The sequence below is a fragment of the Glycine soja genome, chromosome 18 (assembly GCF_004193775.1).
Source record: "Glycine soja cultivar W05 chromosome 18, ASM419377v2, whole genome shotgun sequence".
In the NCBI taxonomy this organism is placed as follows: Eukaryota; Viridiplantae; Streptophyta; class Magnoliopsida; order Fabales; family Fabaceae; genus Glycine; species Glycine soja.
The window spans coordinates 24613205-24673780 of NC_041019.1; the positions used below are offsets into that span (position 1 = coordinate 24613205).

At 34.2% G+C, this 60576-nt stretch overlaps 5 protein-coding genes across 6 annotated transcripts; 3 read left to right on the forward strand and 2 right to left on the reverse strand.

Annotated features, from left to right (window-relative positions):
* The first annotated feature begins 15401 nt into the window (after positions 1–15401).
* Positions 15402–18044, forward strand: LOC114395405 (IMPACT family member in pol 5'region). The gene is made up of 6 exons (XM_028357180.1): positions 15402–15755; positions 15843–15884; positions 16392–16507; positions 16805–16910; positions 17053–17106; positions 17646–18044. The coding sequence occupies exons 1-6, from the start codon at positions 15522–15524 to the stop codon at positions 17802–17804; spliced, it is 711 nt and encodes a 236-aa protein (XP_028212981.1). The 5' UTR covers positions 15402–15521; the 3' UTR covers positions 17805–18044.
* Positions 18045–20446: 2402 nt separating this feature from the next.
* Positions 20447–21725, reverse strand: LOC114395511. Its single transcript, XM_028357303.1, has one exon. It carries the CDS (start codon positions 21604–21606, stop codon positions 20824–20826), a length of 783 nt encoding a protein of 260 aa, XP_028213104.1. The 5' UTR covers positions 21607–21725; the 3' UTR covers positions 20447–20823.
* Positions 21726–33152: 11427 nt separating this feature from the next.
* On the reverse strand, positions 33153–34334 carry LOC114397121. The gene is made up of 2 exons (XM_028359236.1): positions 34041–34334; positions 33153–33338 (listed from the first exon to the last, which is right to left on the reverse strand). The coding sequence occupies exons 1-2, from the start codon at positions 34332–34334 to the stop codon at positions 33153–33155; spliced, it is 480 nt and encodes a 159-aa protein (XP_028215037.1).
* A 6970-nt stretch (positions 34335–41304) lies between these two features.
* LOC114397122 (chromatin remodeling protein SHL-like) lies at positions 41305–43319 on the forward strand. The gene is made up of 2 exons (XM_028359237.1): positions 41305–41364; positions 43011–43319. Exons 1-2 carry the CDS (start codon positions 41305–41307, stop codon positions 43317–43319), a joined length of 369 nt encoding a protein of 122 aa, XP_028215038.1.
* An 84-nt stretch (positions 43320–43403) lies between these two features.
* LOC114395240 (pyrophosphate-energized vacuolar membrane proton pump-like) lies at positions 43404–52080 on the forward strand. 2 transcript variants are annotated; one of them, XM_028356961.1, is made up of 7 exons: positions 43404–44049; positions 44411–44446; positions 47932–48019; positions 48101–48221; positions 48976–49188; positions 51370–51472; positions 51563–52080. In XM_028356961.1, exons 1-5 carry the CDS (start codon positions 43798–43800, stop codon positions 49067–49069), a joined length of 591 nt encoding a protein of 196 aa, XP_028212762.1. In that variant the 5' UTR covers positions 43404–43797; the 3' UTR covers positions 49070–49188; positions 51370–51472; positions 51563–52080. The 2 variants fall into 2 exon arrangements, with proteins under 2 accessions (XP_028212762.1, XP_028212763.1); XM_028356962.1 differs by lacking the exons at positions 48976–49188; positions 51370–51472; positions 51563–52080 and having other exon boundaries at positions 47932–47988; positions 48101–48223.
* The last annotated feature ends 8496 nt before the right edge of the window (positions 52081–60576 follow it).

Sequence of the window (60576 nt, forward strand, 5' to 3'; positions counted from 1 at the left end):
GGGTGCATCTTCCGAAAAGGAAAATACGTGAGAGTCGCCACCAACTTTTATTTGAGGAAAATGTTAGAAAAACCAAAAAGACGAAGGTCTGTGGATTTTGAAAATAAGGGTTCGGGAGTTGTTTACATGCGGGGAAGGTATTAGAACCTCACGCATCCGTCACAAGGAACGACAGTCTTTAATCAAGTATGCAAAATCATGACTTCAATATTTATTTTATTTTCCCATTTTTATGTTTTTTTAATTTTATGGGGTCGACAAGAGCGTGGCTCTTGCTCCTACGTATCCTCAAGTGCGATAAAGAACTCAGACCTACGTAGTTCTTTAAAAGCAAGAAAGTTATGCATCGAGTTGCTTTTAAACTTTTGAATGGTTCATTTTAACCTATAAAAATAAAAGAGATCGTTAAGGCGTTGGACCTTAAACGGACTCAAGCGACTTTTGTGGATAGAAAGCTCAATTACATGTTGATTTTATCTTGGTTTCACTTATTTACTTTCAATCTTATTAAAAGATGACTTATGAGGTAAATGATCGGTTGAAATTTTATTTTACAAGGATAAAATGAGATTACGGCACAAATGATCGGTTGAAATTCGCTTTACATGAATAAATTAGATCACTGATGGTAGAAGAATGAGATGAAGATGTGCAAAGCAACAACGAGGACCCCTAGGGGTGCATAGAGTGAACTCAAAACCTTAAAATAAATACTAACCGGTTGACGAACGAAGAACGAACGAAAAACGATGTAGGAATCGATCACAAATGCGATTCAGAAGCACCTCGGCCTCATTTTTTTCTTCTTCTTTCTCCTTCATCTCCTTAATTTCACTAAATCCTTTCAATATATGAAGGTTGAACCCCTTCCTTCAGCCCCCTCACGCCTATTTATAGGAAATGAAGGGACTTAGTTGATCAGCAGCTCGCCCAGGCGAGCTGTTGCTTCAACCAAAATTAACTTTGCTCGCCCAGGTGAGCTGGTTACTTCACCCCTAAGTTATTTGGAGGCCCAAGCGAGTCAAAGGCTATCCTGGGCGAGCCAGGGGTTAGAGAAAGCTTCAAAATGACCATTTTGCCCTCCATTTTGGGTATTTTCCACATTCTTTACCGAAACGTCAAAAAACCTTTCGTATTGCGCGAAAACTGGTGTCAAGTAGCTCAATTCGGCTAGCAAGAATCAAAACTTTATCAAATGATCATCCCCAGACGAAATTAGGGTCTGACCATAAGTATTCTTAATACCACTTTTGGCACTTTCTTAGATTCCCTCTAAATCTTGGAAATCCAAGTATTTTTTAACACTAAGTCACTCCTGGTTTTCACAAACAATAGTTTGAATGAATTAAAGTATTCAATAACACTCAAAGAGTGAATAAACAATAAAGCTAAAAAAAAGATAATTTTTCTTAGCAATAAATAAACAAGTGAAAAATTTATCAGTCGTCCAGTAATTTCAGCAGACTTTTGCTTCAGATATATTGTTGTTATTTTCGTTTTTTTCTTTGGGTAGAGACTGCCTTCTATAGACTTCAATGAAGAATCTGTTATGGGAGGAGTGTCGATTCCTTGAAAAGACTGTTGTCCCACACTAGAAGATAAGGCTACGTCACATGTGTAACACCGTGAATTGTGTAACACCCTGAAACTTCCTTCTACATTTGTTTTCTACACATGTAAAAAATTTCACTGTTAAAGACTAGACAATGGAAATTTTGCATTGTGTAATTTAATTATATGATTGTGTGATTTAATTTATGCTCTACATGATATTAACTGTATAAGTTTAGACTTAGTTTTCTTTATTTTTAGTGGAAATAATTTATTTAGTTAGTTGGCAGAAATTTGGAAAACTGCTTGAGTAAAAAAAAATTCATCAGTAGCGAAATTGCACCATGCACTGAGTGGTAGTGTAATTTAACTTTGTGTGAGAATTTTCTCTATGTAAGGACCACTCTAGGTACATGTATTCTTAGGGAGATTAGCACAATAACCTAGGCAATTAAGATAAGATTTACTAGTTTTGGTAAAAAAGGAAAAATACCCATTTCTTTTTTCGCTTCTGTTGCTCAGTCATAATCTTCTATATATTTTTGGAGATACCGAAGTTGTTCAGACCTTGATCTTCATCAGCCATGAATTTGGCTAGCCTCTTCTACTTCCTTTTGTTAATGATGTCCAGATCCACCAATAGAGCCTCCTTTTGGCTTTGTTCTAAAGCAACCTTCATAACTTTTAGGTTTGTCTCGCTGAATTTTGTTGTTTAGCAACAACTAAACCCTTGGCTATTAGGGTGTGTGTTGGACCAGAATACTTGTTTACTCCCTCTTCCAAATTGGTATTATTTGTTTTTATATGGGAGTGGTCTTACCGACAAGCGCACCGGGTCGCCAAGTAAAATAATTAAAACGGAATGAACCGAGTATCGAACATAGGGAACTTGTTCATTTAGCAAAGTTTTGTTAAGTAAGCAGGCATTTGCAAACAGAAATTAATGCTTGTGAATTAAAGCAAAAGTATGTTCTATCCTAAGTAAAAGCAATAAACAAGAACAAGTAAGTGTGAAAACAAATATCTAAAGGCGTTGGGTCCTCCTATTGAGTAAGTTGATGCAATTAAAGATGTTTTTCTAATTAAAGTTGTTCCTGTGTTCTATGCTGATGACAAAAATACCAAACATTGATTCCTCCAGAGTTTGGACTAATTTAAATCAAACTTCGTTCACAGATCCCTCAGCATAATAGAGAAAACTAAAACCCAGCACACTATCCCTAGCAATGCAGTTATTTAGTCCTTGCTCTATCAAGTTCTAAGGAAACAGTACATTTCACAATGCTAAAGTCCCTAACAACACACACAAATGGGTGATCAAGCCATAAGCATGCATACAATAAGCATAGATAGAAGCAGTGAACACATAAAACAACCTTAATTAGATATGAAAAAGAGTTTACATCAACTACTCAATAAGAATCCCCAATTGAGGGTTTTAGCCTTTCATGGCAAGGAAGCTTCTTTTACACAGAAGAAGAGGAATCAAGAGAAATTGCTTGCTTACAAAGGAGTGGGGATGTCTCCTCCACCCCTAGGAATCTCATAATCACTCAAAAATGTTGGATCAAGTGGCCTCGGAATAATTAAGAAGGGGGGGTTGAATTAATTATTAATGAACCTTTACTAATTAAAAAACTTATCCTTCTTAATGTTACAAGATTCAATTATGATTTTACTACTAAGTTAAGAAAGTAAAGAACAAAAATAGAAACTTAAGCAAAAGTAAAAGCGATAATTAAAGTGCACAGCGGAAATTAAAGAGTGTAGGGAAGAAGACAAACACAAGAATTTATACTGGTTCGGCAATAACTCGTGCCTACATCCAGTCCCCAAGCAACCTGCGGTCCTTGAAATTTCTTTTCAACCTTGTAAAAACCTTTACAAGCAAAGATCCACAAGGGATGTACCCTCCCTTGTTCTATTTGAACAACCAAGTGGATGTACCCTCCACTTGAACTGATCCACAAGAGATGTACCCTCTCTTGTTCTCAGTTACAACAACCCAAGTAGATGTACCCTCTACTTGTACCACAAAGGATGTACCCTCCAATGTGTTAGGACAAAGTTCTCAGGCAGTTAGTCCTTTGAAACTTTGTGAAGGGGAAACAAAAGATATCTTAGGCAGTTAGTCCTTTGAAATCTTTTGTTTAAGGGAAAGGGAAGAATCAAAAGAATTCTCAGACTGTGTCTTTTTGAATTCTTTGAAAAGGGAGAAGGGAGACACAAAAGAATTCAGACAGTTAGTCTTTTGTTCTTTCAGAAAAGGGAGAAGAGAGACACAAAAAGAATTCAGGCGGTTAGTCCTTGTCGAATTCTTTTTGGCAAAGGGAGAAGAAAATGAAAAGATATAGCACACTTTTGTTTTCTGTGAAAGAACAAGGTTTGGAAACCAGAAAACTTAGAAAGCTTTTTGGGCAAAGGAAGAAGAAGAAGAAGTTCAAAAAGATTGTAAGAGATATTGAAATGCAAGTCAAGGTCTTCCTTTTATAGACTCTTCATGTCTGGTCAAGAAAACCATTGGAAGAGTTATAACCTTGAGAAAAACCTGAAAATCATTGGAAGAGTTACATCTCTTGACTTTTTATTCAAAACTTGTCACTGGTAATCGATTACCAAAACCATGTAACCGATTACACAAAGCATTTTATGAAAAGATATGACTTTGAAAAATCTTTTCAATACTTCCCTTGTGAAGTCTTCTTGATTTCTTCTCTTGAATCTTGAATTCATCTTCTCTTGAATCTTGAAATCAAACTTCTCTTGAATCTTGAATCTTCTTGATTTCTTCTCATGAAACTTGAAATTAATCTTGATCTTGAACTTGTTGACTTAATCTTGAAATCATTATTTTGGGCTTTTTGTCATTATCAAAACTACTTGAATCAACTTGGTTCATCATCATGAAGCTTGCTTCTACAAAAAAACTCACTAATCTCCCTAAAAGATGAAAACTTAACCCTTTGCTCTGCTCTACGCTCTCTGAAATTCACACTCTTCAGGCCTCTCAGTAGTGAACAATTATCTTTTTTTTTCTGCTCCCTAATTCTATGCAAATCCGGCTTAAAAAGGGTTTCCTGATCTCGACATCGTGCTTAGCGCGAGTAAGTGAATTTGAGCTTAGCGCCAATCCCGCGCTAAGCCTGGAAAGCGATAGATGACTCGCTTAGCGAGCTAATAACGCACTAAGCGCGTTCTTGCGTAGCAGATTCCTTTCCAGATTCCCCTTTACTCACTAAGTGCGCTGGTGCTGGGCTTAGCCGTTGATGCGCGCTAAGTGCATTGAGCTCACTTAGCGCGATGACTCCTTTGGCATTTCTTCAAAATAGCTCCTTTTTGCCTGAAATTAAAGAAAATTTAACATTAATTCCATGTAAAGAGGCTTCTACTGAGCAGAGATCAAAACAAGGCAATTTTATTTACAATCCTACCAAAAAGAACCATAAATTGGGAGATTTATATACATTATGGAAAACTTTTCTATACAAAAGTTAGTGGTAAACGAAGACTAACAGTGTGCTTAGAATCTTTGTCCATCTTGTTGAAGACATGATACACGCCTTGATCCCACAACATCTTGTTGATGAAAGTAGCTTAATAGATGTTTTCCATACCACCTAAGCCTTTTAGGTTTCTCAATATGTTGATGTAGATGGTATGTGGCAGGTTAAAGGGGAGATTCTCCATCGAGCGAAAAAGAACAAACTTGTAAAGGTTTGACAGAGTTTTTTTAGAACTTGCTTTATGGAGAACACTCTTATTCAAAATGTTGGCCCAAATATTTTCCTTCTCACACATAAGATTATACACAATAGTCTTCTGATCTCCTGCTTCTTCAGCATTTTTGGTAGAATGCCCTTGTAACATGGGAATTATAGTTCTTCTCCCATCTCCCCTGATAGGTACTGCCTTGACGTAGGCACCCTGTTGCCTTGGCTATAGTGTCACTGGACAACACAACTTTGACTCCCAGAACCTTAGATGCTATTGTCTTCTTGTTGACAAACTCAGTATTCCTCCTATAGGTTTCGATGAGTTTAGGGTATATAGTTTTCGGCTTGTTAAAGAAATGTCTAGCACCACAAAATAACAAGGTCTCATTCAGCTTTAGAGCCACTTTTTCAAGTTCTTGAATGTTGAAAAAGTGTTCTACATGAATAGAGGGTTCATTGTCTCTGTGGATGGTGGTGATCTCCAGGGTTGGGATAATTCAAGCAGCAAGGGAGTTGGAGGTGGTCATTGTAGAGAGTTTGAGAGTTAGGGTTTGAATTTCAGAGAAAAAGTTGAAGTGTTTCAAAGTAGTGAGTAATACCTAGAGTTTCAATGTTATAAGATTTTATAGCGGGATTTTTGAATGGTCATCAAAGGCCTATAAATAGGTGACTTGGGACACAAAATGTATGAGAGAGATATTCCAAGAGAACTTCATTGCCAAATGCTCTCTCAAAAGAAACTCTTGGGAAAACACTTGCAAATCCATTAAGAGTTTCTCCATGGACTTCAATTGTAATATCCTTCTCTTCAAGAGAGAATTCTTCTTTCTTTCTTCTCATTCAAAGAGATTGATTAAGGGACTGAGGGTCTTTGAAGTTGTAAGGATTCCTGAACACAAGGGATGGGTTGTCCCTATGCGGTTCAGACTTTGTAAACGAATTTTTACAAAAGGGAGTGGAAAATCTCAAGTGGGTTGCTTGAGTACTGGATGTAGGCACGAACTTTGCTGAACCAGTATAAAAATTGTGTTTGTATTCTTTCTTCCCTTGTCTCATTCATTTTATTGCAATCAATTTTGTCTTGCAATTTTAAAGAACATTATTAAATTGATTGCTGCTTCTTCTGCATTCTGAGCCTATCTCTTCTTTGAGAAGGGGGTTAAAAGTTTGTTAGTGGGAAATTAATTCACCCCTTCTTAAGATTTCTGAGGCCACATGTTTAACAAGTGATATCAGAGCAGGATTCTTGTATAAAGTTTAAAAACTTCAAGAATAGATATGGCCTCATCCAAATTTCCATTTCCTGAGGAAATTCTATCAATAGGCGCTTATGTTCAATGGTGAGGGTTATCATTATTGCAAAACCCGAATGCAAATCTTTAAAGAAGTCATAGATTTAAAGATATGAGAAGCCATTAAATTTGATTCCTTTATTCCTACAATGGTAGAGAGAAATGTAACTACATAAAAAAAAACTAGAGAAGAAAGAATATGATGATAAAAGAAGAAAGAAGAAGATTCCTCCTTAGCCCCAAAATGCTGAATGCGATCAATCTGGGCACATGAGATTCAATTGTCCTGTCTTCAAAAGAAGAATGAAAAATCTGACTAGAGGAATTTCAAAGAGAAGAAAGAAAAGAAAGGATACATCACTTGGGAAGATAATGTCATAAATTCTTCAAGTGATTCAGAGAATAAAATCATAAGTATGGGTATCATGATGAAAGACTATGAAAATGGAAAACAACAAAGTCGATACATTGATAGCAATTTCTCCAAACACATGGCAAGCATCAAAATTTATTCATATTTCTTCCCAAGTGGATATGTGATTTATGAAGACAACAAACAAAGGCCACATTTCTCCCCAAGAAAAATGAATCTCAAGAAAAATGAATATATGATTTATGGAGACAACAAAGGCCACTTGATCAACAAGTCCAACAAGTGATATCAAATGATACCAATAGGTCACTTGTCTTTGATTGGTTACTTTTTATGCTTGTTTTCTACTTGAGTTTAGACTGTTCTTGATGATTGTGATTGATTGTGTTTGATGATTGATTGATTGTGTTTTTTTATTTATGTGTTTGTCTTTGCTTGATTGATATTCAATGTTTGTTAGTTTGATTGATTGATTATATTTTATATTTGATTAATTGTGTTTAATGATTGTTCTTGATTGAGTTTTGATTGTCTTTGATGGTTGTTCCTGATTGAGTTTTTGATTATCTTTAAAGAATTTATTAAACTTTTCAAATTAGTTTCATATTTCAAGAAAACTATTTCAAATTTGGAAAAGTAAATTTTGAAATTGAAATTTGAAACTTGAACTTTGAAATTTGAATTTGAAAATTGAAATTTGAAAAGTTAAATTTGAAAATTGAAAATTGAAAATTGAAATTTGAAATTTGAAATTTGAAATTAAAATTTGAAAGTTGGAAGTGGAAGTTACTGGAAGTTGAAGTTGGAAGTGGAAGTTGGAAGTTGGAAGGGGAAGTTACTGGAAGTTGAAGTTGGAAGTTGGAAGTTGGAATTTGAAATTTAAAATTTGAAAATTGTAATTTGAAATTTGAATATTTTTTTAATAGAAATTATTGTACATAGTTAGTTGATTGTTAATTTAATTAATTTAATTTGAAATGCTTGATGATTGATTGTGTTTGATTGATGTGTTATTGTACTTGTTTTTGCTTGATTAATATTGAATGATTGTTTTAATGCCTTTTGGTATCACTTGATTCTCATACATTGCAACGAGTGGTAACATTTTTCTCCTCTCTATTCATAATTTGTTTTTGATGTTGACAAGGGGGGAGAGATAGATAAAAGATATATGAAATCTTTATGAGAAAGCTTTTTATATATGAAATCTTCAACTGTCTCATATAAGCAATCATTTCAAAACAAAGGGAGAGTAAAACTATATACAGATGAATATTTTTTTGTTGCTGTTGCTCCTAACCTACAAGTGGTTGTCATCATCAAAAAAGGGGAGAATGTAAATCATGAAAATTTTGATGATGTCAAAAAGATCGAGCCTTGGATAATGAGTGTCATCATAAAAAAGGGGGAGAATGTGGATCATGCATTGTTTTGATGATGTCAAAAAGAAATCACTTGATTGTCATCATCAAAAAGGGGGAGAATGTGAATAGGTGACATGGGACACAAAATATATGAGAGAGATATTCCAAGAGAACTTCATTGCCAAATGCTCTCTCAAAAGAAACTCTTGGGCAAAAACTTGCAAATTCATTAAGAGTTTCTCCATGGACTTCAATTGTAATATCCTTCTCTTTAATAGAGAATTCTTCTTTCTTTCTTCTCATTCAAAGAGATTGATTAAGGAACTAAGGGTCTCTTAAGTTGTAAGGATTCCTGAACACAAGGGATGGGTTGTCCCTGTGTGGTTCAGACTTTGTAAACGGATTTATACAAAGGGAGTGAAAAATCTCAAGTGGGTTGCTTGAGTATTGGACGTAGGCACGGACTTTGTCGAACCAGTATAAAAACTGTGTTTGCATTCTCTCTTCCCTTGTCTCATTCATTTTATTGCAATCAATTTTGTCTTGTATGTTTAAAGAACATTATTAAATTGATTGCTGCTTCTTCTGCATTCTGAGCCTATCTTTTCTTTTAGAAGGGGGTTAAAAGTTTGTTAGTGGGAAATTAATTCACCCCTTCTTAAGATTTCTGAGGCCACATGTTAAAAAAAATACGTTTAATTGCAATTATATGAACTTCCCTTGGTTATTTTCAAAATCTTGCACATTGACAAACACTGAACATTATATTAGGCCTAGATGCAATGAGATAGAGTAATGAGAAAATCATTGCTCTGTACTGAGCCCCATCCACCTTTGTTGATTCCTCATCTAGTCCAAAGTATGTCGTGTGGTGCATTGGAGTCTTCATTTCTTTTGCATCGTCCATCTTGAATTTCTTCAGTAATTCTTTCACATACTTTGTTTGATGAATGTAGATGACTTTGGGTGTTTGTTTTATTTGTAATCTAGAAAGAATTCTAGTTCTCCCATCATGCTCATTTCAAATTATGTCTGCATCAACTTAGAAAAATATTCACAAAGTGTTTCATTAGTAGCATCGAAAATGATATCATCCACATATACTTGCACTAATAAAAACTGAGAATCATAGGTTTTGCGACAGAGTGTTATGTCAACCTTTTCTCGCTCAAAGCCATTTTTCAAGAAAAATGAACTTTGTTTTTCATACCAAACTCTAGGAGCTTGCTTAAGTCCATATAAGGCTTTGTTGAGCTTAAAAATATGTTGAGGAAGGGCTTCACTTTCAAATCCTAGAGGTTGTTCAACATAAACTTCCTCTTGGATTAAGCCATTTAGAAATCCGCTTTTTACATCCATTTGATAAAGCTTCATATTGTTATAAGCTGCAAATGAAAGTAAGATTCATATTGCCTGTAAATGAGCTAAAAGTGCATAAGTTTCTTTGTAGTCTATACCTTCTTGTTGTGAGGATCCTTTAGCAACTAACCCTTCTTTGTTTCTCACAACCTTACCATTTTTGTCCAGTTTGTTGCAAAGGACCCTTTTTCACTTCAACAACTTTCTTTCCTTTTGGCAATTCAACTAACTTCCAAACATCATTCTTTTGAAACTGATCAAGCTCTTCTTGCATTGCTCTAGCCTAGTTTTCATCTTGCATTGCATCATCAATGTGTTTGGGTTCCATTTCAAAAATCAGTGTAGTGTGCCCTTGTGTTCAAAGTGATGATCTTGTTTGAACGCGATCTGCTGGATCACCAATAATTTGACTTTCTAGATGATTTCTTCTCATAATGCGTCCAATGGGTTCTCTTACCTCTTCTTGAACTTCTTGTTGAGTGGATGCTTCTGTCTTTGGATTTTTTCTGGACGAGCTAGTTTCTATATAGTTGTCGTCTAGTCGTAGATCTACAAAAGACTTGTCTAGCTCTGATAAATCTTTATCAAGCTTATTTTTGTCAAATTTTATATGAATAGCTTCTTCAACTACCAAGGTTCTTGAGTTATAAACTTTGAATCCCTTTGAAGTTTCAGAGTATCCAAGAAATATCCCACTATCACTTTTTTAATCAAATTTTCTCAAGTTATCCTTTGTGTTGAGAATAAAATTTGCATGCAATTAGATGAAAATATGATATGTTGGGTTTCCGTCCCTTCCACAATTCATAAGGAATTTTGTTTTGAAGATAATATGTAGTATTTACTGCTTCAGCCCATAAGTGCTTAGGGGTTGAATTATCATTGAGCATGGTTCTAGCCATTTCTTGTAGAGATCTGTTCTTTCTTTCGACTAACCCATTTTCTTGAGGTGTTCTTAGTGTTGAAAAATTGTGAAGGATTCCATTTTCTTCACAGAACAGTTGAAACTTGTCATTTTCAAATTGTCCCCCATGATCACTTCTGATTAAAGTAATGCATACTCTTTTTTTTCATTTTGAAAACGTTTATAGAATTTAAAGAAGATACTGAAAGACTCATCTTTGTGGTTTAAGAACATAACCCATGTCCATTTAGAGTAGTCATCCACTATGACAAGTCCATATTGCTTTCCACTAATGGATGTAGTTCTAGTTGGACCAAACAAATCAAGATGTAGTACTTGTAGAGGTCTACAGGTGGAAACAATATTTTTACTAGTAAAGGATTTTCTAATCCATTTCCCCTTTTGACATGCCTCACAAAGTAAATCATCCTTATATGACATACTTGGTAGACCTTTTACAAGGTTGTTTTTCTGTAGTTTGGAGATTAACCTCCAACTTGCATGACCATGTTTTTTATGCCATAACTAGTGATTTTCCTTGATAGATGGTAAGCATGACACCTTTTGATATGAGAGTTCTCCAAATCTGATTTTGTAGAGGTTGTCTTTTTTCTTGGTAGAGAATAAAGTGTTGGATAAGTGGCCTCAGATATCTTAAGAAGGGGGGGTTGAATTAAGATATTACAAATTATTTCCCCAATTAAAAATTCTATTTAACTTTCTATTCAAGTTATAAATTCCCTTAATAATGAATTTCTTAAATGTTGATTCAAATAGAAAAATTTGAATATGAATATAAAACACTAATAAATAAAGGAGTTTAAGGGAAGAGAAAGTGCAAACTCAGATTTATACTGGTTCGGCCACACCCTTGTGCCTACGTCCAGTCCCCAAGCAACCCGCTTGAGAGTTCCACTATCTTGTAAATTCCTTTTACAATTTCTAAACACACAAGGACAATCCTTCCTTTGTGTTTAGAATTCTTTCACAACAAGAGACTCTCCTTCAAAGTTCAAACCTCATTTGAGGCACAAAATTTTGTGCTCCTTCTCTCCCTCTCCCTCCACTCATCTTCTCCTACCTTCAAGCTCTTATCCATGGTTTCCTATGGTGGTGAGCTTCTTCTTGACTCATCTTCTCCTTGAAGTGGTGTCTCCAATCATCTTTCTTCCTTCTCCATTCTGCTACCATTGATATTAAAGAAGCAAAGGACTCCATTGAGGAAGAAGATCCAAGGCCTACAAGTTCCACATGGAGCTACATCACTCATCATGAACATATACCTTCCCATCATATCCATTTCTAGATTTTTCTGATGAACTTCTACAGCATCCTAATAGTTTGTTAAGATTATTAATTCCATTGAAAAATTTGGCTATTGTAGTTTTTAAGGTTCTAATTTCCTCATGAAGTTTGACAACATCTTGAGGTTGACCCTTAAATTCTTGATTCTTCAAAATCTCATCATTCAAGAATTTCACAGATCTCGTGTTTTTCACATTCCAACCAAATATTATGTTTACTTATTTTGAGATTTTCATAATCTTTGTGTGCTTGTTCACATTCTCTCCATAGATCATATCTTTCTTCTTATTGATAATCATGAAGTTTATTCATCTCTTTCAAATCCTTTTAAAGATCTTTTAGTTTGTTTTCCAACTTCTGAAACTTCTTGAGAAGAGTAGCTCTTTCCCTGGCACTTGTCTCAATCTTAAGACACAGCTTGGACTCTTTTTCTTTAAGAGTTATACAAGCTTGACATGTCTAAGTAGACTCGTCTAGTGAAACATCTACTTGATCCTAAAAGGTTTTCACAAGTTTTAAATGATCTCTAAATAGATTCTTGAAATCTCTCTGTAGGTTTTTATAAGCTTTTGAGAGAATAGATGAGTTAGATAGAAGCTCATGATAAGCTTTTCTAAGAGATTCAGGGTCGTCAAAATTTATCTCATCTTCCTGATCTGATTCAAACTCCTCAGAAGTTGTATCTACCATTAGGCATATGTTGGCTTCTTCATCATCTTCATTAGATGTGGTGTCGTCCAGATCCTCCTAGGTGCTCATAAGACCCTTCTTTTCTCTAATCTTGAAGAATTTCTTCTTATCTTGACTCTTTTCTAGTTTTGAGCATTCAGACTTGAAATGTCCAAGCTTTTTGTACTCATAGCAAATTATGAAGTTTTTGTCTTTATCTTTCCTTTCTTTGGACATTCTTCTTGAGGAGTTTTTCCACTTAGAGCTTCCTTTGTTTCTCCATGTCTTGTGGATATTTCGAGAAATAAAGGTGAGCTCATCTTCATCTGAGTCTTCCTCATATTCATTATCAGATGAATCATCAACTTTATGAACTTTGGACGAACTTCTCAAGACTTGTTCTCTGGTTGATGATGCCTTCTTATTCTTCTGACTACTGAGAGCCAGAGACTTTTCTCTTTTGGATCCATTGTCCTGCTGAAGTTCTTGTTCATGAACCTTGAGGGTATTAACAAGTTCCTCAAAGGACATCGAGTCAAGATTCTTTAATACTCTCAGCGTTGTTACATACATTCTCCATTTCCTAGACAAACTTCTCAAAATTTTGTTAATATGATCATAATTATCATAAGTTCTAACAAAGGATCTTAGTTCATTAAGAATGGTTTGAAAACATCCAAACATACATTGCATGTCTTTGTTTTCTTCCATAGAGAAGAGTTCTTACTTACGAGTGAGGAGACTGGGCTTGTTCCTCTTTACCTATGATGTTCTTTAGTATGTTATAGCCAGAGTGCCCCACATTTGTTTGGCACTTATGAAGCTGTGCACCTTGGTGTATTCTTCTTCTGAAAGAGCACACAACATCACATTCTGAGCCTTGGAGTTTAGCAGAAATTTGAGTCCTTGTTCCTCCATCCATTAGCCTCTAGGAATTTCATTCAGCTAATCATCATATGGAATATAATCTCCATTTTACACCATGTCCCATATATCTATATGAATCAATTTGAAGTGGGCTATCATACACTTCTTCCAGTAGTCATACTTTATGCCTTTGAACAGAGGTGATTTATTGGAGGAGAATCATTCTTCCATATCTTTGATATATTGTATCTTTTCCGTAGTATTTTCAAATACTCAACCCTTAAGGCCAAGCTATGATACCAATTGAAATAATAATAAACACACTAAAAGGGAGTGGGGGGTGAACAGTGTGTACAATATAAACTTGTGTAATATTAAAGCATATATAGATGGTGATATATATGTGACAAGTCGTCCACTGGAGATAACACAGATATTTAATGAAGGCAAATATGGTCATCCAATTACTTGATAAAAGAGAGTTCTTAAAACAATTTTTCAAATAAATACCTGGCGATAAGGTGATAGAGAGTGCTATAAGAACGCTTAATAAACCGTTATGGAGAAAAGTAGAAACGCTTGGTTTATACTGATTCACTCAACCTGAGCTACGTTCTATTCTCCTTTACTCACTAGTAAAAGGTTCCACTAATCAAAACTTGATTACAAAACAAGTATTCTAACTTGTCACTCTTGCCTTTATAAGCATTCTTAATACCACTTCTAACACTTTCTTATACCCCCCATGAATCTAAGAAAGCCAAGTATTGTTTAACACAAGGCACTCATGGTTTTCACAAACAAAAATTTGGATGAATACAAGTATTTTGTAACACTCAATGAATGAATAAACAATTAAGCTCAAATACAAAATTACTTTGCTTAGCAAAGAGTAAACAAATGAAAATTGTATATCAGTCGTCTGGTGATTTCAAAAGAGTTTTGCTTTAGATATTTTCTTGCTTTCTTGTAAGATTTATTGTCATTTGCTTTATGGATGGAGATTGCCTTTTATAGACTTAAGTGAAGGATCCGTTACAGGATCAATATTGATTCCTTGGAAAGGATGTTGTCTCACACTGGAAGATAAGGCTACATGCCATGCTCCTATTTGAAAGGAGTGAACCATAGTACAAACAACACCATGTGCTCCTTGTTTGTAGCAAAAACGACCTTTAGGAGAATATTCCATGAATAACTTCTATACTCTTCTATGTTATCCTTTCCTTAAATTCAAATGTTAGCAATTCAAAATAAAGCGAGACAAATTGAATTTGTATAAAATAAAACATGTGTACTTTCCTTTTTTGTCTATCATAGTTTTTTTATTGGCCGGATGCGAGTGTTAACCAAAAGACACAGTATAACATTGATTCTCATAAAGTGTTGAATGCTGAGTAAAACAGAGCATTCTCTCTTGGAGTGTGAACGATAATGAATATTGTTAACTCCTTTAACATATTAATTTTGTCCATTTGTGAAAAACTTGTTAGAACATCAATAATTTATATTTGTTGTTATTCATCAAAATCTAAGGTGAATGAGACGAATGATCATCCAGAACTAACATTTTTTTGTAATATAATAGTAATTTGTGCATTATTTGATATTTATTTAACACTATTAGCACATCATTTGTTAACATATGAAAGTACAATATGCATTTTGGTTATAAAACAAAAAAAATTAATAAATTATTTAATATTTATTACTAATTACTAGTTACCTAGTAAAAAAATATAATTATAATATGCAGTTTGTTCAATTTGATTTGATTTTTTATAATAAAACTTAAAAACCAAACCAAATTGTAAAAAGTGTGTGATTTTTTAAATGTTTTGTTTTAACAATTTTTTATTTAAGTATTTTTTTTATTTTTTTTAAATCCATTTGATAATTCACAAACGGTTTAGTTTAGTTTTCAATCCCCTAAAATAAGAATGGATTACATGTATGAAAAAAAAATTATTATTATTATTATTATTATTATTATAAAAAATCTGAAAACAAAAGAAAGAGATTGAAGGGAGAAGGAGAAAGAAAAGGCCGTGGTTTCCGACGAGAAATGCTAAATCCTCCTACAGGTGAAGACCTTACAGCGTTCACAGTACACACACCTTACAGATGCCTGTGGCGGTAACAATACCCAGTTATCAGCACCGCATCTACGCTTCACTCATCTACATCGCCAAGGCTAAGAAAACCACCATGGCCAGCACCAGCAGCAGCAATCCTGGTGGGGCCTTCACCACCCTCCAAGAGAGGGTCACTTTCGAGAAGGAGATAAAAAAGAGCAAGTTCATCGCCATTGCTGGCCCCATCCCCGATGAAAAATCCGCCATGTCTTTCCTTTCCCTGGTTCACTTCCTCTCCCTTCTCTTGCGCTTATTTTATTTATTTATTTATTTTAACATTGGGTGTTTTGGCTTCGTTTGTTGTTATTAGGTACGGGATCCACGTGCCACCCACAATTGCTGGGCTTATAAGGTACCATAATAAAGGTTTTTTTTTTTTTTCTTTTACTTTGATGAAACAATGAGTGATGGTTGCTTGTATTTTTGCCTCTGCATTTTGGTTTTTGGGTCTCAGAAAATTTAGTTTGTTTATTAGGAATGTTTCACTCGAAAGGAAGGGTATAAGTAGGAAATGATTTGTCTTTTGCCTTGCTTATAGTTGAAGATAGCTACTTTGTGGTCCCTATGTATTGAGGTTTCAGCTATCGTAGTCTCAGCCTCAAGGTGGTTGATAATACTTTTCTCATTAGCTAGTTTAATTACAAATTAAGGGTGTTGATTGGATTTGGAACATAGAAGAGGCATGGCATAAGTGAAGATAGAAAACATAATAAAACATATGCATAAAACAGATAATGAATTGTTACTTGTCTGCACTATGCACAAAACAGATTTTGTCTTCCATTAAGGTTGTTGATTGGATTTGCTCTTCTATTTTTATTTTATTTTATTTGTTTTACCCTTCCATCTGTTATAACAGGTGGGGGATCAATATCGGTCCAATGATGATGGTGAGCCTTCAGGAACAGCTGGGAAACCAATACAAACTGCTATTGATTCTTCAGGAATAGATAGAGTAATGGTGGTTGTGATCAGGTTAACCTCGACCTTATTTTAACATTTCACTTTTGCATTTTTTTTTTGAAGGGATTTATACATTTGATGTGTACCATTTTATACCCTAAAAAGATGTTTTGATGCTCTAAAGGGATTTATACATCCTTGAGTTTTGAAAATATCAGGATTGTTTTTTTTTTTTCCTTTACAAAGTTCCTGTGGCGTGTGCTTTTGGATGGTCTTGTGCATAAGCCAATGCTATGTGTATTAAGCACTAAGCTGTTTTGTTTTGGTGCTGGATTTGGATTATAATTTGTTGTGATCTATCTTAATCAGGTATTTTGGGGGTATCAAATTAGGCACTGGAGGATTGGTCAGGGCTTATGGAGGAGTTGCATCAGAATGCTTGAGAAATGCCCCAACTTGCCTTGTAAAAACTAAGGTGGCTATTTTCTTAGTCTGTTATGCATCTATAGTTTTAGGCTTTAAGCTGTACCGAGCATTTCACTTTCTTAAAGGCCTTTTGAACTCATTATGCTTGCTTTTGGTGTGTGGACTTATGAATAATCTTGTTAAAAATGTAGGTGCCAATGGGTGTAGAGGTTCCCTTTGAGCTAGTTGGAGTTCTCAACCATCAGGTTAGTTCTTGCTGATATATATCAATGACTTTGATTGGATACTGAAAAAAGCTGATGAGAAGTATAAGATTTTCCTAAAATGATTTTTAGATAGTCATGGTTGTTTCGTAACTAGTTCCTGCAAATGATTGAATCTTACATCAATTTTTGAGCTGCATATTTTAATTTCTTCTTGTTTATCCCTTGTTTTTGGCCAATCATGTCTAGATTGCATTGTTAATTTTTCCTTATCAGAGATTTTGCTGGTTCAATGACTCCAAGTTACAAAACCTTTGCTGTTTTTTATTTTTTATTTTTTAAATTTATGATAATGCATGATTACAATCTAGCTTCTGGTACTTGTGCGCTTACGGGGTTTATGATGGTGAGGATTGAGGAGTGTATATAAGTATAAGCTGTAACCATACAATTACCACTGTATATGTCTCTGTTATTGCAACTTGCAAGAACTACACATAGTTAATGTGTTACAATTCTAAATGTTTCTGCATCTATTGCTAATTTCTACTTTTCATTTCTTTTTATTTATTTTTTTCCAGCTGCAGTCTTTTCACGTGGAAGACATCAAGCAGGATTATGATACTGGTAAAGATGGCATATCTATGGTTACTTTTAAAGTTGATTTTGATCAAGCTGAGAAATTGGAGGATGCAATCAAAGCCAATTGTAGCAGAGAATTGCAGTTTTATAGGCGTTGAGACGTGATTACAAGAGATGTGACTTTTGGATTTAGTTTATATTTTTCTTATATATGGTAGATGCTTCTTCATCTGAAGATTGGATGAATTAGACATCTCCAGGATTTTTTTACTAATTTGCAGATATGAGATTAACTTGTTTACAGAATTGTTTTGAAAACTAAAATGTATTTGTTTGTAATTTACTAATGATGTTACATAATTTGTAAATTCAGTAGAAATTATAACAGATTATGAATTTAATTTGATAGTGCAAAATATTTATACAGAAAATTCCATAAAATTTTACATATTGATAAATATATTAAAATGTTTTATACGGATAACTCTTGTTTATACAGAGAATACATTTGTTTTGCAGTGTTAGGATGATTAACTGTCATAGCTCTGTTGGCTGCTGCTAGTGACTAGTATAACTCCTTTCATGTTCATAAGAAAGATAAGTGACACCCAAATATGAACATATGAATATTATATAAGACACAACGAAGGAGAGGCTTCGGAGATAGAACAAATGTATATTCAGGGCTATTTTGGGTAAGCTTCTTTAGGAACAATTCTAAGAGAAGAAAATAATGAGATGAATTTTTCCATAAACTAAAATGAACTCTTCAGTAGGTAATCATTATTTTCTTCTCCTATAAGTGTTTCTAGAGAAGCTTATTCAAACATTCCCACAGCTGAGACAAATACAGTATGTACAGAAAAGAATTGACAATAAGGATGGGTAAGGTTCCATAACAATCTAGTGGAGCAGAGGAAGTGCTCAACATGGTGGGAAGATATTTGGAGTTTGGAGAATGGTGGGAACGGGATTAGAAAATTCTGGTTTAAGGAAGCGGTGGAGAAACAAGTTGGACTTGGTAATGACACATTGTTTTGGAAGAACCAGTGGGTAGAGGGAGGTCCCTTGTGTGTTCAGTATCCTCGTTTGTTTTCTTTAGCAGTTTCTAAGGATGTTACAGTGGCAGATATAAGTTAGATATAGGTGGTGTAGCAGGGTCTGACTGCGATACTTGGAGATGGATGATTGATCCAAGTGGTGGCTACACGGTCAATTCTGCATTCAAAAATCTCATGGAAACCAATTGCACAAGTATTGAAGGGGGATGGAAGCTACTATGGAATACTCTGGTGCCATCAAAAATTAAATCTTTCATTTGGTGTGTGGTAAGAAATCGTGTACCAACAAAAGATAATTTAGCACGTAGAGGAGTTTTACAACCTTTATAATGTGTTTGCATCGGCTGCAAGGAGATGGAGGAATCTGTCAATCATTTGTTTTCTGAGTGCCGATACTTCAGTTGTGGATTGTGGTAAGCCTGTTTTCAGTGGTTGGGAGTGCAGTATGTCATACACAATCAGGTATGGAGGAATTTCCTGCAATATACTGGGCTGTTATATAATCCGGGTGTTCGTGGGAATGAAGGCCAAGTAATATGGTTTGCCATAATGTGGGAAATCTGGAAATGCAGAAATGCAATGGTCTTTACAGGAAAACAGACCAGCATTGATGATATGTTATCTAAGGTCAAGATTGCATGTTGGTAATGGTTGAAGGCCAAACGAAAAGGATTTGTGTACCCTGTGGTAAATTGGCAAACTAATCCTTCAGTTTGTGGGCTCTTATACTTGCTGTTGATGGGATCAAGATTGTTAGGTGAGGAGTTCATGTGGGATTGAAGATTCATCAATTGCCACGGATGGTGTTTCAGCTGCTATCTTTTATTGTTTTAGACTGTTTAGTAGCTGTTATTTGAGCTACTAGTTTGTTCATGTTTCTCAATCTATGAAGTTTTTGTGAGGCTTTCATGAGGTTATTCTATGTAAACATAACATGTATCTTCTGTTATGATTTTGGAACACACCTTGTGGGCCAAATCATTTAATAAAATTTGCCTTTTAAAAAAAAGGTAAGGTTCCAATTATTTAATGGATGCGGACGGGAGAATAAATTGTCGGAAGTGGCTGTGTGTCATCTTGGGTTTCTGTTGGACGTATTGGATGTGTCAACAGACATTGGATTTGAAGAAAATCATCAGGATTTTGCAGCACATTTTGGGCCAGCCATCTTCTTAAGTTGGTTTTACCTGTACTCCACTATCACAATTAAAAGATTTAGGTAAAGGATATCTAAAACTAATATTCATCATAAATAAATAACGTGGCAAGGACAGGGAGTAATAGCTACTACTACCAAGCTATTTTCGCCTTTTCATCTAATCACCATAATAGATTCTTGTATGATTCACCATAATTATTCTGTAGGCATTTGTGTATGCCGATGGCCAAAATCCAAATGTTGTACAGCTGAATATATATGACCGGACGTAGTATCATAAAAACTAAAAACCCCATCTTCCTCTACTTTTATCGTCCGTTTTGTAATTGAACCAGAATTAATCTAATTAGTCATTAAAAAAAACACATTAGTCGCTCGTCTTACCAAAGAAATTATCCAAAATTCAAATTCAAAATGTCTTCACACACAACCAACAACAAAAAAACATAATTAGCTAAAATTCAGAATGTCTATACACTAATAAGATACGAGTCGTCATGATTCCAACATCCTTTGGGCATCATCATCAAGTCAAAGTCATAAGTCATATATATCCCAACACCCTTTGGGCATCATCATCAAGTCAAAATCATAAGTCATATATAGTATAATCCAGCAAACTGAAGAACAGGACCAAATCTCCAAAAAGAGAATCACAGTCCTTCCAGCTATTCATAAGTGCAACATATTTCCTAATTACCTCTCTAAAAACCCAAACTAGTCTTCCTTCCAAAAAAGAAAAAACTATTACACCCCAAAAAATATAATTCATTCATTATATACATATTACAATAAGCAGAAGCGGCATTGCAAAACTGCAAAATTCAAGCAATGCATGCTTTCTTTTCCTAAACCCTCAAACACATAGTAATCAACAAAAACCCTAACAAGTTAAACTTCCCCCTTTTTCAGATTCTCCGAAAAATTGTGACAAGAACCACACTGACACAGTAAACACTACCTCACCCCATCATTATCAGATTCACCATTATTAGCATCAACAAACCTTTTCATTTTCATTCTATTAGCCACCGTCTTAACCCTCATCCTCTTCCTCGCCCCATTCCCCTCACCCCCGAAACGACACCGTTCGCCAACCGGATACCTCACCGGCAAGCTCATGTGGTAGCAGTAATACTCCTCCTTTCCCGCCACCACCGCCTCCAGCGGTGGCGGCGGCACCGCCGCGCCGTGGAACGTCCTCTGGCAATTCGAACACCTCAACACGCAGTCCTCGTACTTGCGCTCGTACTCGTGCAGGTACCAGCAGTAAGGGCACATTGTCCAAAACGACGCCGTTCTGGCTGACTCTTCGATCTCTTTGTCGAAGCGGGCCTTGCGCGTTGGGTCGGAGATAACGCACCAGGCCTCGCGCACGCGCATGAGGGCCTCGTCGGCGAAGGGGAGCTTGTTCTTGTTCGGGTCGAGGAGCCGCACGAGGGTCTTGAAGTGCTGTCGTGCTAGGTCGCGGTTGTCGGCGCCGCCGGGGTGGAGGCGGAGGACGGAGTACCAGTCGTGCGGGTGGGAGGGTCCTCGGCGGCTCTCCGCCGCGGTGAGGACGTCCGCCACCGCGAGGATTTGGTCCAGATGGAGGGAGACGGTCGGGTCGGATCTTGAGATTTGGTTTGCGGACTCGCGGCAAGCGGTGAAGCTGCGGCGCGTGAGAAGAGAGAGACATGAACGGAGGAGGGAATCTTCGGACCCGCCGAGGGTTCCGTTGTTGTCTGTGTCTTGTTTCATTTTTTTTTTTTGTGGGGCGGTATTCTGACGAGGGGAAACGGAGGGGGTAAACTATGTGGGGGAAACTGAGGGTTTTATATTTCTGGTTTTTGAGCAAGGTCCCCTATTTTGAAATTTGACGGTGAGTATGCTCTTTTTATAATTAAAGTGAGACTTTTGGATTTTATGAATTTCTTGAAAATAAATTTTGTTATAGATGGTTTCATTTCACAAGGATTTATGAAATTATACATATACTTCCTCTACATTAATCTCTATCTCAATTAAAATCAAACCATTTTCTATTAACAGAAAAAAAATCAAAACATTCTAATGTTATCTCTTAAACCAAAATTAGTCCTTTCTAAGGTTGTATCAAAACATTTTGTTGTAGATTAAGAGTTCCTTTGTTACACTTTTTCATAAAAGAATACCTTGTTTAAAAAAAACAAAATCATTTTTTTAATGCGCTTGTTTTAGTTCTTTAAAATAACCAGAAAGATGAAAAAAAAATTATTAAAATTAGAAACTATTTTGAATAAGTATTTTTTCTTAGAAGAGATTACAAGTATAATGGAGAACCACTAGGGTTTTTTCTATGCGAATGCCATGGGTGGAGCAGGTTTAGGCAACGAACCACTGAACGACGGTGGTGGAGGTAATATATGTCAATACGGATAAGGTGACGAATAACAAGGAAAAGATGGTAATCCCTTGAAACTGATGGTGCATATTGATACTTCAGGTTTTGAAGGTCTTTGTGTGCCATGGCAATATGCTCTTGCTGTCAAGTTACTTGGCAAATGGATTGGCTATAAATGTAATGTCTAACCGTCTTGGTAAATTATGGAAACTTATGGCAGGTTTTGACATGATTGATATTGACAATGATTATTTCATGGTGAAATTTGACCCGGAGGGAGATAGGGTGAATGTCATGGAGGGTGGTCCTTGGATGAACTTTGATCATTATCCCACAGTTCAAACTTGATCTCCAGAGTTTTGTTCCCCCTAAAGCTACCATTGATAGAACAATGGTATGGATTTGTTTCCTAGGCCTTAATCTTTTCTTTTATGATGGGAGTATACTCTTGGCTTTGGCAACTGCATTGGTAGGCCTATTAGGGTGGACTCAAACACCCTAGATGCTTGAAAGGGTAGATATGCGAGTAAGTGTGGATATTGATTTGAACAAACCAATGGTTGAGAGAGTTTGGATCCAAGAACACTGATATAAAGTAGAATGTGAAGGTTTGCATCATATTTGTTCATAGTGTGGATGTTTGGGCATTTGTTAAGGGGTGCAAAGTTTCAGTTCAATCACCAATGGAAGAGTCTTCAAAGCTTGATCAAAATTCGACGGTTGTCCAAATTTCACCTAACCAGACGGCTCTGGCGAATTAATCAATGTCAATGAATGCAAATGATTCCAATATTGGCGTAATGGATACAATCATTACCATTAATTCAGGTATCCAAAATCAGGTTTTAATACATGGCGATTGGCTAATTGTGAAAACAAGAATCGTAATTCTAGATAAAAGGAAGTTATAGATCAAACCAATAATAATTATGGTGCAAATAAGGGCATCATGTAAATAATTATGGTGAACGCAATTCACGAATTAATGAGCCAAAATTCTCGATTCCAGGGGTTGCAATAGAATATCAAGCACTTAAATGAAATCTCGGGCCCACGTAGTCAGGATCCATCAGGGAGCAAAATAAAAAAAGTTCCCAATAATAAACGTCAATGAGATGAGAGACAAGTTTATTTACAACAATATATTAAAAAGGCAAATTCTTCCAAATTAATGCTGAAGAAAAGCATAAAGCGACCCGCCAATTAAAGAATGCAAAAAAGGGGCATCGTTGAAAGTTTATGACATCGATGGCGAGGGAAAATCCATGGTTAACATGCATAAGGTTTTCAGCATAAGGTATTCCGTTTTGATGGAGGAAGAAAATGCCCCCGCTAATGAGTGTGCAACCATGAAGGTAGTCCAGCCAGATTCGGTGCCTATGGTGTCTGACCAGGTCCATCCTTGACAACTTGATTGGGCCTTTTTTGCCCACCTATCTTCAGTGTTTCTTTCCATGGATGGTTTAAGCACTTTTCTTTGATAGTATGGAATATTAGGGGTGCAAGGCGTGCTTGCACATGGTATCTTAAAGATATTGTCCTTCACTCCTATGTTTCTAATTTTTGAGACTCACACCTCATTTGATAGTAATAAGAAGCGGTGGGATTCCATTGGCTTCAAACCCTTATTTCTGTAGGAAGCTTGAGGTCACAATGGAGGGATTTGGTGTTAGGTCTCGACCACCATTCTCGCCTACCATAAATTTTGATAATTAACAAAGAGTATAAATTATTGATATATTATGATTTTATGACAAGTGGGTAAGACCATTTTTGTTAAAAGACTTAAATTTTATCTACAAATCTCGTCCATACTCAAAGGAGAAAATGTTCTCTTAATTATTAATCAAGAGTGTCCACTCCTTGTATTAATCAATGTTATACACTGAGTATGTTCAACACATGTCTAATTGGTATAAGTCTCATACATACTTTTATTATGTCCAATGTAGAACGAAAAAGTTATGCTAACTGAAAAGGGAAGTACACATATTCTCTCTCATAAAAATTTATTTTTCCTCTCTTTATTTGAATTGTTAACATTTGAATTTAAGGAAAGGACATAATAGAAGAGAATAGAAGGTCTACATAGAATATTCCTCAAGGGTCGCTTTCTTCAAGGACAAGGAGCTCATGCAGTTATATGCACTTTTGTTCTTTTCCTCTTGACTTAGAACATACCATGTAGCCTTATATCCTAGTGTGAGACAACGATCATTTCAAAGACTCAGCACTAATCCCATAATGGATTCTTCATTGAAGTCTATAAAAGGCATACTCGACCCAAAAAGTAAGATGAGGAAATTATTACGAGAAAACAAGAATAACTTTGAAGCAAAGCTCTACAAAAATCATTGCAGGATTCATTTAAGCTTTCATTGTTTATTCTTTGCTAAACAAAGTTATCTTGTACTTGAGCTTTATTTCTTATCCACTCATTGAGTGTTACTGAATACTTGTATTCATTCAAACTACTATTTATGAATGCTAGGAGTGGCTTAGCGTTAAACAATACTTGGGTATTCTTAGATTCAATAGGAGTTTAAGATAGTACCAAAAGTGGCTATAAGAATACTTGTATAGCCAGAAGTGACAAGATAGAATACTTGTTTTGTAATCAAGTTTTTTATTAGTGAAATAGTAAAAGAGAACTGAACATACCTATGTTTGATTGAACCAGTATAAATCAAATGTTTCCATGTCTTTTCTTTAACGGTTTTATTAAGAATTCTCTTAGTGCTTTCTATCATTTTTTCCATACCAAGTGTTTGCTTGAAAAACTGTTTTAAAACTTTATTTTACATAGTCACTAGACGATTGAACTTAGCTTTATCAAAACTTATTTCTTTTCAATGGACGAATCAACCTATACGCATACATATGTGTCTGAACCTATGATAAACATTTTAAAAGTCATTATCTTTTATTAACACACTATTCAACCCCCCTTCTAGTGTGATTGTTGTTATTTCATTTGGATCTTGACTTCAAGGTCTGATATCTCATTTTCTTTGGTTGACTAAACTCCTTAGTGTATAACTTTTGCAATAAAAAAGTGCAATGTGAGTTGGTATTGTTCAACAATGTATATGTTGCTCAACCCAAACATTTGTTCTTCTTTTTAAGATTATTTGACTGCCCTAGGGAAAAATTTGAATGGCCTTTGGCTAACTATGATTTAAGCTCTTACGAACCAAACCCTCATCCAACAACTCCTTTACTCGAGGAATAACCTCAAGCTCAAGAGGTATGACAGTGCTAAGGGATGTTTCCCTTGATAGGAGAAGGTAGAAGGATTGTTTAAGAAGGAGTGCTATTTTGATATCACCTTTTGTTGCAAAAAGGTTTTCCTTCTTAACAATCTTCTTGGAGGAATCCTTTCCCTCTTTTTCCTTCCCCTTGGCCTTTGAAGACAAGGCCTTACTATCCTTCTTTTTCTTTTTGTTTTTTTAGTTTTTCTTCCTCATCCCTCTTATCTTTCATAGTTAGTTGATCTTTGGCCACCTACGGAGGTGTTTGAGGATGCAACACAAACTATGTTCCAAGGTTGGTGAGGGTTATCTCATTAGTTAGGCCATTATAGATGATTTTCCTATCATATTGCCATGGCCTACCTAAGAGAAGGTGTCCTGCCTCCATAGAAACTACATCACAAATCACTTCATCCTTATATGTTCCAATGGAGAAGGGCACTTTCACTTGTTGATTGACTATCATCTCCCCTTGCTCATTGAATCATTGAAGTTTGTAAGGCTTTGGATGGAGAGTGATAGCAAGGCTCAACTTAGAGACTAATCTTGTGCTGCAACAATTGCAACATGAACTACTATCTACAATGAGAGAGCATGTGTTATAAAAAAATTTACACCTTGTGTGAAAAATATTCTCTCTTTGAGATTGGGTTAAGTCACAAGATTGGTCTCCTAGAAGCCTTCTGACCATTAAAAGGTCCCCTTCTTCTTGGGGGTAGATTTCTTCACTAGATTCTTCCCCTTTTGCTTCTTCACTTTCACTAGAGGAAGGTGAAGTTGTAACCTTATCTTGGCTACTATAAATGTCTTTGCCTCCCATAATCATGGTTTTCTTGGTGGGGCATTGAGAAGCAATGTGTCATCTTCCAAGACATTTAAAGCACTTTATAGAGCTAGCCTTCTCTCGCATACTAGCCTTAGGGGGTTGCTTTTTTATTGTCTTCCCGTTATCATCTTTGGGCTTAGAAGGTGCAGCTCCTAAGATGCCTTGACCTTGGTCTTTCTTTGGATAAGAGTGAGAGCCATAATATTTTGAAGTAGGCTTCCTTTAAAGTTGTTACTCTACCCTTATGCAAAGTTGGACTAGGTCATCTAGGTCCCTATATGGAAGGAGATCAACCTTATCCCTCACTTCCATATTAAGCCCACTAAGGAACCTAGCAATACTTGTTCTTTCCTCCTCCCTAAGCCCAACTCTCAAAAGGAGTAGTTCCATTTGTTGCCTATACTCTTCAACACCCATACTCCCTTGTCTAAGCCTTTGGAGCTTGTCCATAAGCTCCCTTTCATAGTAGGAGGGGATGTAACTCTTCCTAAGGGCACTTTTCAAGTCATTCCAATACTCTACTGAAGGATCCCATGAATCCTTCTTTCCCTAACAAGGGAAGTCCACCAATAGAGTGCATACCCTTGGAAGCTAAGGGTAGCCAAAGGAACCTTCCAAAGGAACCTTCATTTCCTCACTTGTATGATGGTAAACAAAGAGTTTCTCAACCTTCATTTCCCAATCTAAATAAGCCTCTATATTGTTCTTCCCATGGAAGTATGAGAGGTTAATGTTAGCCTCTTAAGGTTTTCTTTCCTTTTCTCTCCTATGGGAGTGAGGTCTAGGATGTGACCTATGCCTTCCTCTATAATAGTCTCTAAGTTCTTCACTTAGGCTCTTGCAAGAGTCATGACTACTATAGGAGGCATGTTTTTATTTTTCCATTTTTTTCATTATTTTTCTTCTTTCTTCCTCTCTTATTTGTTCTCTCTCATCTTGATTTATTTCTACCCTCTCTTTTCATTTTTCTTTTCTTTCTAGTTTTTCTTTCCATAACTTGAGGGAACTCAACTCATCTAAGATTCTAGATAAAGGGTCCTTATGAATAGTACCCTCTCCATTAACACTAGATGAATGATGACTCATGTTGGTTCCTAAGTTATGGTTCTTTCTTGTTGGGGTTTGAAAAAGGTAAAAGTTAGGGTTCAAAAGAACTCAAGATAAACGTGATAAGCAAGAAGAAAGTATTATGTAATTACAAGATAAACTAGGCATGACTAGTAAATAAAATAAGCTATGAAAGTAAGCAAGAAATTAAAGTGCAAGAAATGTAAACTAGGCGGATCTTAGGAGTGTTTGGATGACCACAGTTAAGGTTCTCAACAAAACACTGACTATCTTAAGGGAAAATTGCCTAAAATTATTACACACAAATGGAAGTTTGATAACCTATTGAAGGCTCCCAACACACTTCCAATGAAAGACCTTTTTGTTACAAAACTTGAAAGCAATGAAGATAAGTAAATTGCCAGTTACAAAATTACAAAACGATCCTCAATTTTGGTGGTTGTTCTCTCTTTGGTGATTCACTCAATTTGGAGTTCTTCTTAGTCCAATAGCTCTTAAGGTGGTTGGCCCCTTGCTTCTTGACTCCAATTCTTCAAGGGATGGCACCAATCCTCCTTTCCAATTCCCTATATGACAACTCACAAACAAGGAAACAAAGAGACAAGCAATAACCAAAGACAAAAAAAATGAAATGAAAGCTAAACCAATTGAGTTTTAACAAGACAAATTTCAAGGATTATTCAACAATTAAAGCAATGAAAAGCACACAAAGCAAGCTAGGACTCAAAGAGAAACCTAGAATGACTCTAGAGTAGAGTAGAAAAACTATAAAAAAAACTCAAGAAACCTCTAGTTTTGGCACTTGTTTTCACACTACTTTTCAATTGAAATTTCGTAACTATGATTGGTATAAAATAGGCACCAATTATAGAACAAATTTTGAGCCAAACAATAAGCACACTTCCCTTTCACTTTTTTTTTCTCTGGACACTGATTTTCCTACCAAAGTGTATGATTTTTCTTATTTTTTTTCATTTATCCAAATCAGTTGGTTCTTTTTTTTTTTTCTAATTTTGGTCAAGATGTCTAGAAAATTCAGTATAAATTTTAGCTCAAAATTCGTAGTGACCAATTCCCAGTAATTTTTACAAGTTTGGATGTTCAAGCTGCCAACACCAACGATTTCAACCTAGAAATCAAGAGTAGTGTTTATGTTGCTTAAGGCTTGGATAGTTACAATTTGTGTTTGCTTATGCTCAACTGTCTTGAATAACACAATTCAAGAGAGCTTAAGACTTATTTTGATTCACAAATCCAGACACAACTCAACTTCTTCATAGGCATCATGTAGGAAACTTAGAAAACAAAAAAAAAAGTTCAACAACAAGACTACTAGGAATTGATTTAGAACATGTTATGAACTAAATAACATCCATGAATTAGACTCAAAATTCAAAAGATAGGTTAAGAATGACAAGAATACATGAACAAATGTATCTAGAATTCAATCAACCAAAATCAAAATTCAACACAAACGTAGAACATAATGTGACAATTATTATGACTAAACATGATTCTAAGACAACATGGATTAAGTGATTTACACTTAAGATTTTTGTGTTTTTTTTTCTAATCAATATTTTGGAAGAAAATTTAGATCTAAAGGTTCAGCACAAGAAGATTATGACTGAAAAATGATAGAACCTAAAATTAACACAAAAACATTATTCAAGAGTAGATCTATAAAATTTGAACCATAGAAATGCAAGAACAAGTGTAGATATAAGATTTAATCAGTTTATTTTTTTGAATCTACTCTAAAAAGCACCAAACCACAAAACAATGGAAGCTATACATGGATAATAAGATGAAGAGCAAGAAATTAAAGTGAATTGAACGAACAAAAAGATAGAGGAAGCAAAAGAACATCACCTAGACGACGATGCTCTTGATACCACATGATGTAGCTCCATGTGGAGCTTGTAGGCCTTGGATCTTCTTCATCAATGGAGTCCTTTGCTTCTTGAAGATCAATGGCAGCGGAATAGAGAAGGAAGAAAGATGATTGGAGACGCCACTTCAAGGAGAAGATGAGTCAAGAACAAGCTCACCACCATAGTGATGTAAGCTCCATTGGAGCTTGTAGGCCTATGATCTTCTTCATCAATGGATTCCTTTGCTTCTTGGAAGATGAATGGCAGCGTAATGGAGAAGGAAGAGAGAGAGGAGACTCCACTTCAAGGAGAAGATAAGTCTAGAAGAAGCTCACCACCATAGGAGGCCATGGATAAGAGCTTGGAGGAAGGAGATGAATGAAGGGAGAGGGAGAGAAGAGCACGAAATTTTATGCTCTAAGAGAGCTCTGAAATCTGAAGTTTAATTTTCAAATCATCAAAGTTCAAAAAGAAAATGAACACACATGGCCCCTATTTATAGCTTAAGTGTCACACAAAATTCGAGGGAAATTTGAATTTCTATTCAAATTTCACTAGAATTTGAAATTTAATTTGTGGAGTCAAATTTTGGAGCCAAAATTTCACTAATTATGATTAGTGAATTTTAGCTATGGTTCAGCCCACTAATCCAAGATCAAGTCCAAGATTCTCCACTAAGTGTGCTTAGGTGTCATGAGGCATGTAAAGCATGAAGGACATGCATAAAGTGTGATTATATGATGTGGCAATGGGGTGTAGTAAGCAAATGCTCACCTCCCCCTCTAAAATTTAATTGGATTGAGCTTCTCCCAATTCAATTAAATTTATTTCCAACCACACACATCAAATATTCACTTAATGCATGTGAAATTACAAAACTACCCCTAATACAAAAACTAGTCTATGTGCCCTAAAATACAAGGGCTAAAAAATCCTACATTTCTAGGGTTCCTTACCTATTTTATGGAGCCCTAAATACAAGGCCCAAAAATAATGAAACCTTAATCTAATATGTTCAAAGATAAGCGGGCTCAAACTTAGCCCATGGGCCCGAAATCTACCCTAAGGCTCATGAGAATCCTAGGGCCTTCTCTTGCATCTCTGGCCCAATCTACTTGGAGTCTTCTATCCAATGCCCTTGCGGGGTAGGATTGCATCACATAGGAAGCCATGGATAAGAACTTGAAGGTAGGAGAAGATGACTAGAGGGAGAAGGAGAGAAGGAGCACGAAATTTTATGCCTCAAATGAGGTCTAAACTTTGAAGTGTAATTCTCCAATGATCAAAGTTGAAAAAATGAATACACAAGGTCTCTATTTATAGCCTAAGTGTCACACAAAATTGGAAGGAAAATTCAAATTTCACTTGGATTTGAATTTGAATTGGTGGAGCCAAATTTGGAGCCAAAATTTCACTAATTATGATTAGTGAATTTTAGCTATGGTTCAGCCCACTAATCCAAGATCAAGTCCAAGATTCTCCATTGAGTGTGCTTAGGTGTCATGAGGCATGTAAAGCATGAAGGACATGCACAAAATATGACTATATGATGTGGCAATGGGGTGTAGTAAGCAAATGCTCACCTCCCCCTTAGGATGGTCCAAAATTTAATTGGATTGAGCTTCTCCCAATTCAATTAAATTTCTCTCCCAACACACACACATCAAATAGTGCAGTTAATGCATGTGAAATTACAAAACTATCGCTAATACAAAAACTAGTCTAGGTGGCCTAAAATGTAAGGGCTGAAAAATCCTACATTATTAGGGTACAAAAATAATGAAATCTTAATTTAATATGTACAAAGATTAGTGGGCTCATACTTAGCCCATGGACCCAAAATCTACCCTAAGGCTCATGAGAATCCTAGGGTCTTCTCTTGCATCCCTGGCTCAATCTTCTTGTAGTCTTCTATCATAACCAGAGAGACTCGATGTAATATATAGGAATTGAAAAAAAAATATTATCTAAAACATTGAAAGCATGTGAAGCATTCATAGCAGCCAGTTGTCCATTCACTTGGGCAAATGAGAAATTGTTTATCAATTTAAAAAAAATAAATTTGTTGTAGCGAGAGAAGAGTTTGCTATAGCGAGAAAAGAAACAATTTATGATTTTGAATAGAATTTTGTAGTGAAAATGGAAAATAAAAGGAAAAAGTATTGTTGGCTCGAATTCCATAGCATTCATCATATGCTATTCGATTTCCAATCATATTCTCAGGTCAATGCAACCAAGATTCAACTGAATTGATTAAATCCTAGATTCATAGATAATTAACCCTTGAAAAAGATGATGGAACTCACAAACCAAGAGGAGGGGGGTTGAATTGGTTTATAACTTAAATCAAACTTAAAAAAACCAGAGTAAAAAAAAACTTCTTTTGCAAGGATTGTAATGCAAACTTTTGATAAACTAATATTTAATCAATCACCCTTAATACAATAATTTTTTATTAAAGTCTTTCACAAAAAGATATTTTATTTAACCTTTAATAAATTGATCACAGCCCAAATTTTTATACTAGTTCACTCTCTATCTCTAGAAAAGCTAATCCAGTTATCTAATCCAACACAAATTTTTCACTATGCACATAAAATTCTTACAAGCAATCCCAATCAATCTCAGTTCCTACCCCAAAAAAAGAGATTAAGGTACCCAACCCTAGAGTCCTTTGTGAATAAGAGCCTAAGAGAAACCTACCTTTAGCCCAAACTAGAAAAACCTATTCAAGCACATAAAGTTCACATAAAGTCCTTATCCTGAAAACCTGCATCTTCATCTTCCAAAGAATGTTCTTGAACAATAGAATTAGTTTCATCACACACAACATGTACAGATTCTTCTACACATAAAGTTCTCCTATTAAACACTCTATATGCTTTGCTTTGGAATGAATAACCAAGAAAAATAGCTTCAACGACTTTTGCATCAAATTTGCCAAGAGATTCTTTACCATTATTTAAAACAAAACATTGACAACCAAAGACACTTAAGTGAGATATATTTGGTTTTCTTTCTTTGTAAAGTTCATAAGGGGTTTTCTTTAGAATAGGTCTTATAAGTACCCTATTTAAAGTATAGTAAATAGTACTCACAGCATCAGCCCAAAAGTACTTTGGTAACTTTGTTTGATTTAGAAGAGTTTTGTTTCTTTCTTCAAGGGATCTATTTGTCCTTTCCACAACATCATTTTGTTGATTCTCGGGGCAAAAAAATTATGGTGAATTCCATTTTCTTCATAAAAATTTTCAAAATACTCATTTTGAAATTCACCCCATGATCACTTCTAATTGAAACAATATTAAGACCTTTCTCATTTTGAATAAATTTGGCAAGTTTGCGAAAAGCATCAAATGCTTCACTTTTGGTTTTCAAAAACAAAGTCCAAGTGAACCTTGAATTGTCATCTACAATTACTAAGCCATAGTAGTTGCCACACAAACTCATAGCTCTTGAAGGCCCAAATAAATCTATATGAAGTAGTTTAAGGGGTTTTGAAGTAGAAACAATGTTTTTACTTTGAAAATAATTTTTAACTTGTTTCCCTTTTTGACATGCTTCAAATAATTTATTTTTCTCAAACTTGAGTTTCGGAATACCAATTTCTAAGTCCTTTTTAACTAGATGATTGAGATGATGCATGTTTATATGTGCAGCCCTACGATGCCATAACCAAGAATCATGAATCTTACTTACCAAACAACTAAGTTCATGAAATGATGCATGTTCAATATTCAACATGTAGATATTACCTATTCTTTTACCTATGTGAACAACCTGACCAGAAATAGCTTCACAAATGAGACAACAGTTCTTGTTGAATTCAATTTTGAAGCCTTTGTTACATAGTTGACTAATGCTCAAGAGATTGTGCTTAAGTCCATTAACATATAGAACATTTTTTATTTGTGTCTTGTGCTGATTTCCAATGTTTCTTCTCCCAAAATTCTTCCCTTATTGTTGTCTCCAAAAGTGACATATCCTCCTTCCTTTGACACAAAGTCAGTAATTTTAGACTTGTCACCCATCATGTGCCTAGCGTAGCCACTATTCAAGTACCATAATGAGTCCCTTACTTTTAGGCACACCTACAAGACAAAATCAACTAGAGACAGGTGGTACCCAATTGAGGTTGGGTCCAACAAGGTTAATTTCCACAATTAAATCTTTAGGAATCCAAACACATTTACCTCTAGGTACGTCAAATCTCCTAACATAGCATTTATAAGATGTGTGTATCCTTTTTTCATGCAATAATGACAAGTCATTGCTTTAGGATTAGAATGCACTATGGTTTTCTTTCTGCAGACTTTGTTTGGGTTCACCTTTTTGAAGGATGAAAACTTGGTTTTCGTAGAAAAGGTAGTTTGCTTGTCATATCCCAATCCAGTCTATTTGGTAGTATTCTTTTGCACACTGAGCAAGTGACTAAGATCACTCTTTCCTTTGTTCAATTTTCTAAACAGATCTTTAAGATAGGAAGGCTCAGTTTGCAACTTCATACGTTCTTCATAGTGATCCTTTTTGAACTTTCTAAACTCAATTTGCAAAAATTTGTAATCATTCATATTAAGAGTAGTAGATGCACAAACACAACCAGTGGCTTTATAGCTTGAAACAAGTTTTTCATTTTCTTGTCTCAATTTTTCTAGCTCACTTTGTGTTGAATCCAATTTAGTGATATACAGTTTTAGATCGCTTATCAACTTATTGTTTGAAACAACAAGCCTTTGCGCTTCATGATGCATTTCATTAAATGCTTTCAAAACTTCTTCAAATTCAAAATTTACCTCAGTTTCTTCAATGGTTGAAGAGTCATCCATTGAATCCACCATCAAGCACATATTTGCAACATCTTCTTCACTAGAAGAGTCAGAGGATGTGGATCCATTGTCTTCCCAAGCTATGTAGGCCTTTTTCTGTTTTTTGTCCTTCTTTCCTTTCTTTTCAGCAAGTTGTTTTCTAAGGTAGATAAGACATTTAGATTTGATGTGACCTTGCTTCCCACATTCGAAGCATGTGAAGGTGTTGTTGTTGCTTTCTATCTTCTTTGAAGGTTTAGAGGATTTTGATATTTGGCTCATCAGCTTCAAACATTTTTCCAAGACCAAGATGGTGATTCACAATATGGGTGAATCTTGTTTGAAGTTCTAAAATGGTTTCTCCATTCTTCATTCTTAAAGCTTCATATTTGGATAGAATAGTGTGGTTTCTTGATCTTCTTACATCTCTAGAGCCTTCATGAGTGACTTCAAGCATTTTCCATATTTCCTTTGCACTTTTGCACCTTGCAGTACGAAAGAATTCATCAGAAGATAAACCAGAAGTTAAAATGTTTTTAGCCTTTTAATCATCTTTAACTATTCTTTTCTCATCATCTTTCATCTCATCCTATTCTTTGGGTACCAATTCACCATTTACATCTTTAGTTGGAAAAAATGGTCCTTTAACAATAGCATTCCATATAGGATCAATTGACTGAAAAATGATTTCCATTCTTTTTTGCTAAAACAAAAAATGTTCTCACTCAAACAATGGAGGTCGATTGAAAGATGTACCGTCTTTGAAAGTGGTTTGTTTAGAGCCCATTTTAGAAAAACTGTTATCTTGAGCAACTTTCAAGATGTAGCTCTGATACCAATTGAAGGTGAATTAGTTTCTAACTTAAATCAAACTTAAAAAAACAAGAGTAAAAAAAAGCTTCTTTTCCAAGGATCATATCACAAACTTTTGATAAACCAATATTCAATCAATCACCCTTAATACAATAATCTTTTGTTAAAGTTATTTCACAAAAATATATTTTCTTTAACCTTCAGTAAAGCGATCAAGACTATATTGAGTATGAAAGATAAGATCAAGAGAAGATGTACACCAATTTTTATATTGGTTCACTTTTTATCTCTAGAGAAGCTAATCTAGTTATCTAATCCAATCCGAATTAGATTTTCACTATACACATAAAATTATTAGAAGAAGTCACAATCAATCTCAGTTCCTAACCCAGAAAAAGAGACTAAGGTACCTAACCCTAGGGTCCTTTGTGAATAAGAGCCTAAGAGAAACGTACCTTTAGCCTAAACTAAAAAAAACTATTCTAGCATGCCTGCATAAATTCATGCATATACTAATAACATGTAAAACACATCAAGGAGAGACACAACTAGATCAATCACATGCAAGAACCTTTGCTTGAGTGAATGAGTGTCTTCTTGAACTCAAGAGAAATTCACAACTTACTTTTTACCATGAGAGCTTTAGAAAAACTAAGTCTAGAAGTTGTAAGTCACACACTTATTCTATGCACTTTTCTTCTCTCTTTCTTCTTATATTTGTTGTTGTAAAAATGAGAACACAAGGTGGTTATTTATAGAGAAAATAGTTATAACCGCCTTGTTAGACAAGTGGCCTCAGATATCTTAAGAAGGGGGGGTTGAATTAAGATATTCCAAACTATTTCCCCTAATTAAAAATCTATTTCACTTTTTACTCAAGTTATGAATTCCCTTAAAAACAATCTTCTTAAATATTAATTCAAATGAAACAATTTGAATATGAATATAAAGCAATAATAAATAAAGGAGATTAAGGGAAGAGAAAATGCAAACTCAGTTTTATACTGGTTCGGCCACACCCTTGTGCCTACGTCCAGTCCCCAAGCAACCCGCTTGAGAGTTCCACTATCTTGTAAATCCCTTTTACAAGTTCTAAACACACAAGTACAATCCTTCCTTTGTGTTTAGAGATCCTTTACAACAAGAGACTCACAGTCTCTTAATCCCTTAGAGAATGAGAAGAAGAAGAAGAATAAATCTCTCTAGAAAGAGATGGATTTTACAGATTGAGCACTCAAATAATTCCTTAATGTATTGCAATTGAATTGGCCAAGGAATTCTTAAGAGGATAAAATGAATTTGCTCTTTTTGAGAGGATAAACACGTGTTGTTCTGAAAATCTCTGTCAAAATCGTGTCTCAAGTCACACATATATAGGCCTTATGAAAGCCATTCAATAACCACATGAAAGGATGTGACTGATGAGAATGTTTTCTGAAAAACTCCTCTGGTAATCGATTACAATAAGTGTGTAATCAATTACACTCTTTAAAATTTGAATTAAAACGTTCAGAAACTGCTGGTAATCGATTACCATATATGTGTAATCGATTACATAGTGAAAATTTTGAATTCAAATTTTAATAGCTGTTGTAAATCAGTTTTGGCCACTGGTAATCGATTACATCCTTTGGTAATCGATTACCAGAGAGTAAATTTGTTGAAAAACTTTTTTTAGCTTAAAATTCTTGGCCAAACCTTTTGCTAATCCAATTGGAATTCCCTTCCATTTTAATATCCTTTCTAAGACTCTATAGACTGTCTTGATCATCCATCTTGATTAACTCTAATTGCTTTGTCTTGAGTAAATCTTTGAGAAGCATATGATTCATGTAATCCTTTGGCATCATCAAAACTTTCAGCTTGATCCTTTGTCTACATGTAATTGATTATTTTGAAGAAGTAATCGATTATGTTATCATTTCAATCGATTAAAGTGTTCTTCCGAATATCTGGAAAACTTTCAAGAATTGTGTAATTAATTAGATTCTTGATGTAATCGATTAAAGTGTTCTTGATCACTTCTAGGAACACTCTTAAGAGTAAAGTAATTGATTATGATCACTTGGTAATTGATTAAATCAAAGACTCATGAAAAATCATACTTGGTCTTAACTGAACTGTGTAATCGATTACGATTAACTAGTAATCGATTAAACGGAAACGAGAATCTCTCTCAAGCTACAAACACTTGTGTAATCAATTACGATTATCCTTGTAATAGATTAAAACAGAGAGTTTTGTTCACTGAAGAAGTTTCTAACTTTAGAAACAATCTTCTTTCCTTTATATGATGATGCATAATGTACAAATGAAAATATAGAGACTAAAATGCAACAATCAATACAAATGTCACTCAAAGAGTTGGGCATATAAGAAGACAAAGCTTCTTCAAGCTTCTTCATGTCCCTCCCCTATCTCTAAAAACCCTTAATTCCTAAGTTAGATTCCTAATTCCTTAGTAAACCTAACCTAGAAATCAGAGTTTGCATAGATAATCTCTACAATGCAAAAACCTATTTGTATTCCTAAAATTAGATTCTTACACATTTGCAATTCAGATCTAGAACCAAATTTTTTTTCCAACACAATTTGACTCCTAAAAGCAAGGTTGATCAAGCCTAAGCATGCATCTAAGCAAAGAATTGGAAAATGATCACATAACAAAGAACACAAATAAGAAATTGGAGAATCACATACTTTAAGCTACTTCATTCAATCCAACAACATGGAGTGTAACTACAATGGATGATATTTGGATCCAAAAGAACAGCAAAAATGGAACTTGCAATGGACAAAAAGAGAGAAAATAAAGAGAAAGATGGAGAAAAAGCGCAAATTCTAACAATGGAATTACAAAAAAAAAAGTGACAAAAAGTTTCTATTATGATGTTACAAGCTCTTTTTAATGGGAGTTAAAGCTATAATTTTTATGTCACATCAGACTCTTGCTGAAGCGAGGACAATTCTCACTACAACAAGTCTTCATTCGTTGCAAAGGACACTTTCACTTGAATCTTCATGCTCTTTGGACCAACTTTCGTTGTGGTTACACATGCACTTACTGTGGCAAGTTCTTGATCTAAGACTGAAGATTTGCTATGGTGAGGTGTAAATTTGTTGTGGTGAGTCTTTACACCCTTTCACTTGATATCTAGTCCTATCTTCCTGTGGTGATAGCTCATCTCGTTATGGTGAGTTCACGTTCGTAGCTCCTTATTCCTTTTAACTCAAAATGTTGTTGTAACATCAAAATTTCATATAGAAACATTAAAAACTATCTTTCTTATATTCTAAACTAATTTTATACAACTTTATTCACAAAAGTAACAATTTGTTAACAAACATCCTAAAACTGCTAAGATAATTGCTCGCAAAAACAAAGTGTGAAAAGCAATTATCACTCATTCATATCAAACCCCCCAATACATTGACCATTTGTCATTAATTCATAAATGTAATAATGATCACAATTTGCAATAAAGATACTTGTGATCATAAAAAAAAATATTCAATTTTGCCCATATCATAAGATGGCAATTGTATCAATCAAAGCATATTTGGTAAAACTCAAAACAAGTATTTGCTCTATACGATAGCCAATTCAAAAGCATCATTACTAGTTCGTAGTTACTAAAATATTGTCTAACTCTAATTGTATCATTTTGTTCTCCTCCCTTGACATCATCTAAAAAAGCATAGATTCTAACTTTGATTCATCAAGAGACAAATATGCCATTTCAAGAACTCTAGCACCATAATCTCATCTCTCCTTTTTTTATACCCTTCATCTTTCCTAGACAAAATTCAAAGATTGAAGTGCACATAAACCAAATATTCAACCTTTTTTGGATCTATTTCTCTTTAAAGAATGAGTAAAGGAGTATGTACTCCAATTCCTCTTACAACACGAGAAGAACATAGCTGCACAAGATGATTTAAGACAAGCTTTTGGAGTAGAGGTGTAGAAGATCCATGCATCACCTACCAAGTTTTTGGATCTAATGCCCATTTATACTCAATTAAATCACATGAACCAAAGTCACCCGCACAAGATGAAGAACCTTTTTGTAGCCTCACTAAGTCATACTTCACTATAATGCCTATAAAAAAAATTAGTCGTATTATGATTGAGAATGATCTAAGTCATACTTCATTATTGACAAATTAACATAAAAGGATTGTCGTGGATTTAAAGAATGAGCTATGCAATGAGGTGGGGTACAACTCTCGCTCCACCTTTAATTGAGTATTTCATAAACAACACCATAGAAATTGGATACTTCATTTTCTTGCTTTACCTCATGCCTATAGATGGTTGCCTTCACCTTTTCTATTATAGAATCCCATATTTCATACAACAAATGAAGAGTGGAAGCATCATTGTCACATATTCTAATCATGCTATATATATGATCCATGAAAGAAAGAATGTAATATACTTTATCTCACCATATATCATTCAAAATTATTTCTTTCACATATGCAACTTTTCTAACATCATCTTCTCTATAACTATTCCATTGATCACTAATGACCATATTTTGCAAAAAAAAAAAAAATCAACATTTTGAATCTTTTTAGCATCACTTTCATGGAGGCAAAATGAGTTTCAAAAATTGAAAGAAGTTTAAGATAAGAAAACTCATTAAAAATAACTAATCTCATTGAATGAGACACGATGAAAGTCTTGATAAAACATATGCACCATCAATTACTTCAGTAATCCACCCACATTCACGGAAAACATTTTCATTTCCATCAGCATTCTTTGCAACATATATGTTTTCACTCTAAGGTTCAAAGTATGAACCACACAAGGGATCCAAAAAAAGATGAGGGAATTCAACTTCTAACAATAACCCAACTACTTTACAAACAAGAGCATTATTTGTTATGATTTGGACCATATTTTGTGGTCATGCCTTCTTGTTACACATATTTTATTAATCTAGCCATGTAATGCTTGCCCTTATACTCCTTTGACCCATCAATAGCCTTTAAAAACATTGATCCTTCTTTGAGCATCTACCCAACTATTGGCAACCAGCATAAGTTCTTTTAAAATCCACACTTATTTTATAGGTTGAAGCAACCTCTCAATATGAACCTCTCGTTTTGCAAAAAGCCACTAAGATTCTTGTTAGCAGCAAATGAATAAGAACTAACAAAATATGATTTTCTAGCAAGATGAAATGATAAGCTAGTAGAATAAAACATTCTTGTTATCTCAACTCTAAGTTTATTCCTATCATCAATATTAAATGCATCCTTTATATTGCCATCGTCACTATAGTGCCCATTCTTCTTTTTAGTGGCAATGTTGGTGCCATTAGAGTCCTTTTGTTAGTAGGAAGTGGAATACTTTTGGTCTTTAATATGTTTTCAATGTCTTCACAAATTCTTTTCAAATCAACTAATTATTCAACACTAACTTTAGAATAAATAGAAACTCCTTGACCCAAATTTTTTGTAGATGGGCTTTAACCCTTGAGTATGAACCTTTGACGGGTTTTTCACAAAATTACAAGTCCAACTCTTAATTGTCTTACAAATGGATATGGAATCTAAGCACTTGAAAGCATAGTTGAGACATCCATTCTGAGCATCTCACTTCAGGCTCAATTTTGTCCTTGATCCAAATTGTATTAGACTACAACTTGCACATGAAGGTTGAATATCTTTCTTCAAGCTTTCCATACCCACCAAGAATAACTCAATTGCATTTTTGGAACTCTAGATACATTTTCCTGAGTGAACTCATCTTGCTAATGAAATTCCGTTTTGAATATGTTGCAAAAATGTTGTTCTTCATGCCATGTTCATTGTGCAAATCTTCATGTCTACAAAAATTTTCTTGTTTTTTAGTTGCTAGTTACTTCTCATGGCTTGAAGTTTTTCTCTTCATCCAGTAAGCATGTTGACTTCTTCATTTGAACTTTCAAGCTTATCATCCTTTCTAAGTGACTCGTGACAGCCCTTAGTTTACTTTAATTGTTGCTCTTAATAGAACTTGTCGTTTTTGAGTACACTTAAGCAAACTCATAAGTAGGCATAAACTCAAAAGGCTTATGATTTGTGTTCAAAAGGTTTGTCATAATTAAAACACCAAGGGTTTTGGACTTAACACTTTCAAATCTTTTGAAGCTTTTCACTTGGAAGAAAAGTTTAGACATCCATTTTGAAATTACTTGTTATGTTCTTCTCTTTTTATATGCATCATTTACAGATATGTTGGCTTGCATAACTTTCCTGCCTATGATGTTCTTCTTTGAGAGAGTTCTCTAATTTAGATGGAAAGCCACTGAATGTTCTTCTTATAAGAATAATTTGATGAGATGGCATAACAATCTTGTATTCCAAACATTCTGGTGTGAGCTTGTCATAGCATGTTTTGCTTGTTACTATTTTGATTTCTTTGACCCTCTGAATAGCTAAAATGGATTTTGATGTCTTCATGAGAGTTGTAGAGAGTTATACCCTTGACACTCAGGCACTGGTCTCATGTCATTTGGACCACTATATCATAATAAATGTTCAATGCATTGCAGTTCTATTATATTGTGAGGACAAAATAACATATTTATCTTGATCATCAATTTCCTCCAAGATATAAGCCATATTATCTCATGACTTCTTCATGAAAGATGTATAAATTTATCTTAGCTTCTCTAGCAGTCTTCAAATTACTACAAACATGTCAAGTTGTCCAAGCAGATCAACGTCTGCAACTTCAGGCTCAATTTTGTCCATGATCCATATTGTAATAGACCACAACTTGCATATGTAATTTTAAGATCTTTCTTGAAGCTTTCCATACCCACCAAGAATAGCTCAATTTCATTTCTGGAACCCTAGATACAATGTCTAGAAGAACCCATCTTGTTGCTAAAATTCCATTCTGAGTGTGTTGTAACAATGTTGTTCTTCATGTCATGTTCATCGTGCAGATCTTCATGCCTACAACATTTTTCTTGTTATTTAGTTGCTGACTAATTCTCATGACTTGAAGTTTTCTCTTCATCCAGTGAGCATGTTAACTTCTTCATTGCAATACACAATCAAGGACACTTTGAGTCTTCCTTTGAGCTTTCAAGCCTATCATCATTTCCGAGTGACTCGTGATAGCCTTGAGTTTACTTTAATTTTTGTTCTCTACAAAACTTATCTTTTCTGAATACACTTAAGCAAACTCATCAGTAGGCATAAACTTATAAGGCTTATGATTTGTTTTGAGAGGGTTTGCCATAACTAAAACACAAAGGTACCCAACCTTAGGGTCCTTTGTGATTAAGAGCCTAAGAGAAACCTATCCTTAGCCCAAACTAAACCTATTCTAGCATGCCTTTAGAAATTCATGCATATACTAACAACATGTAAAACACACGAAAAAATTGAGTCAAGGAGAGACACAACCTGAGCAATCACATGCAAGAACCTTTGTTTGAGTGAATGAGTGTCTTCTTAAACTCAAGAGAAATTCACAACTCACTTTTTTTCCATGAGAGCTTTATAAAAACTAAGTCTAGAATTTGTGAGTCGCACACTTATTCTATGCATTTTTTATTATCTCTTTCTTATTTTATTCGTTGTTGTAAAAGTGAGAACACAAGGTGGTTATTTATAGAGAAAACACACTACTACAAACATTGTTTTTACGACGAGCAATCTACGACGGTTCTCGAGAACCTATTTAGTATATGACGCGGTGACAATTTTGTAATTAGAAATACAAATATTTTTTTTACATCGTACATTTTAAGGCGGTTATAAATAATCGTCTTAGAATGGATGGTGGCGGCAATCTTGTAACTACCACAAATTAAGACAACCACGGTGCTGCCCTAGGACCGTCTTTGTATACGATACTTATAATTACCTAAACGGCGTCGCTACTCCCTTACCCATTCTCTCAGCCATCGTTGTTCCTCTCAACCATTCTCTCCCTCACCTAAATGGCTCACGCACCTCAACCTCACGCACCTTACCTAAATTTTGGTTGTTTGTAAACTCTATGCTCTGATTTTGAGAACTACCACTGAGGGTTTTTTTTAACCCTATTTTTTGTTTTTGTTTCATTGTTTGGATTCTGAAATGTTTTTGAGCTGGCTTTGTGGCCTACAACATGATTTGAACCTTTGAAAGACGTCGTACGTGACGAGGATCGAGTGGATCGAAGCCGACGCGCGCAACACCGACGTGAAGATTGACGTCCGGTGGTACTACCGGCCGGAGGAGTCAATCGGCGGCCACCGCCAGTTTCACGGCTCCAAGGAGGTTTTCCTCTCCTATCACTTCGATGTTCAGAGCGCCGACACAGTCAAAGCCAGGTGTACGGTCCACAGCTTCAAGAGCTACACGAAGCTCAATGCTATCGGAAACGACGATTTCTTCTATCGTTTTGAGTACAATTCCTTCACCGGCGCCTTCAATCCTGATAGAGTTGCTATGTGAGTCCATAACTACTCTAATATATCTATATATATATATATATATATTCTGTTATAGTCTCTGTTGCACTAAATTTGAAATATAAATTGTTCCTTTTTGGTAGATTCTCTTATAATCTCTGCTGCACTAAATTCGAAATATAAATTGTTTTTGTTTTTGGTAGAATTTCATTTTGGAATGGAATTTGTGTCTTTATTTTATTCGGTAGCCATATATGATTAGCAATTAATTTAGAGTGTGTTTTGGTTAATGGCTCAGGTTACTGTGACTGTTCTAAAATATGTAGTGCCTAATATGTTATTAGGATTTTTATTTGTTTGTTCAGTTGGAAAATGGTAAGCAATAGCTTTTTGTTAGAATCGAGAAGCTGTGGGATCTTATCTAGATTCTGACTTGTTGATGTAAGTTGTTTAAAATTTTCATTGCAAGTATTTTGGGATCTTATCCAGTAGCTTTTTTTTTTTGTTTTGTTGAAAACGTTATGGGTTTTCTCCTTGCTGCAAATGGTCTTTTGGTTCTTTACATTGCCATCAACTTGTTCAAGATTTACTATGGTGATGATTGGGGTGGTCTTTTTGAGGCCATCACTAGTTATGGTCTTGGTGGGTCTTCTATGGCTTTGTTTGGAAGTGTAGTTGATGGAGGTATCTATACTAAGGTTGCTGATGTTGGTGTTGATCTTGTCCGAAAGGTTGAAAGAAACATCCCCGAAGATGATCCAAGAAATCTAGCTGTAAGAAATATAATCCTGAAACTAGGCCCCCTTATTTGGTTTTTAAACATTCTCTAATTAATTCTTTTGTATTTGTCTGAATAAATTACTGTGTACACAGGTGATTGCTGATAATGTTGGTGATAATGTTGGAAATTCTCAATTAATGTTTTTGTCTTTTTTTTTTTAAGCATTGTTGTTGCTCATGCATTGAAACCAAATTATTCAGTAAGAAGCCACTGTCTATTTGTCTTGCCTTGTACATATTTATTGGCTTTATGCTTTTTTTGGATTAGAAAGATTTTTAATCTAGTTAATTTCTTCCTCCAATTTTAATCATGCAATCAGCTCATTATTATTATTAATTTGGTGTATGTAACAGGTTTATAGCAGTGCCTTGGGGTTGGTGCGTTCCATGGTGTGTACACATTATTCTAAATTATGTTAGTGCACCAGGACCAACATTGCAATATGCAACACAATTTATCATTTAAATGACCTAAAAAAATTTGCTCTATCGAGCTTTCTGAATTATGTTTCACAATGAGTAACCATGTTGTTGTATTGGATTTCACCTCCCTTAAGTACTACTTATAGTGAGTCAACCTATCTTCTATTTATTAGAAGTCAACTATGTCTTCTACTTGAATTGATATATATCATCTGTTATTGTTGTTTCATTACTATGCCAATGGAGTGTTAGTTGATGGAATCATTCATTTAAATACTAACTTAGACAGAACGCAATTTTCACAACTACCATTACCACACCTTAAATTGGATATTTAACTGCACCTCATGTGGGGGCATCGATTGCACCTCATAATGACTGGAAGCGATCAGAATTCCTTTTGGATCATGAAAAGCTTTAGCAGGTAAGATGTGGCTAACAAGTTGAAATGTTTTAATAGGAAAAGTCACATTTAGTATTAAAATCATTGCATAACCTCTCGGATCTAGTGTCACAACTGCGAAATTAAAAAATGGAAAATTTATGTATGTTTTTTCCTCTATAATATAAATGAGAATATTTATTCTTTTTTAAAAAAGTTTACCCTTTACAGAGGTGAAATTCTTCTAAACTAGATTGTATTTTTTGTTTAATATTTATATATTATTTATTATTAATGGGAAGTTTTTTTCTCGATAATAATGGGAAGATTTTTATATTGGATCATTAAATAAATAGGAATTATTTTGTATATAATTTTCAAATAATTATTATAAAATTAAACTATTTTTAAATATATGATAATTTATTATTAAACACAATATATTAATTATTAGTTTTCGAATTAGATTTACTATTTTTATGGGGTTTAGCAATTTAATACATATTTACCTATTTTATGGCCCTTGAATTGCTCTTTTTTCACAATTATGATTTTTATTATTTGATTTGTGATAATGAGGGTTTTAAAAAATTGTTTATCTTTTTGTTTTCTTTTAAGAAGTTCATTTAAAAATTAATAACGAACACTATTGTTGAAAATTACGATAAAAATCAATTAAAAACATTAAGTATTATATATTTGATTGTGATAAAAAAAATATTATATATTTGGTATATTTTTAAACTTTTTTAGCATATCAAAGATTAAAGATACGGCATTTCCCTTATTTTAATTATTATTTTAATGTTGTTGTTGAAGTATTTATTTTGAGCTTTACCGTATTTTCCCATTAAAATTTTCCAACTTTCAAGTTTCAATTCAAGCAGCTTTGGAAAACCCAACCAGCCAACAGGTTTTTTTCAACTATTGAAATTTCCAAGTTGTTTTAAATTTCTGGAGCAAACGGTTTTTCACTTTTTTCTGCTCTTTTTCCTTTTTTCTGTGTTTTTTTTGTTTATTTATTTATTTCATTTTCACTTTCTGGGTTGAGTGAGCAAGTTAACTTCTGGAGGGAACTGAAAAGAAGTCTTTATAAAAGATTACACCTTTAGAAGAGTCTTGTATTCTGAGCAGTATTCAGAGTTTGATGTTGGTATGTAAAAAATAAGTTTTTTTTATATATATTTTTGTGTAGTTAATTTTTCCTTGAGTTTCAGCTTCTTGTCTTTTAAAAGTTTAGGTAACTGCTGGATACGAAGCAGGTTTATGCACAAGGGTGTTTTTTTTTTTTTTGCTCCTTTAGAAAAGCCTTTAGTATTTTTGGTTGCTTTTGCTCTGCTCAAAGTTCAAGGTCAAGAAATATTTGAATCAAATGAGTGGCTTTTTGACAAAATTTATGAGAGTTTGAATTTGCTATTTTTAAGCATTTTTCAAAATTTTCTTACCAAAGTATGTTTTGAGGTTGTAATAATATGGCAAAACATTTTTCTATTTTTGTATTTATTTGATTGTCTTTCTTTTAGTCCTTTTTGTTATGAATCAAATTTCTGGTTTCAGTACTAGAAAGTTGAAAACTTGATAACTGAGCAAGTACCCATTTTTCAGAGATGGAAACAGAAGGGAAAAAAAATTAACTTTGTTAGAAGATAACTGCATTTCTTCCTCGTATGATTTTCTACTCAAACCCTAGAGTGTTGTGATCAATGATTTTTGCAATTTAGTGCAAAGTTAAAAGTTTTAAATGGATCAGCTAATTCAGCTAAACAACTTAAAAAAATCCAAAGTTTGTGTCTTTGTTTTCTTTCTTCCTAGTATCTGGGAATCCTTTGATGAGTTTTCATTTTGGTTTCCTTGCATGTTTAAGAAGATTCAAATTTTTGGTTTTGCTAAAATACTCAAATTTTTGTTATGGCATGTTTTCTAATGAATCATTTTTCTTTTTGAGTACATTGTTTGTTGATTTGTGGCTTGTAGATGTTGGTTTGATTGTGGACTTAGGAGTGAGTAGTTTGATATATGCGCATGGAAGGAAGAGAAGGCTTCAATTCTGGGGTTACAGTGATAGGGGCAGAAGCTCCATCAGCCTATCATATGGCACCAAGGAGTGAAGCTCCAAGTCAGGTTCCTCCTCCTGTTCCTAAAGCAACAGCTGGAGCTATTGGTGTCTCACCTGTGAGTGTGGAATTGGATGGAACAACAGCTAAGAAGAAATATGATTCTATTTTAGCAAGGGAGTGTTGAATTGTGGTCTGCAACCACAATTTGTGGTTGCAATACCACATCAGCTGCACTTTGTCTGCCATTTTTCCTCTCTCACAATTTTATGAGGTTTTGGAAGTTTTTGCTACTACGACAATGATGACAATTAAAACCTTGAATTTAACATTTGTTCCCAAAATATATCATTTTATTGATTTATTGTAATAACTTTTCTACTAACTCCACTTAACATAGGAAAATACCAACATAATAATTGGTTTTTGTTTAATTTTGCTCAAACTAAGATAATTCATAATATATGTAGCCTGGGACAAATGTATGACTACTTTTTGTAGATATTATTATATTATGAGTAGTACTTGTTGAAATTATTAATTACTATAAGTTTCTACTAATTTCTGTTAATATCTATTGTTGGTCCTATCTGCTAGTGGTGTAATTTCAAATGTTACACTTTGCCAGCCTGATTCTTCTGGGGAACCTTAACCTACGAGGTGCTGCTGTAAATAATCTCATCAGTACATGTTTTATTTTATAATTTTTTAACTTGTCTTTTTTGTAGTTACATTTTCAATTTGTTTGAAATTTTCCTTGTCATGTTTTAAATGCTTGATGAGAAGTCCTTGTCATGCATTGATATTCTTGTCATGGCTGCTAGAGATGCAGTTTTTTTGTAAGATATTCAACTTAAATAATACATTACTATTTTCTTTGTAACTAATTTCCCTCTTTCTCTTTTGTGGTGCAAGGAGATTGTCAAGCCACCTCAATTCTCTTCCAACATAACCTTCCCCATCTCTCTATTCAAATTAAATCAATTTTGTCTAATTTCATGCTTTAAATTTGGCAGCCTGGCCCGAGGGAACATGTACTTCAGTGCTTCATTAGGCGCAACGGTGTCTCAAAGGCATATTATATGTTTCTCTGTTTATCTAGTGGTTAGTACTTAGTTAATACTACTCGAGCTTATATTTTTTTTCTTCTTTTTGAGGCTTTGTTTGTGTTATTGTTAATTACAGCACTAGTAGCTGATGATGGCAAGTTCATTACCATTACCCTATCTCAGCATTTCAAGCATTTGCAATCTGCCTCAGCAGCTTCGCTACCACAGTTGCTTGCGAATGATGCATATTTGAACAGGTATTCATCTGAAAACTCAAACATTCTAAAATTAGAAACTATCTTTGGACAAGAAATGGATAGAGAGAAAGCAAATGAGTGGCCACAGAAGTAAGAAAGCTTAGATTAGTTCATTAACTATTTTTCCTTTTATATTAATCACATGAACATTTTGTTACTGTTGTTGGTTTCCAACTATGTTGATAACTTCTTGATAATCCCATTTCCTTTAAAAATCAAACAAGAAATATAATTTTTCTGGATGATGGTTTGTTGAGTGCTTAGTTTTGCCTAAGTTATAAAATATACATGTGGATTAGAGAGGTGTAGTATACATGTAACAAGTAATATTATAAGGTGTAGTATCTACATATATATCATTATTCTTTAATGTGGATTGAGCAAAAACCTTGACACATTCTTAGAAGGAAAATGGTGCATGACAACTATGTCATCCTATTTTTACACTTTTAGAGAGATAGAAACATGATCCGGTAAGAAAAAGGGTAGAGAAAAAAATAATTACGAGTGTCAATTAGGCATACATACTTTGCAGATGTTCATGTATTATTACTCATACTCATGTAGTAGTGATACCTGATTTTCTTACATCCAAATAGTGTAAATACTCTATCTCATTTTTTCTTTATCTTTCTCTTATGATCACATTGCCTAACCAATCATATCAATTACTTGTCACTATTCTTTTCTCATCTTGGGTATCTCGTTGGTTGTCCAAGGAATTTTTATCCCTATAGTAATTTGTTTTCATCAGGTCACATCATCATACGAAAACAATCTTCATCATATGGAGAACATATCAATTGGTAATTTCGCCTTCACAACTCGAGAGAGTGGAAACTACTTAGCATGCTTCTGGATGGGTCATAGTGAATGAGCTGGTGGAGACGTTAGTGTGAACCTTGATTGGAAAACTGGAATTGCAGCCAAGGATTGGGATTCGGTTGCTAAAAAAGAAAAGATTGAGGTAATTAAACATTTCATCAGTATTAATAATCTATTGATATGCCTGATGTTTTCATCTAGAATTTTTTTAGTTCTACCTCACAAGAGTTATACCATAAAAAATATACTTGAAAGGCCTATTGATTATTATAGAATGAGTCTCAAAGCTGTTTTTATAAAGAATTCCATGATTTGTAATTTAGTACTTCCTTGAATTGAAGTCTACCTCTCTTCTTTCATTAACTTTATAATCCTCTATTTTGCTGATGGTCTTGGGTTATACCATGTCCTTGGGTGTGTGCATTGTAGTTTTAGTTCTGCAGTTGTTGCATTTGAAGCGATACTTTCCACAAGAAAAAGCTTATCTAGATGGTGCTAGTGTTGATTTAATTTTAAAGTAGGAATTTTATAACTTAGGCATTTTATGAGCTTTGCGTTCTTAGTTACACTACTAAAAAAAGTGCATTTTTATGATTTATACAACTTTACTACACCGTTGCAACATATTTCTTGTCCTCCTGAGATGAAGAAAGGCGGCATCGATCCAAACCAAAAATTAGATTCAAATTAGGGTTTATATAATAAGTGTTTATTGCTGAAATTTACTATTTTCATTTCTGAAATTTGACCAGTGTTTATAAAATAAGTGTCATAGGAGATATTAGGTTTAATTATATTTGAATATTGTTATTGTCGTTCATGAACAAAAAAGCAAAAGAATAAAAAAAATAGTAAATCTACATCGGTTATTCCAAAAATCGATGTAGTATCCTGACAATTCTACATCGGTTACAATCAAAACCGATGTAGAATTCTTTATCAAGGGGTATCCTTCTACGACGTGTCACCAAAACTCGATGTAGTATCATAGCCATTCTACATCGGTTATTAGCACAACCGATGTAGAAATGTGGAATTCAAAGACGGGTTTAGAGATCAGCCCGTCGTAGAATGAAGAGAATCTACATCGGTCCTCTTAATAATCGATGTAAAAAGGTCAGGATGCTACATCGAGTTTGGGCTGAAACCCGTCTTTGAACACTACCCATTCTAAGACGGTCCGTTAACCATCGTAGTAGGACGACGTATTTTCTACATCGCCGGCTACGATGACGCGTCAAAACCGATGTAGAAAGACTTGTAGAACCGATGTAAAAAGCTTACTTTGTATTAGTGATAATTATAACCGCCTGTAATTGATTAAATATTCAATGTAATCGATTATTTTGAATAAGTAATCGATTATATTATCATTTTAATCGATTAAAGTGTGTTTCCCAATATCTAGAAAACTTTCAAGAATAATGTAATTGATTAGATTCTTGATGTAATCGATTAAAGTGTTTTCGATCACTTCTTCGAACACTTTTAAAAGTGAAGTAATCGATTATGATCATATGGTAATCAATTAAAGCAAAGACTCATGAAAACCAGACATGGTCTCAACTGAACTATGTAATCGATTAAGATTAATTGGTAATTGATTAAACCAAAACAAGAATCTCTCTGCAAGCTATGAACACTTGTTTAATTGATTATGATTAGCCTTGTTATCGATTAAAACAAAGAGTTTTATGCACTGAAGAAGTTCCTAACTTTAGAAACAATATTTTTTCCTCTATATGATGATGCATGATGTACATATGAAAATATAGAGACTAAGATGTAACAATCAATACAAATGTCAGTCAAAGAGTTAGGCATGTAAAAAGACAAAACTTCTTCAAGCTCCAAAGCTTCTTCATGTTACACCCCCTATCTTTAACATCTTCTATAATATTTTTTATATGTGTATATATGTATGTATGTATGTATATATATATATATATATATATATATATATGATTCCCTATTATTCAATGTTAGTGATTTGATTTTGAATTTAATGCTTGAGATGAATCGACCGCTCATTTCATGATTCAAGGTTTGGATTCTAACTGGGAAGTGTTATCGAAATGTCGATCTAAACCAAGTCACTCGATGGTTATAATTACTAGGAATAGAGTTAGAATTATTGGTTGTCAAGATTATTGATTTTAAGGTTGGGGTTTTGAGTTGATGATCAAGGTACTGGTTGTTGATCTTAAATCCATAGAATTTTCATAGTTAAGGAATTAACATGAAATGAACCATTGAATCCAATAAAATTGAATATAAAGGAATCATGTATGTGTAAACTAATGATTGCAAGATTGTTAAATAGGTGAAATCCGATCCCAATGCATCGAGGTCTTTATGGATGATTTCTCCATTTTTGGAAGCTCGTTTGATGTGTGCTTGTCCAACCTTGAAATTGTGCTAAAAAGGTGTGTTGATACAAATCTCATTCTCAATTGGGAGAAATGTCATTTTATTGTGACTAAAGGGATTGTTCTTGGCCATAAAATATCATCAAGGGGCATTGAAGTGGATAAAGATAAAGTGGATATTATTGAAAATTTGCCTCCACCAATGAATGTAAAAGGAATCAGGAGTTTTCTCGGTCGAGCGGGCTAGATGCTTCATCAAAGACTTCTCAAAGATAGCTAATCCATTAAGCAACCTTCTCAATAAGGACACACAATTTAATTTTGATGTAGAATGTTTAAATGTGTTTAATCATTTGAAGTCTAGTTTAGTTTCTGCTCAAATAATCATTGCACATGATTGGCCATTACATTTTGAACTTATGTGTGATGCAAGTGATTATGTAGTGAGAGTTGTACTAGGCCAAAGAAAGAATAAAATTTTTCATCCCATAGGCTAGCAAGGTGCTGCATGAACACCAAGGGAATTATGCCACTACTGAGAAAGAGTTTCTAGCCATAGTGGATGCCTTGGAAAAGTTTAAATCTTATCTGATTGGCTAAAAAGTGATACTATATACTGACCATCAAGTATTTGTTAAATAAATCAGATTCCAAACCTAGACTTATTCGTTGGGTTTTACTGTTGCGGGAGTTTGATTTGGCAATGATTATATAATCCTTATGTGAATCAATTTCAAGCCTTTATAATATATAAATAATATGGCAAAGATACTAACACCAATTCAAGATTAGTCATTGTCCTTAATTTCCTTATTACTATCTATTTGCATTTACTATGTATTTGCGTATAAAATCAACAAAACAATATCCAATCAATGTCTACCTTTGGCATATCTGATTTATGCACAAGGATAACAAATATGCAATCCCGAGAATTTGTGAATGATTAGAAACAAATTGCTGCAACACTAAAATATCTCATATAATAAAATACTCAGGCCATTTTAGAAATTATGCTAATTAGAAAAGGTCCCAATTTCTAGGGTTCACACTCAACACAAAAACACATCAATTTCACTTTAATTTTGCATCGAGACATCAATTGGTCCATCAAACACAGTCAATTCATGATTAAAAGCATAAGAACAAAATTGGTTTTCATAAAACAACCCAAAATTGATCCTCTAAGGATTCCTACGCATGTTCATTCCAATCCCCAAGCATGAGTAACTCATCTCTTACCTCTAAGCGAGCTCACGTGTGTAGTTCAGTAGCGATAGCGGCGTCTCTAGTGGTTTTCTAAGATTCTTCAAGCTTTTTTTCTGGTTGTTCTACTAGGGTTTTCAAGTGTTAGAGAGAAGGAGAAGGGATTGGATCCTTAATTTCACTGTCTCCGTGGGAGGGGCATTTGTCTCTCTATACACATTATTGTGTAAATCCCAACAGTGTCAATGTGAAAAAATGAGTTCTGAAGGTGGTGTCCAAATTTCACGACAAGCCAACGGTTAATGAGTTCGGGATCATAGTTTTACTGGGACAAGTTTGGGTGTATGCGGGAAAAAGAGAGGGTTTGGGAGAGTAAGAAGGAAAAACGAATTTGAGAGGAAGAGAGAGCATAAAGACGTATCATAAATGTAAAAACAAACATAATATGTCTCTATTTATAGCTAGGGTACTCTCAGCCTATTATTTACTTTATTTTTCTTTATTTTATTATTTTATAAAAAGGAACTCTATTTTACTTTTTCATTGAATTAATAACCAACTAAAACATCCATTCATTTTCTAAAACATCATTTTACTCTTATTTATTTAATTTCTAAAAAAACTATATTAATATTTAAATAAAACTCTTTCTATTTATTTGATGAAAAGCGGGGTGTTACAGAGAACAAAGCCTTTGACCCTTCTTTCGTAGTTTCTTCAAGGTAACCGTGTTTTTTATGCCTTCTCCTGGTTAGTTTGGGCTTCTCTTAGTTTCTTTTGTGATTTGGGTACCGTTATTGGATGTTTTCACACTTCCTTTGAAAAACCTTTAAAAATGAGACGTTGTAAAAGTTGCCTTTTTATAAAATTGATTTTGTTGTTGGGACCTTCGTTGAACCCCGGTCACATTGGCGTGACCGGAATTTCAAAATGACGTCTTTTTTATGTGGACTCCAAAAACACCATTTTAGTCCCTTTTAAATTTTAGTGGGTATTTGACCCAAATTTTAACCTTATCTTTGAAATCTATACTAAATTGTCTTCGATTTGGTATATAAAGCTCTACATTTGAACTAACAGACATGAACCTAAGAGATCTCAAAACAACAACGCAAGGAACTAATGGGAGAATATAGATAGGTGAGGGGATTTTATGGTTAGTTTATAGGTTTTAATACCATAGTTGGGGTCAGGGAACCCAATTATGGGGATGTATGTCTGTCCATGTTGCATGTTGGTTTTCAAGAAAATTTGTGTTTTAAACTAATGGGATGCAATATATTTGCTATTGATGAATGAAATTATGAATGACGTTGTTGTAATGATTGGAATTTTTGGGAAAGGTCTTAATTACAAAGGAGACTCTACCCAAAATTTTATATGTGTTCTTTTGTTTACCTCTTTATCAAACTTTAAATAGGCATAAGAGTTTGTTTTGTATTCCATAGTCCTCCTCTTTAATTTAGAATTTTCCCTAAAATATCAGTCTCATTATATTATGAATTATTATATGTGATGTATGTTGTCTGAAGACCTGGGGAATGTGAATCCTAGGCATGAGATATATGTATATATGTAGAATGCGATTGTTTGTGATGTTGATGATATTGAAATGAGATGTTGTGGATGTTGATAATATTGAAATGAGATGTTGTGGATGTTGATGATGATATTGAGATGAGATGATGTTGATGTTAATGATGACATTGAGATGAGATGATGTTGATGATGTCATTGAGATGAATGCATGTTGTGTATGTACATGGGGGGGTGCAATGACCTGTCTAAGTATCCTTGGAGAGAGAAGGGGATTTGGTTTAAAAATTATAAGCATCTTGAAGAGGGAAAGGGATTGTTTAAAATTTTTAACTATTCAAAGTTAGTGCATTGATGGTGCCCTTGTTTCATACTGCATAATTGTGTGGAAATAGTATAAACTTTTTCGATAAGTACTTGTGGTTTTTCATGAGGAAACATGTTGGTTCTTGGGTGGCATATCACTCGATTTGAAACTCCCTTGAGACTCATGCTAATCAACATGGGGGGAGTGGTCTGTGCAGGACAGGGTGATCTCAACAGTTGCTGCCTAGTTTTTGATGGAAGCTTGCTTGTGGGGCTTCTATGGAGGCTGGATCTTTGAGCTTCAATGAGGTCCTTTAATGGTGATTTTCCACCATGGAGATGCAGCGGAAGACAAAGGAGAAGAGGTGAGAGGAGGCGCCATCCACTAGGGAATAAGCCATGGAAGAAGGAGCTTCACCACCAAGATGAGCCTTGGATAAGAAGCTTGGAGAGGGTGCTTCAATGGAGGAAAAGAAAGAGGGAGAAAAAGAGAGAGGGGGGAGCACGAAATTGAAGGAAAAAAAGGGAGAGAAGTTGAACTTTGAGTTGTGTCTCACAAGACTCTCATTCATCAAAGTTACAATAAGTGTTACACATGCTTCTATTTATAGACTAGGTAGCTTCCTTGAGAAGCTTTCTTGAGAAGCTTCTTTGAGAAAACTTCCTTGAGAAGCTAGAGCTTAGCTACACACCCCCTATAATAGCTAAGCTCACCCCCATGACAAAAAAAACATGAAAATACAAAAAAAGTCCTTACTACAAAGACTACTCAAAATTCCCCAAAATACAAGGCTAAAACCCTATACTACTAGAATGGCCAAAATACAACGCCAAACGAAGGAAAAACCTATTCTAATATTTACAAAGATAAGCGGGCTCATGAGAACCCTAGGGCCTACCCTTGGATCTCTAGCCCAATCAACTTGGAGTCTTCTACCCAATGCCCTTGCGGGATAGGATTGCATCAGTTTTCCTAAGTGAAAGTGTCATGAGGACACGCTTAGGTTATTTCTTGTGAATGGTGTTACATTGCATTTGAGAGTTGAGTTAGGTGCATGCATCATTCTGAGCATAATTGATTTGAATTGTTGAAAATTTGATGACTAGTTCGTTGTGTGTATGTAGAGTTGATGTATTATTGAGAATTAATGTGATTATTCATTATTGTTTTCTTTCTAATCATTGTCATCTGATAATTTTTTATCTTTTACCATAAACTCACCCTTGCAATTTTGTACCGTATGGTTGGTGCCTGTGATGATCTCAAACTGTCATTCGTAGGAGCAGATGAGTAGTAGTAGGTGTCTTGGAGGGAAGTCTTTTGTTGGAGCCGCCAAGCTGATGTGATAAAGTTAGAGTTTATTTTGGGAGAGAGTTGTGTTTTGTTATCAACTCTTAATTAGTTCTTTTTTATTGGATATGTAAAGTCCAGGTTTAGATACATGTAAAAACTGAGTTATACCTTGACATGTGAATGATGTATAGTGGTTCTATATATAAATATATATTTACGTATTTTTCCATTATTTGGTGGACATATATCGCAAAAACATTTACCACCATTTTCATAATTAAATTAATAGAACTTTCACTTAAAATTGAAATGTCACATTTTAGAGTTAGTGATATCATAGCGACAAGGCGGGTTGTTACACTGTAGGTGTGACAAATGAACCAATTTTCCTATTTCCTATTTGCAAAATCATCCTCAAGATCTAATAATTTCTTATTAGATGTTAGTCCATCATTAAATTTGACATGGATGGGTTCTTCCACAACCAAAGTCCTTGTATTAAACACTCTGTAGGCTTTAGATGTATCATAACACCCTAGGAAAATTTCTTACCTTTGAGTCTAACTTAGCAAGTTGATCTTTGGAGTTAAGGATAAAACACTCACATCCAAAACGATGAAAGTAAGATATATTGGGTCTCCTTCCTCTCCATAGTTCATAAGGAATTTTTTTTATCAATGTTCTTATCAATATTCTATTTTAAACATAACAAGTTGTGTTTACTACTTCTTCCTATAAGTGCTTAGGAAATGAGTTTTTGCAAAGCATGGTCCTAGCCATTTCTTGTAGTGTTCTATTTTCCTTTCAACTACCCAATTTTGTTGAGGTGTTCTTGGTGAAGAGAAGTTGTGGAAAATACCATTATTTTCATAGAAGGATCTAAAATCATCATGTTTAAACTCAATCCCATGGTCACTTATGATAGAAGATATACAAAAACTTTTTTCTTTTGAATTCTCAGAATATTTCAAAGACCTTAAAAGACTCATGTATATCTTGAATAGTCATCAACTAACAAAGTCATATTTCTTTCCTCCCAGGATCAATATTCTAGTTGGTCCAAATAGATCCATATGCAACAGCTATAATGTTCTGGAAGTGAAACCATCATCTTTAGATTTGAAAGAGATTTTGATCTATTCCCTTGTTAACATGTTTCACAGAGAAAATGGGTTTTGAAATATGTTTTAGATTGACATGCCCAAGTTTCTTATGCCAAATCCATCTCTCATGTTCTCTAGACAGTAGACACCTTACCTTCTGTTTACTAAGACCTATCAGATCAACTCACACAAGTAGTTGTGTCATATGGCAGTGAAGAAAGACTTTCCATCTTCTATCTTAACTATACATTGGTCTTTGTTGAAGGACACAGTATAACCACTTCCGCAAAATTGACTTATGCTCAATATTATACTTTAGACCTTCAACATACAAGACGTTGTTTATGGAAGTTAGAGAAGGAATACTAGTTTTACATGTACCGATGATCTTTCCTTTACCCATGCCTCCAAAGGCAACAATTCCTCCTTCAACTAGCTTTAGGTCGAGGAACATGTGTCATTAGCAGTCACTGTCCACGTACCAGCTTAAACCCTAGTCTTTTCCTTCCAAGGATATCTCAACATTTTCATTTGTGTTGGCCATCAGATAGATGTTAACTTGTTCATCGTCTGAGCTACTACTTTTCTCACTATCTGAGTCATCCCAGATGACCATCAAACTTTTTTTTTTCTTGTGACTAGAATATCTTTTTTTCTTCAATTGGGGACACTCAACTTTCATATGTTTAGGTTTTCTACATTCAAAGCAGATGATTTTGTTGGTCTCCTCTTTGTATTTCTTTTTAAATCTAGTGTCTTTTGTTTTGGAGAAGTGTTGAAACTTTCCTTTCATTTCCAACATTTGTTTGAACTTTTCGGACATCAAATCCATTTCATCATTTGTGGATCCTCCAAAATTATTGTCTGAGCCATCAAACTCAAACATCTTCACTCTAAGAGCTTTAAAGGAGCTCTTATTTTCTTTTATTTTGTAGCTAATCTCTCCAAACTTAAGGGCAGTAAAATCTTTCTTTGGTAGATGATCTCTTTTTTGAAGATGAACTTCAAGAACTCTTAGGATACCCAACAGTTCATCCCATGCAAGAGTTATCAAATTTCTATCTTCTTGGATGTATATTGTTTTTGGTTCCCACACCATGGGAAAGTTATATAGAGCTTTCAAGTTTATTTGAGCTTTGGTGAAGGTGTGTCCAGAGATTGAAGTCCATTTATAAGCACTTGAAGTCTTCCAAACTTATCATCCATAGATTCTCCTTATTTCATGGAGAAACTCTCATAGTGCCTCGGCAGATTGGCAGCTTTTTTGAGTTGAATATCTTTTGTACCTTCATAATTGATGCTTAGTGAATCCTAGATCTCTTTGGCTATTTTCAATATGCAGATCTTGTTGTACTCATTCCTAGACAGAGCACATGTCAAAGTATTTAGCTCCATTGTAGCAAAGTTAGTGTATGTCCATTCTACTTCTTGCTAGGAATGGGTATGTATTTATTTGTAATGATCATCTAGAGTCTGTTATGAGTGGACTTGATGTACATCTCCATTTTGTCCTTCTAATAAGGATAGTCTTCTCATGTGAAGCTTGGGGGTCTTGTGAGGGATTCTCCCTCAGCAATGAACTGACAGTTGTTGGTGTTATCTATTATCAGGATCTTTTCTTCTAGACACTATCAGGTGATCAACCCTTAGAGACTAAGCTCTTATACCAAACTGTAAAAGCAAATATCACAAGAAGGGGCCTAAATTGTGATTTTAAGAATTTTTAAAGCCTTTTTTTGTGAAAACAAAGTTATCGTGTAAAGTATAACTTTATAATACAGATAACAAATTTTCACAAATGCAAGTTCAAACGATAGGAACAAATTTTGCAAAATTGAAAGAGTTTTCAAACAAAATCAAATTCAAAACCTAGGTCAGTTTAAAACAAAAAAGAAATAGAAAGCATATAAGACACATAGATATTTGTATTAGTTCGTCTCTATCATTGATATTACATCTAGTTCTTGGCTAACCACCAACTTTCACTAACTTCCCAAAGTTATAAGTATTTTTCACTACCATTTCCAACTCTTACAACAAACTTATCACCAAGCTTCAACAACTCAGTATTCTTTGTCCTATCAAGCCATTGTTGGCTCTAAACAAACCAAAAGATTTGTGGTTTGTTTGCACACTAACTAACTCTTAATTGTCTTAAATATGATTATGAAATCTAAGCACCTAGCCTTTTCTCTCAAGGCGTTCAAGGTGTTCTGAGAGCTTTTTCAAACTTTACAAGAATGTACAGAGAACTTACTTTTTACAAAAGAATTTGAATGTCAGCGAATAGGTTCGTAACCCATATCTTCAATGCTTCAGGTATTTATAGGCTTCTTCTTCAAGTGTTTGTGCTCTCTAAACAAATATAATTCTTCTCTTGAGCTTTCGTCTGATGTTTATGATCGTTGGAGCATTAAATGCACGTACTTCTTCATGCTAGAAAACCACTATGGTTGGCTTTCATGTTGAACACTATAGTAGAAAACCACTTCCTTTGAGTAAAAGTAGGTCTGTCGCCACAAAGTTCGTCTTTTGATGTCATTTGGCAACAATCAAATCTTGAACTTCATTTATTCTTCATAGGATTTGACAGATCTTAGGAGAATGTCTTATGAGACAATTCCTGTAAAATATATCTTTAATGTTGTATCAGATCATGACATGAGCTTGCTTTCGTCTGAACCCTTAGACACGAGTTTATGAAACATAGTTTGATAATGCATAAGACGTAATTTTTAACCATTGTATTTGTTTACATTTAATCAAAATAATTAAGGGTCTTAATTCATCTTAAGACACAAATGTCTTTTGACTTAACAAGTATACATAAACATAACAAATAATCATCTCATAATTAATTAATTAATCAATTGTGAGCACTTAAATTAAATTTAATTACTTTTATAATTTAATTAAAATACTTAATCAAGCATTATGAAAATTAGTTTTACAATATTCGTTAGAAATTTTTTCCTTGCTTTAAAAATGTGAGCATTGGTGTGTTTAATGGAACAATAAATCTAAAATATATTTTAACTGTTCAAAAATATTTATTTGTTGAAAAATTTAATTTTTAAAAATAAGCCTTTCCAATACAATACACAAACTAGTTTAGTTAATGGAGAAAACACATTTCTAAAAAAAATCTCAATATTTGCCAAGAGAAAAATGATTTTGACTATTACTAATTGAAAACATCTTCCTTTTGCAATAAGATTTAAGGATGTTTATAATTTAACTCGTCAAAATTAAATTGAATAAACAAAAAAATAATTGAAGAAACTAAGAAAATGTTTGATTTCCTTATTACTTTTATTTTCAAAATTATTTTCTAAAATAAATTTATGTTACTTCGTAATTAACTTCTCATCTAAAATTTATAACTTTTTTTTTTGTTTTAAAAACTAATTATGGCCCTAGCTCAATGTTGCATGTGACGAAAAACAAGTTTGATTCAAATTGATTTCACACCTAAAAGTTCTCATTAAATTAGATCAAATGTGAAATCAATCTAAATCAAACTTAAACAGACATGGATAATTTCATTTATAAAATCACACGCAATTCGTATTTGTACAAGTAAAAATGTATGAAACTACTGTGTTCTTCACAATTACATTAACTTAATTACTTCCAATTAAAGTTTACCAATTTAGTTATTTATTTTTAAGAAAAATATTTTATTAATTATATTTATAATTTATATATTCTTTAAA

Excerpts from the sequence above, each read along its gene's own strand:
- LOC114395405 (XM_028357180.1), top strand. The coding sequence starts at position 15,522 with ATGCCTGTGGCGGTAACAATACCCAGTTATCAGCACCGCATCTACGCT. Across the intron at positions 15,756-15,842 it reads CCATGTCTTTCCTTTCCCTG|GTACGGGATCCACGTGCCAC; the intron begins GTTCACTTCCTC and ends TGTTGTTATTAG. Across the intron at positions 17,107-17,645 it reads TTGGAGTTCTCAACCATCAG|CTGCAGTCTTTTCACGTGGA; the intron begins GTTAGTTCTTGC and ends ATTTTTTTCCAG.
- LOC114395511 (XM_028357303.1), bottom strand. The coding sequence starts at position 21,606 with ATGAAACAAGACACAGACAACAACGGAACCCTCGGCGGGTCCGAAGAT.
- LOC114397121 (XM_028359236.1), bottom strand. The coding sequence starts at position 34,334 with ATGAGCCAAATATCAAAATCCTCTAAACCTTCAAAGAAGATAGAAAGC. Across the intron at positions 33,339-34,040 it reads CAACCATTGAAGAAACTGAG|GTGTGCCTAAAAGTAAGGGA; the intron begins GTAAATTTTGAA and ends TTTGTCTTGTAG.
- LOC114397122 (XM_028359237.1), top strand. The coding sequence starts at position 41,305 with ATGGATTTTGATGTCTTCATGAGAGTTGTAGAGAGTTATACCCTTGAC. Across the intron at positions 41,365-43,010 it reads CCCTTGACACTCAGGCACTG|ACGTCGTACGTGACGAGGAT; the intron begins GTCTCATGTCAT and ends AACCTTTGAAAG.
- LOC114395240 (XM_028356961.1), top strand. The coding sequence starts at position 43,798 with ATGGGTTTTCTCCTTGCTGCAAATGGTCTTTTGGTTCTTTACATTGCC. Across the intron at positions 44,447-47,931 it reads TGGGGTTGGTGCGTTCCATG|CCTGGCCCGAGGGAACATGT; the intron begins GTGTGTACACAT and ends TAAATTTGGCAG. Across the intron at positions 48,222-48,975 it reads AATGATGCATATTTGAACAG|GTCACATCATCATACGAAAA; the intron begins GTATTCATCTGA and ends TGTTTTCATCAG.